The sequence below is a fragment of the Erpetoichthys calabaricus genome, chromosome 1, assembly GCF_900747795.2.
Source record: "Erpetoichthys calabaricus chromosome 1, fErpCal1.3, whole genome shotgun sequence".
In the NCBI taxonomy this organism is placed as follows: Eukaryota; Metazoa; Chordata; class Cladistia; order Polypteriformes; family Polypteridae; genus Erpetoichthys; species Erpetoichthys calabaricus.
Window position 1 is genome coordinate 210,258,302 of NC_041394.2, and position 72,089 is coordinate 210,330,390.

General features: G+C 37.7%; 2 protein-coding genes across 14 annotated transcripts in view; one reads left to right on the forward strand and one right to left on the reverse strand.

Annotated features, from left to right (window-relative positions):
- Positions 1-4,655: 4,655 nt before the first annotated feature.
- Positions 4,656-39,928, reverse strand: ppp1r3ab (protein phosphatase 1, regulatory subunit 3Ab). The gene is made up of 4 exons (XM_028807891.2): positions 39,078-39,928; positions 34,813-34,865; positions 34,627-34,727; positions 4,656-8,090 (listed from the first exon to the last, which is right to left on the reverse strand). Exons 1-4 carry the CDS (start codon positions 39,911-39,913, stop codon positions 5,862-5,864), a joined length of 3,219 nt encoding a protein of 1,072 aa, XP_028663724.2. The 5' UTR covers positions 39,914-39,928; the 3' UTR covers positions 4,656-5,861.
- A 32,069-nt stretch (positions 39,929-71,997) lies between these two features.
- Positions 71,998-72,089, forward strand: part of foxp2 (forkhead box P2) — a 613,104-nt gene continuing 613,012 nt past the window's right edge. For 3 of the 13 annotated variants that reach the window (XM_051928698.1, XM_051928705.1, XM_051928700.1), the window contains exon 1: positions 71,999-72,089. This exon is cut by the window's right edge and continues 387 nt beyond it. The gene's annotated coding sequence lies outside the window, so the exon portion shown is untranslated. The other 10 variants (XM_051928699.1, XM_051928702.1, XM_051928706.1 and 7 more) reach the window with 7 other exon arrangements.

Consider the following 72,089-nt stretch of genomic DNA (forward strand, 5'->3'; position numbering starts at 1 on the left):
TACTTGGTCGGGAGTGAGTCCCAGCATGGGGAGCACGTGGCCAGCATTTGATGGTGCTGAAGAAGGTCACACCTGCTGAGCTCTTCACCGAGCTGGAGTGACTCATGTGCTCGGTGTAGGCTGCCGCAGATGCAAGGGAATGGCGGTGGGAGTAGTAGCAGGACTTGCGGGGTCCCCTCTGTAAGGCCAGGGAATGGCAGTGAGGGACACAAGTGTGATTTTAATGGTTGACTGCACCTTTCAGCGAGCATCTCCTCATGCTTCAAGGACCTTATGCAGTAAGTAGAGGAGTCGTCATTTTAGAAAGAGACACTGGGGCTCATTGTTTTTATAAATGAAGACCTGCCTGTGTTTTAACTTTGTTTTAGTGGAGTATTTATTGTTTATTGGATTTTAAAGTCCACTGATCATTTGATTTTATGGATGGATTGTTTATTTATTTATTTGTGGACTTGCACTTTTGCACCTTTGGGTTGTTGAATCCATGAATAAAAGCACTTATTCACATTGACACCTACTCTTACTGACTCTGTGTGTCCTCTTTTGCTGGTTCAAGCTGCCAAAAGACTTGGAGCCAACCTGGACAGTCACAGTTATACCAGTCTGAAGATGGCAACAACATCACTTGCTTAGGTATGGTGGTCAGTTAAATGGTATTTTTAGTGGCATTAAACAAGAGAATATTTTAGTGTTCTCATATATTGATCTTTTTTTTATTTATTTGATTTACTATATTAATCTCTGAGGGGAACTTGTCTTTTTGCATGACCTTTGGGGATCAGAGCGCAGGGTCAGCCATTGTACAGCGCCCCTGGAGCAATTTTCAGGTGAAGGGCCTTGCTAAAGAGCCCAACGGAGTATGAGCCATTCTGGCAGTAACAGGAATTAAACGGCCAACCTTCCAAATACCAGCATAGATCCTTCAACTCAGAGCCATATTGTACAGGATAAGTTCAGCTCATAAACAATAGTGGCACACCTTCTTTAGTGGTATATACATAGATAGATAGATAGATAGATAGATAGATAGATAGATAGATAGATAGATAGATAGATAGATAGATAGATAGATAGATAGATAGATAGATAGATACTTTATTAATCCCAATGGGAAATTCACAAGAAGACCATTGAGTGAATTGGGCCAGGCCTGAGGGGTATCTAGCACTTTCAATGAACTGGCATGATATCTAACAAGCTACAACTTGTAGAAACCCATACTAAAAAGAAGTATTCTCTCTTCAATGAAAATACCCCCTATAACAATGTAAATAAAAAGCAACCATCTAAAATGAGGCCTACATTAATGATTTTAAAAACTGTTTTTAGACTGTCTATAGACAACAGCTGGTAATACAAGGTGCTTCAAAAAGAACTAAACACTTTCAAAAAGCTATTAGTCAGTAACTAAGTGTCATATCAATCTGTAGTATAAACCAATTTGTAACAGTTTTTTTTTCTTAATATTACAAGTATCTGAATATGTGCCCTTTATATTAAATTGCTCATGCCAATCCACCAGACTAATTCCTCCTAGATAATTTACATGAAACTTTCAAGCAGCAAAATCTGGAAAAAATTAAGGGTAGTCATACAACTAGTTGCACATTTCTTACTATTGATTACTAAATTTTTGAATGTGTTCCAATTCATTTTGACTTACCCTGCAAAAGAAAACGTTGTGCAGAAAAGACCAGGCAAGTAACTTGCTTTAATAAGTGAGCCATCAAACTCAAAATCAGCTGTGTTTCTTCTCATAAAAGCCACACAACACAAATTCAGCCTTTGAAGCCCTCAAAGCAGTGACAGGGATTGGAGAATTGCATGGTGTTCTGGCAGTAATCATCTGAGCATCTGAGTCATCTGTTCAAAGATGTGAGGAAAGTTCAGAGTTTCTTCAGTAAAGTGAGAAGTCAAGCAAAATGACACCTTTTATTGGCTAACTAAAAAGATTACAATATGCAAGCTTTCGAGGCAACTCAGGCCCCTTCTTCAGTAGAGTGGAAATATATTTTAATGTTCTACAGCAAACATAAGAAGGTTTATAAGAAGGTGATGGGTCCTCATTGGAAAGTCTGTGAGGTTACACAATAAAGTGGTGTGAAATGAACAGCCTCAACACACAGAAAAAGCTTTGGGGCAGCCACCCATATATTATCTCTGGCTACAAAAGGGTTTTGAAATAGCCCTCATGTGCACTGTTTTGAGTCCTGAACTGAACTGATCGTGTGAGGAGAAGATGGTGGCTTTATAAGCCGAAAAGTGAAAGTAATGTCATTTGGCCGGAACCAGAAGTGACATCAGTCTGGGTGCCGGGAAAAAATGGAAGTGATGTCAGTCTGGGCTCCGGAAGTGATGCTGAATCAGGCAGGTTTTCCCGTATTTGGCCTGCAAAGATAACAAAGGTAGGTTTAGTGCACCCTGCCACCCCCTGGCCAGGAGGGTAATTACCTCCACTTGGTTCACTCAGCTCCCTCCTAGTCACACGTGTGTGACACAGGTCTAAATCTGATCTTCTTCCCTTACCAAGGTATTATTCTTTCTCACATCCCTCGGTTTACTTCCTTTAAATATGTTGGCATTATTATATATCCTATAACAAAGCACCATAACATCAATCCATCATCATTTTTTTAAAGTCTAACATAGTCTTTTGCACCCCAGTCCTTTTTCCATTTATCTTTCTGTACTGGAGTAGAAGTAATTAAAATTATTGTGGTCACACTATTTCATTTTAATAATGAATTGTTACCTTTTTAACCCCCTATTAGATAATGGACTGATGTTAGATCTTTAATATCCTGTTTCTTGTGGAATAAAAAAGACCTTCCATCAAACACCAGTCGTTAATTCATAACAGATCTGAAGGAGGTGTACCTTTATCACACTTGGAATTAAATCAGTGTGGAGATTGCTACACCCCCCAATAGACCCCCCCCCCCCAATAATCCTCTCCCTTGGTTTTTCATTGAAGCTAATATAGTAGACCCTAATTTCCTCACTGTTTTTCCCTTCTTTACTGTTGTAGGTTTGAAATTTGGCCCCATTATTTTCTATGTTTTGTGGATATGGCAAAGATTGGGAAGCTTTTTGGCCAATGTCCTATTTGGAATTCTCATACTCATATATTGGTGGCAACCCCATCTCTTTCCCACCCTGGATGCTTCAGGGAAGCCTGACTCTTTATGATAATATTTATGATGACTCTGGGCTATGGACTTTCCAGTCTCTGAGGTCCATTTTTAATATCCCCTCTTCTTTTTTTCTTCTATTTTTCCATTCAGATCTGTTCTTAAGATGACTGGTGTTCTACTATCCTTACTACTCCTTTCCCACCTTCCCTATACCTTCCATTGCTCTCTTTGCCCAACCAATGAAGCCCTAGGCTGCAACTGTGTGCAATTATCTGTAAGGCCTCTTACAGGCCCTTACCTGTCATTTCTCCCAGCACTACTATTCCTGTGTCCCTTCTTTCTCATATAAATCATTTTGTAAAAATATCGTTTTCACTGCTAAAAATCCAAATTATCAGCATATTCACTTCAAATATGTACATTGTTTAATTTTTACAGCCATATAAAGGTTATGCTATGGGCCTCACTGTGGATCTTAATTATCATCTTTTTACAATGAAAGTTGCAGTTACAATTTTAAACATGCTTTGGGATTGCCCACTGTTTCATGCTTTGTGGTCTGCATTTTCCAACGTTCTGTCCTCCTTTTTTTCTGATAATATTTCTTCTGTTTCTCTCTTCTCTTTCTCTTACTGTTACCCAGCAGAGTTTATTCTCTTCAGGAACAATTGGTGCAAAAACACATTTAACCTCTCACTGAAAAGCTCCTGAATCTTTGTGCATAGTCTTTTGGAAAACGTCTTTCTATAATGTCCTCTTGCGCAAACTCTCCACAGCACAGATCAATGGGTCATCTGGCCAAAATATCTAAAGGGAGGAATCAGTGGTGAAGATGGTTCAAAATCGCTACCCAGTTGCACTTACCTTACTCCTAATACCAGTATTTTCCTTTTTCAATTTACTGTATGTGTTCACTTTCTTCCCAAAAGAGACTGTTCGTGGGTGGTGTCCCTCTCTTTGGCTAGCTCAAGCAATCTTAGTCTGTTTGACTTATTTCTCTACAGGGCTGGATTGATTTGGGTTTTTTAAATTCTTCTTAAAAATTGTGCTGCTTGATTTATTTTTGTATTTGACTATAAATAAAAAGTTAATACAACTTTGGTCCTAAAAAAGAAGGTCATAGACCTGTATTGTTTTTGTGACTTAAATATTGCAAAGACCAAAGGAAATGGTTAATTTCTTTTATAATACCTACTGTAACATCCTTTGTGAGAAGCTGAAACTGGAGACCACCAGATAAGAGCCTGACCTGCCCTACTAGATCAGGAAATTTGAAACTCCTCTAGTTTAGTTTCAGGCTCACTTGACGCTGAAGTATGGATTTCACCTTGGCAACCATGTCACGTAAATAGTCCAAAGTCCAAACTCCTTTCTTTATAATTTATCCATAATGTTCACAGACTTATTAATAACCAATGACTCTTCTACATTTTTGGATCTATTTAATGCCCTTTAGACTTTGTATCCTTTGGCAAAATTCCCTGAAACATTCCAAAATAAATAATTTCTGACAGCTGTGCCTTTAAAAATAAATTCCAGATACATTAGAACTTTACTTGCAGACATATCTTACAGTAAATACAATAAATTCAGTAATCACCATGCTTCTGGATATTACAAGTTTTCCTTTCAGTTTCTGTCAGTATTGGCCTGTATGACTAATGCAGAATTTTCCACATTATGAACTTTTTCTGCAGTTCACAAAGATCTAAGGCACATCACACAGGAATAATCTTAACTGAAGTACAGTGAATAAATCTATTTTATTTAATTAATCCAAACATAACAAAAGGCTTTAAGCACAAAGCTCATAAAATGAATTCAAAAAGAATTTTTTTGTTGTGTTCTTCCACAATATTAAAGGCAACTTTTTCTTTCTCATAATAACTTTAGAAATGCCCTCACTGCCCATCCATTTATTTTCTGTTTTCCATTTTCCAGCCTTTATTGCACCACAGCACTAACTTTTCACCACAATCAGTCCAATGTTGATTGGGGCTTCAGGTAGCAAACATTATACACGCAATAAATAGCTAGCCATACTGTAACTGTATGTATTATTCTGAATTATCATTACATATAATATATAACTATATGTATTATTCTGAAATGTCATTATATTGAATTATACAATAATGACAATATTTGTACAAAAAATGCTGTGCTGCAAAAACTGTCATTTGGTAGAATGCTTTCGGAATGAGGATCTGTAGACAAATTAGCAGGATAGATGGCATTACTAAAGTTGTGAGAATAGATTACAGCAATTAGTCATGCTTATCTGCTATTTCCATCATTATTCTGCCATTTTAAAAATTATGTTCTTATAAAATCTCAACTGATATAATACAAATCAAAAGTGGAACTTAATTAAAAACATAAGGTGCTGTTAGTAACAAGCAAGAAAAAGAGACAAGGTTGGAAAATAAGAAATGATCCATTCGTAAAATGAACATGAACACATTCAAACGAACCAAAACTCCTATATGGTCCTTCGAGTCTCAATTTTGTTTTTTATTCATACTGCCTATGACCGATTAACTATGTAAAAGACAAGAATATAATATATTTTGAAATATTTTGTCAAATCATGTCAGGTCAAAATTTTCCCACAGCAGTAAGACATCAAGGTAGCAAACATAAATGAGATACCAAACGAAAGAAAGAAAGAGAAAATTGAAGCCTTTAGGCAAAGTGAATGTCTGTTAACCACTGCAGGAACTTGTTTTATTTTTTTGAAAATGACTCACTGTGTTTACTGTCCTGGCAATACAGCCAGTAGACGGAGAATATATAAAGCGCAAAACAGGCAATGAAATCATAATGGTATACAGTTACTAAAAACACAACAAATAAAAGGGAATACAGAACTTCTTTGCTGATATGTTGCAAAATGGAGGCCTCACCATTCCACCAGGTCAAGTTAGTTGACCCATCATTTTCCTCAGTCATAAGCATTTTAAGTGTTCTGTCTTGTTGTACTTGGGTGTGGGTCTGCTCCATTGTAAAAGCTTGTGTTTCGTCTTCTGTTTCATCCTCTTCCAGTAGGGGTTCACTTATTAAAATCACTGGGCTTGGATACTTCTGTTGATGAACTTCATGTGGCCTGTTTCTTACAATGACAGGTTGGTGCTGGCTGTAGCCCTTGCTGCTGGTGATGGTGGATGTCCCATCGTTGGTAATGTCAGAATGGCTTTCTTCACTATTATTTGGATCATGTATCTGTAAACCCGGCCATGCTGTTGTCGATGTTTTATTACCATTGGTTTGATCCCCTTGCGAAATGTGTGCATGTTCAGTGTAAAGATCTTCTTCTAGACAAGTTGTTTTGTATTGTGATGATAGTTTTGGAGTTTGGCCAAAATGCGAAGCTTCTGGTGGTGTTGATATGCCATCAGACTGAAACTTAAAATTATCAGATGAGATCTCTTTACATCTATTGACATTTAAAGAAGATGTTCCATTTTCCTGATTGTTTTGCCATAATTCTCTTTCTTCTTCTGTATATAACTGTTCCATGCTTTCTATGTAATGAATGTTTGAATCCACATACAAAAGTGGCTCACTATCATTTGTGCTGATGGTATCCTGCTCAGCAACACTGAATGCAAGACAATCAGCTTGTTTATCACACATTTCCAAAAATGGCTTGCTTTCATCATTGTGCAATATGCCCAAAGGCACATTGTTTGTTTCCTTTTGATGAACATTTTCTTCTTTGGAGTTAACATCTGAAAGGAGTTGACTGGAGATCTCTTTAGTTTCAGCCAATGTGATACCTTGGATCAGTTCTTGTTTTGCACAAGCCTTGGATTCTCCTGTTGCTTCTACTGCTGGATGTTGGTTTTCATTGTAAATAGCAGCTTCTTGTTGTGTAAGCGTATATCCTGGCTCCATGTAAATTGTTTTTCCAGTTATTGAGAGCTCAGGTTCATGTTGGTCTAATTCCATAGACAAGGGACTCATGTGAATGTCTTTGAGTAGCTCCTGCTGCTCTGGTGGACTATTAGGTAGCATTGTTTCAAGTATCGTTGTAGCCCCTATTAGCAGTGTTTTGTCAACATCTTTTCTATCTGGACATTCTTCATCGATTTCCTGAACAGCCATTTTACTTTCCTCTCCCATTCTGTCACTTTCTAAATCTTTCAAGGCAAGCTGACCTGATGTTATTTCTCCCCGAGACTCATCACTTAGGGAAATGATTTGTACTGCTGCATCAGAGATGAAAACGACTTTTTTATTGTCATCCTCAAAGAAAGTGGCTGAGATATTCAGTTGATCTACATCGCTCACTGCAGGGAGACAGCTGCTTCTTTGTCTCCAAACATCACTACTAGCCTCATTTTCAGTTTGATGGTCCTTTTCGCTTTCCTTTTCCTGCTGTATACTATCTTCTGGTGTGTGCTGAACAAATGTTTTAGTTGATAAAGTTATTTCTTGTTTAAGAATACTAGAGTCCTCAGAAGAGAAGGGCATTTGCGTTTCCGGTAAGCCTGTTTCCCTCAGTTTACTTGTATTTTTCTGATCTTCAGCTATGCCACCTATCCCTTCCTCTTCTAGTACTAGTTTGTCCTTTGGTTCTTTTTCATTATATCTAAGCACATTGTCATCTGCAAATGTGTGCTCTTCGTGTATCTCAGCAGGCAACAAAATATTTTGATGTCTTTGCTCTTTCACAGCTTGCCATAAATCTGTTAAGGTACTTTCTTGAGAGTTGTCCTCATGAAATTGCTGTTGGCTGTTATAAGATGGTGAAAGACTTGGGCCAATTTCCCAGAAATCTGCAGGATTCATTTCTTGACCAAAGTGTTGTACTTTCACTTTAATATCTGGCTGTTCTTCTAAAACCTGGCTCAGTTCCGTTTCTCTGGGTTCATGTTGCACATAAATGTCTTTATTTTCCTTGAGTGATGAAAAGATATCTGTGTCAGAGACAATATTTTCAGTTTCCTCCAACTACAAAAGAAAAATAAATCACAATTAAAGATCATTCACAAAGCATTTTAATATATAACACAATAGTTGGTGAGATCTGTATCTGAAATTAAAAAAGAATATGATTAATAAGTAAATTGCAAAATCAAAATATGAAAATTGGTATTTCAAACAATATTCTAAATAAGACTGCTGCATGTGCCCCAGTTTGTTTTATATAGCACCTTTTTCTAGTAAACACCACATCAATGTACTTTAAAAACTACATATGCATATTTTATTTTTTGTGCATCTGTTGTTACAATTGGAATACTAGCATGTTAAGTTACTCTTTCAGCAATAGAGGGGATTACCGTATATACTTGTGGATAAGTTCTCCCGCGGATAAGTCGGTACTTGATTTTACAGTATAATTTCTGGTATTTTATAACGTCGGTCGTATAGGTTGAATGAGGAAAACTCTCACTATTGGTACAAGGGATTATGATATGCTAATGCCTACCTGAGAGAGTAACCATGGAGCATACTGCCTTATTTTTCTATGTGGGTGTGGCAATGCGCTGTATCAGCGTGTGCTCCTAACCTCTCTCTCTCTCTCTCTCTCTCTCTCTATTGTGCCTACATGACCACATGGTAATACCCGAACTATTCCAAAGCAACGTTTGCACTGATTTGTGTTTTTTGCATCTCGCACCCTCATACACCTTTATCGCAACAGCATCCCTTATTTACAATGGAGCATTCGATCAGAAGAAAATATAAAGTTGGTTTTAAATTAAACTTCGTTGAAGTAGCGAAAGAAATTGGTAACTGCACTGCTGCAACAAAATTCGATGTGTCTGAGAAACTGATGCAAGATTGCAGGAAGCAAGAAGATGTAAAAAAATGTAAGTGTCTGATTTTTGAACAGGCGTATAAGTCGGGGTCTGGTTTTATGTCGATTTTTCGGGTTTCAAGACCCGACTTATACGTGAGCATATATGGTATATGGGAAAGAACTGAACAAAAATTCCTGTTATGGTACCACAGGTCATGGTTCCCACACTCTTGGTTGCCAAACTGCATTAGATGTTTTGGATAAATTTCACAGTAATAGCAGTAGTAATTCTTACTTGCATGTCCAACAAAGGATTTCTTGGTTTAAAGTAAATTTGAATAAGAGCACACCTCATATTCAATAAGCTCATGTATTAAAAACAAAACTCTGCATAGCATTAGAGAGCATGACATTAAGTCAGTTCCAGTTTGCGGTAATATCCATACGATGAAACTATGGAAGGAATCACTGTCTTGGTTAGATTTTTAAAGAAAATCTTGTTCAAACCTTTTTTTAATGTGGCCTCAGCCATCAATTACTAACACTAATTTATTGGCAAACCGATTGTCTATCACTTGCTTAAGCACTTGTGGAAGATGACCCGGACACAGACGTGGGACACGTTCAACTCACCCAACACACATTTATTCCAGTACTCCATATTTACAAATGTGCACCACAGCCCCCAAAGTCCCCAAAGTCCTGGCCAACAAACAATGCCTCACTTTGTTCAGGCCGCCTCCTTGTCTCTCCTCCCAGACCTTGTCCTTCCTTCACTCCCAACTCCAGCCCCTGAATGGAGGGAGGCGGCCCCTTTCATCCACACCTGGATGTGCTCCAGGTGTCTTCCGATGAGCTTCCGCCGGCACTCCCCAGTGTGGCGGAAGTACCAGCTCCACACCCAGAAGCATTCTGGGTGTCCCTGATCCTCTTCCCCCCAGCACTTCTGGGTGTGGTGGAAGTGCTGAGGTCCAGAGCTCCCAAGGCATTGGGGCGCCACCTAGTGGTGACCACGGGCCCCTACAGGGTTAAGCTTCAAAGCTCTGTACCCATGGTCCCCATAGCCACCAGGGCTGTCGCCCCCACGTGGTCTGGGGGAGGCGTAAGCCCTTCTCTGGTCCTCTGGGGCATCCCAGCTGGGTCGCCCCCCCAGCCACCTGTGACACACTAAACTAATGTGGGAAACTCTTTAGGAAAGAGATGGCATTTTCTGCTGTTCCAATACATGGTACTCATACATTTCAGCTTCTTTAATCTACATAGTGCTTATGTCAATGAATTTGCATCATTTAACCAGCTATGAGATGCATATACATTTCCAGCAATACACTTCTTTTTGTGTACAAGTTAAAAACTTTGTTAAAAGGAATTAGTGTTAGCCCGACTTCCCTAACCTTGCATGAATGCGAGTTGAATGTACAGTATTTTATCTAGTAATGAAGATACTTTTTCCAGACTTAATCAACTAAGTTCATGGTTTGCATCCCCAGACAACTTTAGGCAACTATGTGAAAGGTACCTGTAAATGAATATCAATAACCAGGAATTTAATACATTAATATTCACTCTTTTAAAATCTGTGCAAAACCTAGCATAATTAATGTTAAAATTGTGCATTGCACACATCTTTCAAAGATAAAATGAAATCGATCAGGGATATGATCCCAACTGCACCAGTGCATTAGGACACACATTTTGGGAATGTTCCATAATAAAATAATTTTGGAGGAAAATATTTGATTATCTGCCCGATAGTACTGGACTCACAATTGCTGTCAATCCCTTTAAATCTAACTATATTTTGGAGTAACACCAAGTGGGATAAAAATTATGGGCTAAATCTATTTTAACCTCCCATTGCTTCAGCATTGACAAATCTTGCTTGGGTGGAAGAATTTCATCTCAGCATCTATAGCTAAATGAGAAAACAATGTCTCCTTTAAATGTATGTTTTCCTTTATGAGGAACAGTGCAAAACTTTTTCCAAATTAGATAAAAATTGATTAATTTGAGTTAAAATAGCCTGCCTGGTCACTGGTTTGGTTTTGTTATCTTTTATCTATTGTTATGGATAGCCGGCAGCTCGACCCGGCTGGGATGTCCCTGGAATTGAAGGATGGAGGAAGGCAGCTACTTGCTGAGACTACCTCCCCAAAACACTAGATGGCAGCTCCCCTGGAGTGTAGCGGTGCCCTGGATTCCCTCAGGGCATTCTGGAACTTAGAATTCGGTTTCTCAGCCCTGTTGGGTGCCGTGGGTGCTGCCAGAGGGAGCTGTCGAAGAACCTTGGGGATCATACTTTCCTTATAGCCCGGAAGTACGAGGTAGTCATGAGGACAGAAACCCCAAAGTACTTGCGGACTGAAGGAAATGTCAGTTCTTCATTAGACCTTGAAGTGCCAGCCAGTCACATGGTCAGAAGGACAGAAGCACCTCCAGGTCAAGGACTATTTAAAGGATTGATGGGAACCCAGCAGAAGAGCCAGAGTTTGGATGTAGAAGACAGAGCTTGCTGGGAGGTGTGGAGGAGAGATTTTGAGAGTTAAATATTATTGTGTTTATTTGTTTATTGTGGGTGTGGTACTCGAGGAGCATTGTACAAAGAAAAGAAGAAATTCAAACAACTTCTTGGTGCTTTTAACACATGTTGTCAGTGTCTGTGTGTTGGGGTAAGCGCTGGTATTGCGCCATCTAGTGTTACACTATACACAAGGAGTTATCTGCTAATGGTTTTTATCTATGTGGTTCTTTATACTGGGTAGGTGTGGGGTGTTGAGTGTTAGCCGTAGTCTTAACAAATGTTAACTAAATTCTATTGATTGAATTGTGTTTTGTTTGTCTTGGAATTATTTTAGGCCTAATTAAAAATTTACAAAAGAAAGTCAAATGGCAGGATGGAACTGGCAATTTTGTGCTTTAAAGTTGAGTGCCTTATTCAGTACACTATGCAGACTGCCTGAATATAAAAAAGCAGGAGAGACAAAATCGTACTATATTTAAACTGGTAAGATAACATTCTTGACAATGAGTTATAAGAAACTTGTTATACTTGTACAATAGTGATAACACTTACAGAAAGTAACAGAATGAACTGTTTATATTAAAAGCAGGATGGACGTGCAGTGGTATAAATCTACTCAGGTTTCTAGATGATTTTGTAATTATTTGCCATTAAGTGTCTGCATATCAGATAAACTTATTCAACATAATGTTCAGAAATATAGCTTTGTAGTGTTCTTACCTGTGATAATAACCAGCTTTTATAAATGTGCTATTTGTAAAGGTCTCTTTTTCTTTCATTATAATATTAATGATAAAAAAAACACAATTTGCCACACTTTGCATATATACACATTTGTCAGGTAGTTGATAAAATAAATAAAACACTTGAGTAAATAAAAAATACGAATTATTTTGACAGCAGGTGTGTCTACACAGGTGTACTCTTTGGGATGATTAAATAATTATCATCCCACCACATCTAAGGTCATGTACGTCATGTACACAGACATCGAGGAAACCTGCTGTAGTTGCTCATTACATTGGATACTTTGACTCAAACAATGAGGGACCTAAGAGACATGCAGGCCAATACCATCATGAGAGTGTGAAAACATGACTGGCAAGTACTATTACATGGACACGGTAACAAACTCTTGGCTGTCATTTTTTCCTACATTATAAGGAGGCCTGCACAATGGAAAAACAGTCAGGTCTTCAGGAGAAATCCAGAGTCTGTTAGCTTGACATGCCTTTTTCTTAGTTGCTTTTATGTTTGGTACCCCACAGACCTGAAATGTACTAAGTAGGTTTAAGAATGTGTTCTATGTTATGTTACCAGTATGCTATGTGCCTGCTGGTCATGGTAGCTATCCCTTTAAATTAATAGTAACTTTGACTAAAATTCTCATTCTTTGATTGTGATGTTTGCATGTGGATTTGTGATGCAAGAAAAAACAGATACACAGTCATAGAACATTTGATTGCTAATGGCAGTCTTTGGTATGAGTAAGAAGTTAAGTAAAGAACAGTTCTTAAAAAGGTAAACTATGGATAATATACGCTGTATGATCACCTCCAAAAAACTAAATGTGGCATTTTTTTAGGTGAAATTGTGCAAACAGCACACGCATGACAGTAGAAATGTTAATATGGTTAGATGAGCATTGCTTGTTGTCAATAAGCAGATGAGTGTTGCATTCAAGAGTGACATACATCAAAATCACCCCAAAACTAATTTTTTCCAAAACCATCATGAAAACACTAAAAGTAGAATTTCTCATCTAGGAAAGGTGTTGTCTCTCAACAGTATATTATAGACACATGTTGAATCTGCATCAATGACCACTAATGTTGCTCTGGTGGGACTATTAAAACAATTCAAGAAGGTTTTTCTGTATCATTTTACCTTATCTTATCTTACCTTAATTTACTAAAATTTCCTTGGGGCCAAATAAAGTTCTTTCTTTCTTTCTTTCTTTCTTTCTTTCTTTCTTTCTTTCTTTCTTTCTTTCTTTCTTTCTTTCTTTCTTTCTTTCTTTCTTTCTTTCTTTCTTTCTTTCTTTCTTTCTTTCTATACTTCTCTGAATATTGTGGAGCAATATTACAGTTGGAATATAGCCCAGAGTTGTAGTGGCTATCACTGCTACCTGATTGCATTTCTACTTCAAGTCCTACCACAGAATACTCATTTTGACCACTTGTATTCACCTAATTTTTGAAGTCACTGTCCAGAGCTCATGAACATATGTGAGGATTGAGATTTCAACTGACTGGTAAATCAAAATGTTTCAGTGAGGACTTAGCACCCAGCATTATCACCTCTGTTCAGTGTGATATGTGCAAAACTACTACAGCTACAATGATTCTTTGGTCAATCCCACAATCATCTGTACCATCACTCTAGAATAAGACCCCAGGGTATTTAAACTCCTTCACTTGACACAATTACTCATCCATTATCTGTAAGCAACAACTCACACTTTTCTGAGAAGGCACAATGACCTCAGATTTTGAGGAGGTACAAGTTCTTTATTTAACAGCATCAAACTAAGCTGTGAACCATTCCAGTGCACCTTGAAGATAATGGCCAAATAAGGCAAAGAGGGCAATATTTTTGCAAAAAGCAGAGATACAACTTTAAGATTCATGAACTGGACTCTCCCCAAACCTCGCCTGTGTCTTGATATTCTGCCCATAAAAATAATGACCAGGAGAGGAGACAAAACACATCCTTGGTGGTGTCCAATACCCACAGTGAGTAGACACAACTTAGCACCAAATAGACAAAGATGGCATTTATCAGCCCAGCTACTTCATAATCTTGTGGTACCTTCAACAAAATATAATGGGCTACATAGTCATAAATTCTTTACATGCCTGGAAAGCACATAGCACAAAGCATACAAGGCACATATAGACAGGACTGACAAACTCCCAGAATCCTTTAAATATCATCTGTGCAAGGATGACAAGTTTATCCAAGGCCAGGATGGAAACCACATTGCTTTCCCTGGATCGGAGTTTCCACTACTTTGGCATAACCTTTAAACGGTAGATTGAAGAGTGTGATCCATTAATAACTGGAACAAACCAGTTAATCCAACATTTTAATAATGTGGACCACCACTCCAGTTCAACAATGCTTCTCAATTTTTCATGCAACACTGAAGGGACATGTTAAATAAAACACTCCCACAATATCGAGTGCTTCAGCTTTTCCATTTGCATCTCACTCAGCCCTGCAGATTTGCCACTACAGGACACAAAGTTAATCATCGACCCTTGACCCATGGTATATATAAACTTACGAGTAACATTTTGTTTGAACATAGTGTTCATTATGGACAGACCATGACTAGCACAGAAGTCCAATAACAATTTACCACTCAGATGCAGACCTGATAAGCTAGTTCTTTTCAATCATGTCCCTCTGGGTTTCTCCATGACTCACCACATGAATGTTGCAGTTGCCCAATAGAACCAAAGAGTCAAAAGATTGTAATATTTTGAACATCACACACAAATGTGCCTAAAAAGACTGAATACTCAGAATAGTTTTTGGTGCTGTCTCTCAAGTGCAAGTAAGTGCAGGAGTAACTCTCTTGTGTTTTTCTTACAGTGCATACAAGCAAACAGTTGTCAATGTTTTCATCTCTGCCACTTGAGGATGTAGTAAAGTGATCCTCTCAATAACCAGAGTGGTCTCCAGCTGTACAACACTGAACCAGAAGTTTATGAGTATCTCTTACATAAGGCATTTCCAGAGTAGGAGACTACACTTGATTGAGATGCAAAACCAAATGTAGATATGAGTACAATTATATCTGTTCTATGAGTTCATCTTGCTTCTCTGCTGCAAAATTTATATTTCATGTCCCAAGAACCAGTTTTTATTACCTAGGTCTTGAATGTCTAAATCCATTACAATCTGGCCTTTGACCACACTGGCAATGTGCCTAAATTTTACCATTTGCCTTTCAGATGGTGAGTCCTCTTGGCAACTTTTCAGGGCTGACTGGGCTATGTGGGTAAACCAGCCATCAGTTGCTTGCTAATAAACACTCCTCTCGGGCTTGACTCCCAGAGTAGGCTCTAGTATCTGTGTTCCAGGAGAGGTTCTCTTAGATTGGAATTATCAGATTAGTCATTTATGGTTTGTTCCTTACCTGTATTGTCACATTAGAGTGTTTTTCAATGGCTGTCCCAATCAAGAGCACATACAGTATATCCAGACAGGCATAGCTTTTATTAATACTGACAACTACCACGTCCCCACTATGCTAAGGCTACAATCCTAAGAGGACAGTGAAAACTCCACAAAAATAAATGATTATTCATTTGACGAGATGACTTGCAGACAACAAAATGCACTGCTTCTTACATTCCAAACACAGGACATGTAGGGCGTCAACTTCTGTTTAAATGCTTCATTGCAGACTATACAAGCAACATAACAGTATAAAGAGAAATGCCTAAAATGCTCAAGATAAACTAAATGTCTCCAGACAGCAGCACCTGTTTTCTTTCTGCATGTTTAAAGGTATGGGAATTGAGGAAGACCTCCCTCTCTGAACAGGCAGCTTAGCCAAATACAGATTTGCAAAACATGAGGAACTTGTATGCAAATAGGATAAGCAAAGGTATGTTCCAGTTGGGTGTGGCCATATTGTTATATTTAATCCATAATTCTCCAACCAGGGTTGCAAGTTGTATGGCTCTGTGGGGGTATTTTATGTTGTCAAGAAAGAGAAATGAGATATTACAACAATGTTTGACTTAAACTCTTAGAACTGTACACACCACATTGCTGCTCCTTTCACTTTGGTTTTCAGTGTTACAAGCTCTTAATTACCTTTCCTTGGTTTTTCCACAGAATTCAATAACTAAATACCCTACAAACATTTGCATGCACACACCAGAATACAATGTTACAAACTCTTTCTAAAAAGAGCTATACTACTACCATCGTCTGATGCACATTCAAAATACCAAACTAAAAAAAGAACTTTGCAACAACTTTTCAGAATTGATAACAGAATTGTATTGTGTTTTTCTGGCATCTGAGGTCATTTCTACATCTACTCACAGTGATATTAAGATTGTTTCTTGAAATGACCTTATACAAAGGGCTTTTTAAATCTCCAGTATCTATGATTCAATTGTATCCCTGGTCACTGAGTTTTTCTTTTTGCATCTTTTACTTAATTATGACCCCTTCACAGTACTACTGCATGCATCTTGTCTGCTGTTGAGATGAATACTGTGCATGTTTCACTTACAGCTAACACCATTCACAACTAAAACTAAGTTAATTATTTTAAACTATTCTGAGTGTTATTTTTTTAGCAGTGCATTGTAGTTCAATTGCTCAAGAGAAGATAATTTCTAATTATTCCTTCCTTTGAAAACAAATAAGTAGCAGGGACAAAGATCTGAACAAACTGAATATATCAGAATTAATTTAAGAATACCCAAAATACCATTATTTTTCACATTGACTAAAGCACCTCTTAAAAATGACTTAGTCTTAAAATAGCTGAAACTTTTCAGTTTAAGCAAACAAAGCTTAAGAAGTGACATGATTGAGTTTTGAAAACTATGAATTGAATTAGTACAGTGGATCCAGGCTGCTACTTTAAAATTAGTTCAACAAGAGCACAGACACACAGTTGGAAACTTGTTAGGAGTAAATTTCGCACAAACAGAGAGGAACACACACAAGGAATAAATGGCCAAGTAGTGTGGTAGAGAATAGGACTTTAGGGACCTTCAAAACTTGACTTGATTTTGGATAACTTATGTAGATAGGATTGGCAAACTTTGTTGGAATGAATGCCCTGTTTTCATCAAAATTCTGATGTTCCAAGTAATAGAAGCAAAAGTTTATTGCACACAATCATTTTTACTTTCTCTTTCTATTTTGTCCTTATTGTTTGGAGGGTGGCACAGTGGTAGTGCTGCTGCCTCACAGTAAGGAGACCTGGGTGTGCTTCCCGGGTCCTCCCTGCATGAAGTTTGCATGTTCTCCCCGTGTGCTCCGGATTCCTCCCACAGTCCAAAGACATGCAGGTTAGGTGCATTGGCAATCCTAAATTGTCCCTGGTGTGTCCTTGGTGTATGGGTGTGTGTGTGTGCCCTGCGGTGGGCTGGCGCCCTGCCTGGGGTTTGTTCCTGCCTTGTGCCCTGTGCTGGCTGGGATTGGCTCCAGCAGACCCCCGTGACCCTGTGTTAGGATATAGCGGGTTGGACAATGACTGACTGACTATTTGATGGATGTTATAATAATAATGATGATAAAAACAGTAAAACAGAGGAAAGCTTATAGTAAGCATAGGAAACAGATGTGTATACAGTTTCCTAGATTTGTGAGTCAACTACCGACGGATCACAATATAACATTTGACATTATTAAACACACTTTTATCCAACTCAGGGTTGTGGTAGCCTGTGCCTGTTCTAGTAGCACTGGGCACAAGAAACACAAGATCAGTTTGAAATAACAAATTACTGTAATCTGCACATCTATGTGAAATATGGGAGAAAAAACCCATGTCCACTCATGATAAACATGCAAAACCCCGTACCAATAACCTTCAGGAACAGGATCGGGACACTGGGTCTATGAGGTGACAGTGCTAATTACCGTGCTGCCCCAGAACAGAGTATCGAAATTTTAAATAAAAACTATGAGCTCAACAAGTGCATTAATTGAGCATTTCCTTTTAAGAATTAGATTTAGGCCTACGAGGCAGTCTTTTGAGGCCATTTTTAAAATCAGTCGAAGGATTTCTGCTGTAATTAAAATCAGATTGCTGAGACATTGTTCAAGGGTCAGCCTCTGCATATCTGTTGGTTACTTATAGTACTGTTATGTAAAAATTCCTTAACAAATGTTTTGTTCAGCCTCAGTAAGACTTATAAAGCACCAATGACAGCATTTTGGACTAGGGCCTACATCTAGTGCATCTATTTGTCTGTTACTGCTAAGTAACAAGATCTTAACAAAGTCTTTGTTTGTGTTACATAGCAATAAGTGACTGAAAGCTGATTTACAGAAAGCCCTTAGAGCCCCTGTTCTGAAGAGTTACCAATGAGTCATATGGCTTGATCTAGTAATGCTTTATTTGATGCAGCTAATTTATTATTTTAAAAATCTATACACATTGAGAGAAATTGTGTGTGAGAATTCCAATTTTAAGGTTGCCTATTATTTTAGGCTTGCTAGTTTATGTTAAAATTATTTTTAAAATGATGCAAGATTTACTTCTATTTTGACTTGTTATAACAATATTCTTATACTAATTAATGTTCTCAATTTATGTAGACTGGAAGAAATTTGCTATTAGTCTTAGCTATGCATCATTTTGTAATTTTCCAAACTAAGTTATTATGCATAAGCCTTAACCATGTTCAATGTTTTCATCCCATCAACATGTTTTCACAGAAGCTATGCATTCCAAGTTTTGCTTTAGATATGTATATTGTAGCAGTAGAGGCGTGGAGCCACCTCTAACACTCTCAGGTACCACTCCAGACACTGGATAAAAGTACAAGACTTCTTTATTTTCTTCAAGTACAGTGCACAAAGTACCCTCCACTCCACACTCATAAATCACAATTCTCTCTCTCTCAAACCAATCCTCCTCACCCAGACACTTCGCCACCCTACCTCCCAGCTCAGCTCAGTGTCTGGGCTTTCCCACAGTCCTTTTATATCCCCTGACCCGGAAGTGGTTCCTGTCCAAACCCACAAGTCCTTATTCCCTCCGGGTCAGGGTAAACAGTCCTTTTCTTCAGCCTGGGAGCACGTCGTTCCTTCCTGTCACGTGATGATGACGCACTCCCGGGTTATAGGGCACATAAGAGGCCGCTAGCCCCCCTACAGCGACTCCCAGTGGCCCCCAAGGTATCCAGCAGGGCTGTGTATAAACACTACATAGTCCATGAGGCCCTGCTGGAACTCGGGGCACGATCATGCTGTCGGGAGAGCTCCTCCTGGCGGCCTGGGGGTGAGGGCCGGAGTAAAATGCCGGCAATCCACCACAATATATATATATATATATATATATATATATATATATATATATATAAGTGATCAATGTGTCTCTAGGTTCCCAGAATATCACTTTTACTATCTAGGATCCACATTCTCCTGATTTTTAACAATGAATTTAGTGGCAAGAGCAGGTACAGATCAAAGGTCACTAAACACTGTTCTGAAATGCTAACATTTTTTTTTTTTTTTTTTTTTGTTCTTTATTTCGCCTTATACAATTTCTTGTATTAGGAATTTGTTAGTTTTCGCATACCCCTTGGGGTCAGAGCGCAGGGTTAGCCATTGTACAGCGCCCCTGGAGCAATTACAGGTTAAGGGCCTTGCTCAAGGGCCCAGCAGAGTAGGATCTCTTTTGGCAGTGACGGGGATTCGAACCGGCAACCTTCAGGATACCAGCACATGATGATTAGATTTTGAATGTGAACTCCACAGTCAAGCTGTGGCAGAAAACATTTTTTAGAAATAAATAGTGTAACCAGTAGAGGGTGCCACTGAGCCCCAAACCCCAGACCTGATATGCCCAACACTGTCACAGGTTCAAATAATGGATTTTTAATCCACCAAGCGCTATTACAATAAAGCACAGCCAATAACCATACAAACAATGACATTATTTCCTCTCTTTCTGCCTCCCAACTCTGACTCCTCAAAGGTAAGGAAGAGAGCATTTCTTTTATGCTGGACCTGAAATGGCTTCCAGTGACCCAGCATAACTTGTGTGGAGTACTTCTGGGCTGTTTGGAAACCACACCTGACAGTGCCCCCTTGTGACACCAAGGAACGCCAATAGGGTTGCACTTCTGGACTCCAGTTTTCATGAACCCCTGCAGGTGTCCAAGCTGGGGCACCTCCAGTGGATCAATGCCACCTAACATATATGGGAAGGAACTGCTCCTGGACTCTGGCTTCTGCTTGTTTATCGCCTGACACCTTCCATTTTAGATTAGAATATGCAATTAAATTAGATAACCTTTATTAATCTCAAGGGGAAATTAACATGCTTACAGCAGCAGAAACATAAAAACAAGAATGCAGACTCACAGGACAAATAATACAGCCAATCAATCAATTGATAAATAAAGAAATTGATAGATAAATATCAATAAATGAATTATTAGGAGGTCATGCCATTGTCCATCTGGGATGCCTGTCTGTCCTCCATGGCAATCAGAATTGCAAAAAAGAAAATATAATGAACATCAACAAAGTGCATTTTAGGTGGTACCCAATCAAACAGGTGTGCTGCATTGAAGGAGGATGTCTGGTCTGTGATGCATGCTGCTATGAACAGTGTCACCTGAAGTAGCCTACCAAGTGGTATTGGATTTCTTACTCAATGTTGGGTGCAATCTGACATGTGATGTACACACTGTAAATGTTTTATTTTTCAGCCAAATTTTGAAACATGTACTAGTAAACCTAAGAATGTTTTCTGACATTGAGCCTATCAAGTCTGACAATACTTTCAGATGGTTTTCAAAAGATGTTATGGTATCTAGTTTCAATAAAAAGATTCAGTACTTTGTTTCAGATTAACATCACTGTTTCTGTGAAGAAAAGGAAAGATGCCAGGCAGTTAATTTTCCCAAGGATCAAGAAAGTTCACAACAGGCTATCCATATACAGTGGTGTGAAAAACTATTTGCCCCCTTCCTGATTTCTTATTCTTTTGCATGTTTGTCACACAAAATGTTTCTGATCATCAAACACATTTAACCATTAGTCAAATATAACACAAGTAAACACAAAATGCAGTTTTTAAATGATGGTGTTTATTATTTAGGGAGAAAAAAAATCCAAACCTACATGGCCCTGTGTGAAAAAGTAATTGCCCCCTTGTTAAAAAATAACCTAACTGTAGTGTATCACACCTGAGTTCAATTTCCGTAGCCACCCCCAGGCCTGATTACTGCCACACCTGTTTCAATCAAGAAATCACTTAAATAGGAGCTGCCTGACACAGAGAAGTAGACCAAAAGCACCTCAAAAGCTAGACATCATGCCAAGATCCAAAGAAATTCAGGAACAAATGAGAACAGAAGTAATTGAGATCTATCAGTCTGGTAAAGGTTATAAAGCCATTTCTAAAGCTTTGGGACTCCAGCGAACCACAGTGAGAGCCATTATCCACAAATGGCAAAAACATGGAACAGTGGTGAACCTTCCCAGGAGTGGCCGGCCGACCAGAATTACCCCAAGAGCGCAGAGACGACTCATCCGAGAGGTCACAAAAGACCCCAGGACAACGTCTAAAGAACTGCAGGCCTCACTTGCCTCAATTAAGGTCAGTGTTCACGACTCCACCATAAGAAAGAGACTGGGCAAAAACGGCCTGCATGGCAGATTTCCAAGACGCAAACCACTGTTAAGCAAAAAGAACATTAGGGCTCGTCTCAATTTTGCTAAGAAACATCTCAATGATTGCCAAGACTTTTGGGAAAATACCTTGTGGACTGATGAGACAAAAGTTGAACTTTTTGGAAGGCAAATGTCCCGTTACATCTGGCGTAAAAGGAACACAACATTTCAGAAAAAGAACATCATACCAACAGTAAAATATGGTGGTGGTAGTGTGATGGTCTGGGGTTGTTTTGCTGCTTCAGGACCTGGAAGGCTTGCTGTGATAGATGGAACCATGAATTCTACTGTCTACCAAAAAATCCTGAAGGAGAATGTCCGGCCATCTGTTCGTCAACTCAAGCTGAAGCGATCTTGGGTGCTGCAACAGGACAATGACCCAAAACACGCCAGCAAATCCACCTCTGAATGGCTGAAGAAAAACAAAATGAAGACTTTGGAGTGGCCTAGTCAAAGTCCTGACCTGAATCCAATTGAGATGCTATGGCATGACCTTAAAAAGGCGGTTCATGCTAGAAAACCCTCAAATAAAGCTGAATTACAACAATTTTGCAAAGATGAGTGGGCCAAAATTCCTCCAGAGCGCTGTAAAAGACTCATTGCAAGTTATCGCAAACGCTTGATTGCAGTTATTGCTGCTAAGGGTGGCCCAACCAGTTATTAGGTTCAGGGGGGCAATTACTTTTTCACACAGGGCCATGTAGGTTTGGATTTTTTTTTCTCCCTAAATAATAAAAACCACCATTTACAAACTGCATTTTGTGTTTACTTGTGTTATATTTGACTAATGATTAAATGTGTTTGATGATCAGAAACATTTTGTGTGACAAACATGCAAAAGAATAAGAAATCAGGAAGGGGGCAAATAGTTTTTCACACCACTGTAGGTTATAGCACAAGCCATTTCCTCCCTTTGTAAAGAGGTGCTCTGGATCAACATCAGGAAGAGACACTAATAGAATGAAAGAGAAACTGCTTGGTGAGCCAGGAATAGATAATATTCAGTTTTTATGCTATGGAGAAATAGTGCCTATCCCCTTAATCACTTAATTCCTGTACAATCTATGGACATGAAGATGATTTCAAAAACATATCCTGGTTTCTGGACCATCCACCTGCAGACCAGCATGACCTTATATTAAGGGAGAAGAGACTGTGCAAGGAAATACACCCTCAAGGTGTAAGAGAAAGGTTTTAATAATAATAATAATACATTTTATACATATAGCACCTTTCCCATGCTCAAGGCACTTACAGAATATAATAAAGAACGGCAGCGTATACAGTATATAGCATTGTACAAACCAGATAAATAAATAAAGAAGATTAGGACAGTGAATTCTGAAAAAAAAAGAAACAGACAACATAATTGATGGTCTAGCACACACACACAGGTTACATGAGCATCTTGACAGAGAAGTGAACTGAGAGAAGGGTAATAAAGTCAAATAGAGCTAAAAGCCTTACTGAACATATGAGTTTTGAGTTGTTTTTTAAAAGAATTCATGGAGTCAGCTGACCTGATTAATTTTGGTAGGTCATTCCAGAGTCTGGGCGCTATACAGCTGAAGGCCCTGTCACCCATGGAGTGTAGATTAGTGAGGGGCACAACAAGATTACCAGAATCAGAGGACCTTAGTGGGCGGGCAGGCACATAGAGATGGAGAAGGTCACTGATGTAGTTTGGCGCAAGGTTATTTAAGGCTTTGTAAGTTATTAGTAGGATTTTATATTCGATTCTGTAAGACACAAGGAGCCAGTGGAGACGGAGCAGGATGGGTGTGATGTGCTCGCTGCTGCTGGTTCGAGTAAGGACTCTTGCAGCTGAGTTTTGAATAAGCTGGAGCTGTGATATAAGATTAGAAGGGGCACCTGCCAGTAGGGAATTACAATAATTGATGCGGGATTGGGTTGGTACTCTTATATAATAATTATGGAAGCATCCCCAGGAGGGACTAAATATTTTACTACTTTCCTATTAGAGGACCAGCAACAATAAAACTGGATTGAAGGGGCCAGAGGATAGTAAAAGGCAGTATGGAGTCTAGAAGAAAAAGGACTTAGGCTTTAGTGTTTTGGTGGGGCTAGTGGATAAGCTATCCCATCAAAAGCCATGGAATCAGGGCTCTGTGGGTAGACCCAGAATAGATATAGCATTATATTTTATTTTTCTTTGTATATACTGTGTTTTTAATTTTTAGAAAGTCTCCCTCTGGAGTTTATTATTTGTTCAACAAATACACTTTGATGACATATCTGTAGTCTTCTTGGTGGTATTCTAAGACAGGAAAGCCTCAACAGTGCCTACAAATAATCTAAAGATGAATCTTATCCTCAGACACTGTTTAAGAATCAATATTGCAATATGAATTTAAGAGCCAAATGGTTTCCTCTCATTTATACAAATTTGTTATGTTAATATCTTAGTAAAAGATTCCAGAGGCTGAGTCTCAAAAATAAAACTGCCTTAGCTAACTGGTCTGAAATTTAATCCATTGTGTGACCCTTGAAAGTTTGGTCAACCTGTCTAAAGGAGGGCATGATAGATTATATTTTGGAAAATGCCAATCACTTATATTAAAAATAACTTCTTCTTTGAAAGTGTTCATGCTTTTGATCTGGAACATTGATTAGATAATTCAGAGTAGCAATTTTCCATTTTAATCCAGAAATCTATGAAAATCAGATACCCAATGTTTATAGAGATCTATCTTATCAAACACTTACATTTGTGCAAACCATTTGTCCTTTTTAATTATTAACATTTAGGTTTTGACGAATCTTCAACAGATAAACAAGTCTACTAAAATTCTGACAAATAATGTGCAATTTGCAAATTGTAAACAATTTTCTTTTTCTAAATGATAAGCATTTTAATTGTTCATCCATGATATATCATCCAGTTTTGCATTACTGAATCAATCCCCTTTAGCATTATTCTAATGGAAAATCCCATTGATATGATTCAGTCTGAAATTCTCCATATTTAGCATAGCAAGCAAGCTATAAACAGCAGTGCAATTATTTTGAATTGGTAAAACTCTGCAGGCGGTAATATTTACCTTGCACTTAAAATGTAATAACTAGTAAAATGTCTCAAACAAGTAATATTAGCTATTGGTTCCCATTGAAAATGATCTAAATTGAAAAGAAATATCAATTGAAATAGATCTTGTGTTGAAATTTAAGTCAAGGGAGTTTATACTTCAGTTAAAAACTCCAGCGTACCTGTGCGCAGTTTTGTTTTCCCTATTACAAAAAGGACAGCAATGCTTGAGAAAGTCTAAAGGAGGGTGACCAAGATGGTTCCAGAACTAAGAATAAAGATCTATGAGGAAAGACTGAAGTAGTTTTCAGTTTAAGCAAATTAAGTTTAAGAGGTGACATGATCAAAGTGTTTAAAATTTTGAAGGGAACTGGTAACATGAATGCCAACTGTTACTTTAAAATGAGCTCTTCAATAAGAACACTGGACACAGATTTAAACTACTGGCCCCTTGCAATAGCAGATGTGGGATCCCTTCCCTAAAAAAATGCATTTACAATAGAGTACAAGTCTTTTAAGGCCACATCACACTGTAGTTAAAAGTTACTGGATCCTGATTTTTGATTGTATCTGATTTTTTTTTGACTGATCTTGATTTGACATGAGTGTGTACAGTTGTTTACTCTGAACGTGCCTCGTATGCCACAAATTTTATTAATTTTGTCAGACAGATACTGATTGTTGCTGTACTTTTCATTGTTTCTGTGCAGAACATAATTTATAAGCTTGTGGTGGTAAGGAAGAGAAACAGGAAATGAGAGATTAGAGCTGTTGGTTTGTGTGCATTTATTACTGTACATATTAACAAGAGTCCCAAAGGACTGGTCAGAGTACGATGAGACAGGTTTAGAGCAATGTAAAACTTTTCAGAAGTATTCTTTTTTGCTAATCACACTTCTCCAAAAACATCAGGGGACTGATGCATAATGCTATGCGTAGAATTCATACTATAACATGGCGCAAGGACAAAAGCGGAAATGTGCTTACGCACAAAAAAATCCTGATGCATAAATCTGTGTGAACGCCAACTTCCACGTTCTTCTACTACATAAATCCCGGTCAGCGTGAAAAGTAATGCATGTGCACGCGCCTGCTGTCCCGCCCCGTCTCCTCCCAGAATTATGCCTCTTTGAACATGCAAATCAATATAAATAGCCCTTAAGCTCAGCGTTCTGTGAAAAGGCAATGGCAAAAGCACGGGGGGAAATAGAAGAATTCCAGCAAATACCAAGTGGAGGCAAAGAAAAACGTACTCTTTCTTGGTTTAAACAGTGGTATAAACAACAAAAGAAAGTTGATTGAGTGACATAGAGTGTCGAAGAAACTTGAAAGCTCAAGTTCACAAAGTTGCACAAAAAAAAGAAGTTGTCACATATCAAAGTCGCCGTGAAAAGGCGAGTCGTAGCCCACCGTCTGAGTGTCATATGAAAGCTTATTAGGGTACAGAGAAAAGAAAAAAAAATATGGACACAGTGGGAAAAAAAGCACAAAATGTCAACTTTAATCTCTAAATTTCCACTTTAATCACGTAGTTCATTTTGTCATTAAAGTAGAACATCATAAACTTCATCTTAAAATCGTTTAATTTACTAGTTTCTCAAATCCCATCGTAACTAAAGTAGCATGTTAAATGCTTTGTTTTGTATTTGATCTTCTATGTTCTCTATGTGTGTGAATCACTATGTGCTTCTTAAACGGGCTTTCTCTTCCTCCGACAGGACACATAATCCATTACATTAGTGATATTATAGCTCTCTGAATAATTAAAATACTGAGGTGTATACTTGATATCATTTTCATGATGATAGGAGTTAAAGCATGTTATTAAACATGAGAACATTGTGGCGCAGTGATTGTTCATGCCTCATGCAGGATGCTTGCTGCACCATGCGCAACCTTAGATGAAATAATTTATTGCAGTAGTACTGTCTCTTTCAAACGTACTAACCCCCAATTCCTGTCCTTACTTTACTTTCTCCAAATACCCAATCACCTCACAATCAGCTCTGTAATAGACCTTAAGCCATTTGTAAGCTTAGAACGCCGATTCTTCAAAACTCTTAAGGAACATTGAAATATCTTTGTAGTACATGTTAAATTATTCTATCCATCCAGTGTCGCGCCAGTCCCAGCAAGAATACAGAGCAGGGCAGGAACAATCAGTGAACGGAGCGCCAGCTCCTTGCTAGCGCTGCGACACCATGTCCTCACATGTTTATTTATTAACAATATAGATTATTTAAATTAAGCTAAAGTTTTATCTGTATAATAAACATATTTTGCTGCATTTCATCTTAAAAATGATATTGTCATCATATGTAAATACGCGCTTTATAAAGTGGCTCAGGTTGTGCAATATTATAACTGTATCGCAAGTTTACAGTGAGGTAATTGTACTTATAAGTACAAACAGTTCTACAAGGAGAATTTGATGGACTCATTGAGTGCGTTTATAGTTCTTGGGATGAAACTGTTTCTGAACCACAAGGAAAGGCTCTGAAGCGTTTGCCGTATGAGAGCAGTTCAATCTAGACAGCATGGCTGAGGCAGTGTGTGCTTGATGCTGTATACCGATAATTCTCTTTCCGATCAGCTGCTGTAGAGCTGTGATTCCCCACTCAGATACAGTGATACAAATACTTCGAGTAGTGCAGTGAGAGTAATATGGAAAAAGATTATCTGCTGTGGCAACCCCTAATGGGAGCAGCTGAAAGGAGAAGAAGAAGGTGCAGTGAGAGTAACAACGCTAAAGCAGCTATTGTATTTAGAATAGTTTGACCATTCTGTGGACCATTACATTGTTACAGGTTAATTACAATCAGATGCATTAAACTAATAAACAATATGCGGTTAATTTCAGTGTATTTATAAAGCCACGTCAGGGATGTGGATCTAAAAAAGAAAGGGAAACCACACTGGAAAAGTAGCACTGCTTTGATGCTGGGTGCCGCCAGTCTGCAAAACAGAGCGGAGAACTTGCGTACGCCAGGGTATGAGCTACCGTGAAAATGTGCGTGGCTTTACGCCAAGTTTAGGTTTTATACATCGTGATTTGAACGTCAAAATGTTCGTACACAACATTTTTGTGCGTACACACCGTTTATACATGAGGCCTCAGATCTGTGTCACATATAAGTGAAAAAATGGGAATGAAGTTACAATGTGAATGCAGCCTTTTTTGTGTTCTAAAAATCAAATGCAATTAGTTGTAGACAGTGATTTAACAATGGTGCAGTTCTGTTGTTATCAACAACACAGTGGCTTTTATTAATAGGAATAAAATCTGAAACATCAAAAATGGCAATCAGTACACTTCAAATTTTATTATAACTATTAATCACAATAAAAACTACAGTGAAAATGCAAAAAAGTATAAAATAAACCCCTAAGCACAGTGAATACTAATGAGATTCCAAGAAATCAATGGCAATTTCCTGCATTTAACACTTTTTTTTAATCATCAATCCCTAGAAAAATGCTACATGGGCATCCTATTGTATTTCAGACTCATCTGCCTCTCTACTGAAGTCAGTAATTATTCAAACAAATGTTTTCTCAGATATCATATTAAATTAAACCCATGCTGTGCTTAGCCAATTTGTTGCAATTTGAAGGAAAACTACTACGGAGTTAACATGTGAAACATTTTACGAACCCAATGTCATTATTTACTTACATTATTTCTATTGAAATACTGCCTACTGTTATTTATACCTTGGTCTGGGGCTGTCAGGCTGCTCAGCACATCTTTATTAACAAGACAAGAGAAGAAGCCTTTTTTGTTGAGCTTGCAACAATGCTTGACTCACCTGTTGTACAGTCAATTGTGGCTGGCTTTGTAGAGGTCTAATGAGGGGGTCCTTTAGGTCTGGAGACCCCCTTGTCTCATGAGGGCTGCGTGGATGTCCACTACACCATTAATTTAATCTAGTTAAGGGTAAGCTTTGCGCAAGCATTGGAAAGTTTTTGACACAAAAAAACCTTAGACACATGGAATAAATTACTAAGTAGTATGGTAGGCAGCAGGTGTTTAGAGATATTCAAAACTCCACTTGATGTTATTTTGGAGAAAAAAGGTGAATAGGATTGGAAGGCTTGTTGGGCTGAATGGTCTGTTCCTGTCAAAATTGTTCTCATGCTCTAATATTGTAAAGAATAATTCTTATTTTTATCTAAACTACCTCTTTTATTAGGTGACTTGGTACAGAAACTGCAATGACAGACCTCTATTGAAGAAATCAGATGTAGACTTGAATTATTTTAATCTGATTTTAAACATACTTCACATGAAAAAATAATAGCCTCAGAGCTTCAGACTTATTTATGAACATTAGAGCATGCCTGAAAAGTTTTGATGTGATCTTTACCAAGATTACAGTACAGATGCAGAATCATTCCCTGAGCTAAGCATCAGCATAGGGCTTCATGGCCAGTTCATGACCTCCAACTCACATAGAAAAAAGGTGAAGAAAGGTGGGGGCCCTAAAATGGTACACTGCTTGTGGCATGAAAAATGCTAGAAACATGCCTGGTCTCAGTGCTTGGATCAATACTGTTTTGTCGCTGTTCTATCACTAGGAAATATTGTTTGAAATAATAATATTTACTTTCACTCATGTGTGGATAACACTCAGCTGTACCTATTAACCAAACAGGATGTTTTGCTGCTATTTATTCTTGAGCCATCTGCAGTTTTGTAATGGCCACATTACCAAGGCAGCCCAGTCAATGCTTGTCTTCTTAAAGGGGCAACCTGATCCATGTGGTCCAGCCTGGACTATGTACTTCCTCTTTATAAGCCAGGATATCCTCCAACCTCTTACTAACTCTATAGCTTCCCGGGTCCTCCCTGCGTGGAGTTTGCATGTTCTCCCCGTGTCTGCGTGGGTTTCCTCCGGGCGCTCTGGTTTCCTCCCACAGTCCAAAGACATGCTGGTTAGGTGAATTGGCGATTCTAAATTGGCCCTAGTGTGTGCTTGGTGTGTGGGTGTGTTTGTGTGTGTCCTGTGGTGGGTTGGCACCCTGCCCAGGATTGGTTCCTGCCTTGTGCCCTGTGTTGGCTGGGATTGGCTCCAGCAGACCCCCGTGACCCTGTGTTCGGATTCAGCGGGTTGGAAAATGGATGGATGGATGGATATATATATATATACTGTATGTATATATATATATATATATATATATATATATATATATATATATATATATACACACACCATTTAAAAAACCTATATATATACACACCATTTAAAAAACCTGCCAAATATTGAGCAGGTTCCCCTCGTGCCACCAAAAGAGCTTTGACCTGTTGTGGCATGGACTCCGTGAGACTCCACAAGAAGGTGTCCTGTAGTATCTGGCACCAAAACTCTTTGACATTTTCCTCAGTCCTTTCCTGAACAATTTTTGTAGTGTGGTAGGGCACATTATCCTGGTGAAAGAGGCCACGGCCATCAGGGAATACATTTGCCATGATGGAATATACGTGTTGTCACATACGCTCGCTTAGGAGACAGCCAACAAGCCCTAAGGTGAGTGGAACTCCGCGAGACAAGGGGTTGATAATGAGCACTAACTCCTCTCTCTATATTTCTACAGACTGCAAGAGGAAAAACAAAACATACTTCCGGTCCTCCAAAATGACCACCGGGCATCCCAGAATTCCCAACATCATCTCTTATGGCTTCCCTTGATGTCTATCATCTCCCAGAATCTATCTTCATTCCCCACCCCTCTATGACATCGCTTCCGCTCCCAGTGTGCTCTCATCTCCTGCCACGTCAGTCCATATCTCCAGCTTGTCTATATAAACCTGGCTTTACCTGTTACAAATTGTCAAATGTTTCTGAATTTGATCGCAATTTTGGTTTATTGCAAACATCCAATGGACATTACACAGGGCTATTCCCCAACACTTTGTGTGCTCTCCAGAGTGTCTTTATTTAAGAAAAATAACTTATTACAGTGGTCTACAACAATCTTTAGCTGGGTGGTGCATGTCAAAGTAACATTCACATGAAAGCCAGGACCCAAGGTTTCCCTGCAGAACATCGCCCTGAACAGAACACTGCCTCACATGTCCCTAAAGAAAAGGTAATTCATCAGACCAGGCCACATTCTTCCATTGGTCCATAGTCCAGTTCTGTTGATCATTATAGGTGCTTTTGGTGGTAGACAGGGGTCAGCATGGGCACTCTGACTGGTCTGCAGCTATGCAACTCCATATGTAGCAAACTACACTGTGTGTTCTGACACCTTTCTCTCATGGCCAACATTAAGTTTTTCAGCAATTTGTGTTACAGAGCTGCTCTGTGGGATTGGACCAGACAGGATAGCCTTAACTGCCCACATGCGTCAATGAGCCTTGGGCACTCATGACCCTGTCCTTCCTTGGACCACTTTTGCTAGGTATCAACCACTGCATACCAGGAACACCCCATAAGACATGCTGTTTTGGAGATGCACTGACCCAGCCATCACAATTTGAACCTCTCACATAATTATGTTTGACGATTTTTCCTGCTTCCAACAAATCTAAGACCGACTGTCCACTTGCTACCTAATATACATGTTGTACATTGGGTGTTGTACATTGGGCACTGTTTAGGTTTTTTCTTATGTACAGATATTTCCTGCTGTTTCATATTGATTAATTAATCAAGTTAATAAAAAATTATCACAAAATAAACAACATCAGTTTTGGTTTTGCAAGAAATATTTGTGCTATATATGTGAAACTGATTTGCAAACTGTTAGCTTTGTAATTGTGTATATACTGTACTATGTAATTTCACTAAAACAGTTGTCATATTTTTATCAATCCATCTATATTTGCTCTGTGATGGTTCTCATCTTGCACCTAGTGCTACTGGGATTGTCACTTGCTCCCCATGGCACTAAACTGGTTTAGCAGGTTAGAAACTAGCTGGTTGAATGTTTATAACATGTACTTCGATATTACAGTGTGTGTTTACCTACTGCCAGAAAAAAAACCAGCTTAAAGGCATTTAACATTTTAGTTTAGGCTCACCCACAAACACAACAGTACTACTGAAGAAGATGATAAGGACAAACAAAGAAGGTTATGTAAAATATGCTTTTGAAGCTAAACACGGTTGCTAGAGTAGCTGAGCACTTAAAATAAATCAAATTTAGAACATGTCATTCCGAAAGAGATACTATGTTTATTTTATCTTTTCTATTTACTAATAAATAGATTGTTTAAATATTTAATGTAACAACAAGTTTCATTCATCTAGCAAGGTATATAAAAAGAAAAAAAGAAAACGAAAGGGGTAAGGGATAAGATTCAATATTTACCTTTCTTTGGGAATTTAAAATTAAGTTTAGATGAATATTCAGTATTGTTTGCCAGCGTGTCTGCTCTGCTCATTTTTAATTGTCATTAATAAGATACAACGAAGGGGAAAAACCTCACAGAGAAAGGGCAAAATATAATGAAATCAACAAAAGAGAGTGAAGCATTTAAATCTATAGCAAAAGCAGAAATATTTCTAAATGTCTTATAAATGTAAAAATCATGCTTCTGTGCTTTTCTGAATGTAGAAAAAAAGAAAAATAATACCAGCTAATTAAATTAGATCAGTGTTATCAGGTGTTGTCACAAATTAGGAATCTGGTTGGAACAAAAACCTGCAGTCACATGGGGTCCCCAGGACTGAGTTTGAGAACCCCTGGTCTAAATAATTATGGAAAGTACATTGCATTTCATTCAAACATATTTCTCTCACAAACTATTGGAAAATATTCCTTTAAACTGGTAGCAAGAAACAAAAAGCTCCATCAAACTGTTCCCTAAGAAAATTCTAATTTCATCCAATGCTCATCCAATTTTTGATTTAATAGCAGCTATTGGTACTGTAGGCCATCACATTCACTAAATAGGTCTGAAAATTCAGTGGGCTATCATCAAAGGATTTTCAGTAAAAGTCAAAGTCTGCAGGCTGTGCTCCCTCATCCTATCTGTAGTTTAATACAGTGGCCCTCAGAGTTCAATTCTGGGACCAGTTCTTTTTTTCCTTCATTTGTTACCACTAGTAAAGGGAATTAAGAAACATCATTTGTATGTTGATAACACTCAGCTGTATTAGTCAATAAAAGTGAATGATTATTTTGAAATTATTTCTTTCATTAACAGATTTGATGAGCTGAAACACTGGATGACTGAAAAATGCTTGCTGTTCAAGGCCTTGAACAATGGCTACAAAGGGGTTGACCTTTAGCTGCTCAATCTAGATAAAAGTAAGGTGATATCTTTGACACAGATTGAAGGGACTAATGGTCATATTTCTACAATAACTAAAATCTGATTGCTTTGGGTTACAAAAATGCAAAATTAAGGCATCATCTTTATTTACAAAATAACAAAATGTTGGATCATTCATTTGCATAAAGCAGAATTGACTTTTACAATGGCTTTATGTTTAGGCTTTGAAATAATTTACTTATTTAACTGTTCACATTTCATTCAAAACATAGCAGCATGGATAATAACTGGAACTAAGAAGTACAGCCATATAATGTACTGTATTTCTTACTTTAATATACTGGCTTCTAGTTAACTCCAGAGCTGATTTTGTCATTTTCGTTGACATATAAAGTCATAGATGTTTTAATACAACCCCAACTATCTAGTACCTTACATAGTTTTTTTGTTGTTAACCCCTACACCATAAACTCTTTGCATGTATATAGTGCTTTTCTCTCTACTCAAAGAACTCAGCAATTACAGGTTAAGGGCCTTACTCAAGGGCCCAACAGAGCAGAGTCCCTATTGCCATTTACAGGATTCGAACCGGCAACCTTCCGATTGTCAGTGCAAATCCCTAGCCTCAAAATCACAGTATGCAGGTCTGCTTAGAATGTGAAGGATACATGAACTACTGTATTAAAATACTTGGAATGAAGTGAAAACTGTAAAAGCAGAGCCTTTGGCTACAGGATCTCGAAACACTACAATATTCAACTGGACAATATTAAAGATAACATGTTAGTCACGAAAAATTATTATTTTAGCACAACACTCACTTGTTTGAGCTTCTATTGCTTTATAATAATGTGATACAGTTTTTAAAAATGAATTATAGCAATACATTCAGAATATAGATAGACAAGCTGTTAAATATTTCTGTATCATATTGTTAAAGTAAGAAAAATGCCAATGTAACAGTAGGTAGGTAAAGATCACATTATAAAATCAGATGGTTGAGTCAATATTTGTATTGCATTAAAACAAATATAACAACAAATAAGCTGCCAAAGCCTTTGAAAGGTTACTTTTTATATATTTAGAGATTTAAGTTAAATACTTTGAGATGCTAATTGATGATGATATTGTTAAGCACAGTTCTCAGTGGCAGTACTGCTGCCTCTCAATAAGGAGATTGGGGTTCAAGTCCCTGCATAGAGTTTGTCTGCTCTCCCCATGTGTTTCTTCTAGTAGTCCAAGGAAATGCAGGTTATGTGGACTGGCAGTGCTAAATTGTCCCCTAATCTTTATGTGTGCGCGTGTGTGTGTGTGTTCACCCGACGAGGGGCTGGTGCACTGTTCAGGCATTGTTTCTGCCTTGTGCCTGCTGGGATAGGCTCTGGCATCCCTGTGACCCTTCTCTAGTTAAGAAGGTTCATAAAATGGATAGATGGGTAGATTATTAAGCATTATTAAAAATGAAATAATTTTGCTGAAAGTACAGTAGTTATACATGTATTCAATTCAAAATAAATGAATATTAAAACAATAGTTACAGAAAAAGTAGCTTACCAAAGTCTGTACTTGTTCTTTGTGAATGCTGGCAGACTCCGTGTATGGTTTTTCATCAATTTGCCCAAGATGGTCTTCTGTTTTTTTGAGATTAATTTCACCTTTTGAAAAATGATATGTTTTCAGAATATTGTTTTTAAAAGTAAAATGCAGTTTATGATTATATTAGTTTTTATAATGCCTCACCTGGAGTCCCGGGATGAACCACTGTCCCATCATAACTAATGGAATTTTCTTTGCTGTAATTAAAGCAAAAACAAAAACAAGGAATAATAATTTCTAGACAGTTCTTGTAAGGTTCTTCTTTTAACTGTAGTTGAAAGTTGTTGTTTTTTTGAGCATAACTTTAATGAAATACAATTTCTATTGGATGCCACAGTGAAACAGTGGATGGCATTGGTGTTGGACAAATCCAGCAACTCAGGTTTGGTTCCCAGCATGGCCACTATCTGTGCAGTGTTAATAAAAGGTAATGAAAATTAAAAATCATAACTGCAAATACAATATGTAAGTACATCAACATTTGCTCCCAATAATTGGGTAAATGTGTTTAGGAAATGTGTGAATAAATAGAAAAAAATGCACTTGTATCTACAGAATATTATATACGCAAGGTGGGTTACTGTCATGTACTCTTTCAGTGCTACAGGTATGGACTGTCCTAGTGACTTTGGATTGCAGACAGAGGGTTCAAGCAATAAGATGACAGAGTCAAATTATATTCAGGCAGATTTGTGCCAATTAAACAACTATTATCTGAGTTTACTTATTCTGGAAAATTGCACTTTAATTTTTTCCTGTGATATGCACTTCTTAATAATCTTTGAATATTAGGGCAAAGTTGTTAAGGTTCAATGCACCTCCTGGTACCAACCATTTTGAATCACTTTCTCAACACACAGAGCATCAAGATTGCCCAGGTCTTTCTCAGAAATGATTAAAGGCAAAATCAAATTGCTAACTACTACATTTAGTAGTTGTATTAGTGTCACATGTACACTAAAATTCTTACTATAGGGCACTAAAGTTTTGTGGAATGCTGTAATGAATACTAAAAATGCAAATAAACCCAAAAATAGTGTTTTAGCTCAATTTTGCACTCTCATTCCTGACTATTGGGCTATGTTGTAAAGTAAATCATAAGACACAAAACAAACTTGTTGGTTACATTCACTGTTGACACTGACAGTAATGTATATGAAGACATAGAAAAGTTTATTTTTTCATAGTGGCAATGTGCAAAAGGCCATTAGTCTGTAACACTTTGAAGATGTTTAAACAATGTGTGTAGCCAGATCAGATTTCATCTCAGACTGCTGAAATGCATACCATAAAGGTAGTAAGTTCCTCATTTATGACTGGGGTTATCCAGTGTGTAACTATTACAAGATTAAATAATTACATTTCAATATTACAGAATGGAAAAGGCACAACAAGCTGTGCCAACCACTAGTATAGAACTTGAAAAACACACAACCACAGTTAAGGAGAATCTGGTGGAGTCACAGACTCCTTCAGTTTTCTGAAACTTTCCAACCAGATAAACAATAACTCCAACCTAACTCAACTTACCACACCTAATACAACTACTGTACATCCTTTAAAAGGTTCTTTCTCTCAGTATATCCCTGTGATTTGCCAAGATGGAAACAAGGTCCCATACATGTTTCAACGGCAACAGTCATTGTTGGTAGTGTGCCAACAATTTCAATGATAATTACCAATTCCTCCCTATATTCTTTCTCTCTCTGTCTCTCTCTGTTTTTTTATAGCCCAAAAAAAGAGCAAAAAGCATTTGTAGAGTTCCAAATAGGAAACTTTACTGAAAATAAGAATCATATACTCCACTTAAACCAGCAACAGCAGTTCTTCATTACAAAATACTACAGTCATGATGGAAATTACTATGAACACATTAAGAAATTATTGTTTACCCTAATAAAGATATGTGCTACTTTTAATAATCCTACTTTGTCAGGAACAAATCAGCCTGCACTGATAGTTCACTAGTGATTTTCAGTATATTTGTTAATAGAAAAACAATTGTGCTTTGGTTGCTATATATGTAAACCTTCAGCTTGTGTTTTACCAAATAGGCTATTGTGTATAAATCCATGCAGTAAGGCACAGAAATACAACTCTATTTTTTACCCTAAGTTATTGGAAAGTAATATCAGATAAACATATTATGAAGGCAGACTAGTTCATACAAGAGAAAGCAAGCATGGCATAGCTCCTGACTGGAAAAACATAGAGATTTCTAAGAGGTTCAGTTTTAAGTTTTATCAGTGCATGTACAGGACCTAGACTATTGACGATGTTATGGAGCTTACCATATCAAACAGGCAAAAAGTACTTCTACTTAACCTTAAGCATTACATTAAACATCTGAAGATCAGTCACACAAAACCCCAAATGGATTCAGACAGTGGTCCAGAGGTTACGGACTGTTATAAGGAAATCACATGTTAGGCATTTAGACTCACTGAGGCAGTTCACGCACCCTTTCCGCCTGCAATGTGGATTCTGTATATCTTGCCATACACTTCTGCTCTCCTAACAAAAGTAAATCTATCACCCTTTCTACTATTGGATGCCTGTCTCTAATATGTACTATTAGAAGAGGTTTATAATGAACTGGTAAAAATGTATAAAAAGACTAATTGAAGAGCAAACTTTCAAAACTTACACAATCTGCCATTTACAAAAATAATGTTTATATTTTTTGTTGAGTTTCTAAATTATCATAAATTATGCACATTGTCCATGTTTGGATCTTATGGAATTTCAGCCTTTTTTATAATGAATAAACATGCTCAAAAAAGAATTATAGTATGCTCTCAGAGATTATCAAAAACAGAATGGCTAAGTTTTGGAAATTGTTTTTTTAGTTAGTTTCCTCCCATGTTTTCCCATGGATCGCAATTAGAATAATAATATTTTGAGGACAATACTACATAAAATTGTAACTGTTCTTAATCCATTAAATGTTTTACACCTTGAATAAAACATTTATTTTCTATTAAAGCTGCAGATTCTCAGTGATGTTGCAGCAATAAAAAGCTGAGATACTGGCACGACTCCACCATCATAGACGCAATAAGCATGAGAGTTACATGGCCAAAAATGTAAACCAGCACTGTAATAAAATCACAGCCAACTCTGAAAGCATCATATATCAAATGCCCAATGTAATAAGGGGCAATGCAAGGAGGGACTGGCATATTTAGTTTAAGGTTTGAATTTAATTCAGTCTCCAGTGATTACTTATATAGTAGATTAAATTATTATTAGATTATTAATTATTATTAAGCTTGCATTTGCTAATGACTACATTTTGGGTTAATTGGTGTTAAAATGCTATATAAATGACTAGAAATTCTTTAAAAAATAAGATAAAACTATAAAAAGCAAACAACAGTGTAATATCCAACCTTGCTTTAACCCTCTTAGTTCAATAGAGAGTTATGATGAGCGAGAGCCTACCCCAGTTGCACATGGTGTAAGGCAAGCGCAAAACTGGAGGGATGGCAATCAACTATAGGGCACACGTTTATTAAGGGGTAAAAGAGAGCTGGCAAATATCATAATGTTTGGGATGTGAAAGAAAAGCCTGGACAAGGATAACATGTAACTCGACACGAAGTAGACAGTGACCAAGCTAGGAACTGAATCTGTGACCATACCACTTAAGTTTTAAATGCTTCACTTACCTTTAGTAACCATGTACTGTGAAAAGAATGAAACAATACACAGACACATCCATTTTGAACCATTTGAGAAACAGCAGTTAACCTAAAACATACCCTTTAGGATTGTGTAAGGAAACCTAACATGCACACAGTGGAGTGGCTGGAGCAGGATTTAAACCAACTGTCCTGAAGTTGTGTGGCAGTGCTGATAATCACTGCACCGACACACCACCTAGCAGTATAGCAATATGCAATATCTGTCAAAAGAATGATATCAGATATTTTCCACTGACTTTCACAAAACTCCATAAAGGCAACCTTTTGAAAGGCCAAAAGCTCTTGCATACTAAAATATCAAGCTGTAGCATACCGAAGCTTTGAGTTCTGGTACTAATTATTTTCAAGTTGCACCATTTGGGAGTTAGACATGTTTATGAAAATCAGGCAGCAAAAGTATAAAGGAATTGTAAATACAGTTACAACTCATAAAAGTGTTAATCTTATAAACCACAGAGAAAAACAGAACACACATCAGATTTTGCTCTAGCACTTGAAAATAAACTCACAGAAATTGATAATCTCAGTAGGGATAGTTTAATATCATCTTTCAAGGTCGTAAGTTGTTATGACATTTTTTTTTTAAATACTCTACAATTGCTTGGCGGCTAGTTATGACAGTACAACACCACAAATCACAATTATACCAGTGTACTTGGAAAAAAAAATATGCATGGAAGAAATATTCTGAAAACCCCCTACCTGTTTGTTGTTTTCAAGCAGCTTTTAATATTTTTATCAGTAACTTCCTCCTGTGTTTTCTCTGTTTGCTCCAAGATTGATTTTTTATGGCACAATAGAGTGTAATTCAATCCTTTATTGTTAGACCAGAATGTACCCAGAGAGGTCTCATACCGTATGCAAAACTCAATTTTGGCACCTTCTTTCTGATAAGGCGGCACTAATAAAATCTTGAAAGAAAATTGGTCAGTTTCACCATCGCTGGAACCGGGTATGTACTCTGCCAAAATGTCATAATAGCTACTCCATGCATCTAATGTCATTCGGACATAAACCAGTTTCTCAAAACACACATTCAGCACTCTAATAATTCCTTTCATAGATGTTACTCCTGGTATAAACTCAATTGACTCCAGAGCAACTTTCTGCGTGTGCACATTGTGCATCAGTTCTTCTTTGGTGGATGGAACTGTAAATGCTGATGAAAAAAAATACTCCTCTATGGTGGGAACATCTTCTTCACAATGTTCACTGAAAGATGAGATTGGTACATCCCAGGTATCAAACTCTTTTACAGATACAAGATCCAAACCAAACGCATCTGCAAAGGAAACTTTCCTTGCAATAACACTTGGTACCTCTGCCTCTAAATCATCTGAAGAAGCAGAGCTCCTTCTTCTTGGAAGGGGGGACAACTGCGGTTTGATTGACCTCTCATCTTCATCCTCGCCCCAGGAATTATTGCAAGTTACTTCCAAGAAGTTAGAGGCTGCAGCGTTTTTTGGTTCTCCCGTGGACTCCATTGGGCTGTCTGTAATAAACTGAGGGAGAATGGTGCAGCTTTCGGCAGCTGACATTTGAGATGCAGCGATTTAACACAAGGCTTTGAATTACAGTTGACATTGTAAAGAGAGACAGGCCTAATAATAGATTTGGCAGCCTCTAAACACTCTCTCTCTCTGCTCTCTGGGGTTATAAGCCTTATATTTTACATACATGTGCAATTCTTCTCTTAAGAACATGGTGTAAATGGTTGTTAAATGGTCTTACATGACCTTAGAATTTATAAATTAAGTGAGAAGTACATTTGTTGTAATTAAACAATTTATGCAGTGCTTTAAATAACACTCAAAAAGTTTTTCAGTTGCTATTTTTCTTTGTCTCTCTTAGGCTGCAATAGAGGCAACATTATAAAATGAGTATTATAATGATTTATACTGGGTGGCACGTGTACTTAACAAACATCTGACAATGAACAGAATGAACATGAACTATAATATACAGATAGTCACATATTCAGGTGGAAATGGAAACGGAAACATTTCAGTTTGCTTTCTTTATCTGTGTAAAAAACTAATCTCTCTAATGTTATCAGGCATCAGTTATTCAGTGATGTCAAAAAATAAACAATGTTTTCTTTTGCACAAATAAAATTTACGTCATCCGAAGTGTTTGTCTTTAGATTAGATGGCATTTCATAATATGTTTCTTTTTTATTGTTTATGTACCTATACTTCTGTCAGCAAAATTAAATCTTGATAACTCCAGGTTCTGCATAAAGGACAGCCCATATAAGTAAGAGATAGATTGCCTCAAAAAGGAAACAACTGCATTAAGAGATCCTGCAAGCAAATGATTGACACTGGCTTAAAGTGAAGGACTTGCATCTTCAGCTTTGCATTTTATTCTGGAAATGGATCTTAAATGAGGTTGACACAGAAGCATGACCAGTAGAAAATATCATGTAAAATTATTTGGACTTGTACTTGCCTGTCAGGAAGAAAACACAAAAGACATCGGTTGTCAGGACAAAATGTATTCCCAACCTCATCCTGATGTCATTCATAAATCAACACTTGTTAAACCATCTCTATTCTACATATCTTTAATTGCAACTGCGATTTTGTCTTCTCCACAGAAAAAAACTCAGTTTGGCATCAATTTATAATTGCATTGAAGAACAACATCCTTTTTACCAAGCACAGGGACAGGGTTGGAGGAACAGTGTACAGCATAACCTGTCACTGAACGACTGCTTTATAAAAGTTGGCAGATGTGAAGATGGTAAAGGACACTATTGGGGCATTCACCCTGCTTATCTCAAAGACATTACTCATGGAGACTTTAAGAAACACAGGAGAGTTAAAAAGAAGGAGCTTCAAAAGGAGGTGAACGCACATATCCTGAACATTGTACATCCTTATAAAGCATGTCCTCATTGTTCATGGCCCCAAGCTTTCTTCACAAGAAGCTATTCAATAAGCAGCACCCCTTTATGGCAATGCAGCCTTCTGTCTGTCAGTCAATTCTGTAAAACGCATGATTTTAGATTTACACCAGAAAACAATCGAGAACTTGTACATCTCAGCTGCCAGACCTTGGGACAAAGTTTACTTCAATCCTCATATACCTCACCATATTTTCTGTGGTTAGCTTTGGATTTCAGTTCTAGATTTCAGCTTGAGCACTCTGTTCTAAATGAAGTGGGCTGCATGTTAAAGTAGAGGATGTGTGGCTTTGTTTTCTGTTTATTTCAGTCATTTAGGAAATTAAATTTTTTAATAACTACAAATGTAAATGTATTTCAAATCAGAACTTTACCAATTAATAATATTTCCATTCATTTAAAAAGGTTACTGTAAACATTCTAAAATTACACTTTGATGATATAGTTTATATGGCTTCTGTCAGTTTATCATAATTTTGTTTTAATTTTCAGAATGTACTTGTTGCTTTAAGATTAACCATTACATTTGTTGCAACACAACTGGTGGATGGTTCCTTACCCGGCCAGGAGGCCATGATAAAGGAAGCACAGGCATCCAGATCTGGTTGGTTAGTGGTTGGTTGGTTAACTTTTCCAGTTGGGAAGCCATTTATGTGGGAAGGACAGAGAATGACTGCATCCTGAGGTTTTGTGTTCTCCCAGTACACTGAGTGGCATTGTCGCGCTGGTATGGCTCCCATTTGGACACACACACGCAACTGCTTCGTCTCATCTGACAGTCAGAGTCGGAAGGAGGTAGACAAGGCTTGCCTGAAGGAGAGTGGAGATGGAAAAGGAAAGGAAAGAAATGAAACAGAATTGTGACTAATTTATCAGGTAATAAAACTTGTAGAAGGTATTTTGTATGAATACAAACGTCTTTCCCTGAACCCATGACTGTGTAGTCTGGTTGTGCCTGGGTGTTTGGGGTGTAGTTGTGCCCCCTACAGGTCACACTTGATATAAGCTACTCAACTATAAATTCAAGTTTAAGTTCTAATTAATTGTTATGTGTAGCAAATAAAGTTCTTTCTTACAAATCTTACACAGTCTAGTAACATCAGTATAATTCTAACAACAGACAAAAATACACCAACTGTGAATTCCACAACAAATATTAAATAAAACATCAAATGATAACTATAAGAAGTATCCATGTAGTTGTCAGTATAAGTGGCTCTTGATTAATATATTTTAATGTTCTATGTAAAATTTATAACCTGATATATAACAATGCATCCTATATAGCTCACATGTAATGATTTACGTTTATGACTATATTGATTTAAAAGTACAGTTTTAAAATGATGTGTTGGTCAGAATAAAACAGCAATGATTTTCATTAAAGGAGGAAAAAGACAATCATAGGTATGACTGCATTACAAATTACAGTGTTTGGATTAACTTTTCGACAGATTATGATTAAACTATGTACATTGTTTTTATTTATTTTAAGAATACAACATGATATTTGCATTGACTGTCTATTATACAATAGTTTTAAAGTCAGTTAATATATTTGTTGTTTATTATATCATATTAGTAAATAAACAAACAATAAATACATAAATAAATATTACAACTCTAACAAATGTTCTTCTTTTTCCAATATTTCAGCATTGAACGTGATTATTTCAAATGAAATGCAGATTGTATGATTTTCAGCTTATTATGAACAACTTCTGTCTTAATAGTAATGCCCATCCACACTGAATGCCATAAACTATCTCTCCATGTTCAAGCACAAAATAAAGTAATGTAAATCTCAGCTGAATTACTCTTAAAAGTTTTCTAGTGACTAGACAGAATAAGAATAAGGCAGGACTAGTCAATATACAACACTGAGTTGTTAGTCTTTGGGGAGTGGTTCTAACAAAGACTGATACCCTTTCTTCACAGTAAATCAGTCAGTCTTGGCTCAATATACAGTAGATCAGTTTCATTGTGAAGAATAAGCAATGTTTCACTTAAGCCTAAACAGTGTTGTTGAATACTACAGGTAAAACATGAATCATTAATTTAAGTCTAAATGCATAAAACAAAGGTGCTCTCATAGCACTTTCTACCATGGAACACTCGCTACAAAGTCTGAAGCAGCATCTGTCAGAAGTAGTGGTGAGCAAAACTTTTTGTATGAAACTGTGCTTTGCATGAAATTGAAGTTGAACTGAGTTTCACCTTACAAGCAAATAGGTTAAATAAATGGTGCTTCACAACCACCAAAATTTAGTACATACCCTATATTTAGCTTTCCACTAGATAGATAGATAGATAGATAGATAGATAGATAGATAGATAGATAGATAGATAGATAGATAGATAGATAGATAGATAGATATCTCAAATTCTCTTCCTGCTCTTAACTGAAAATGTCAAATTTCTTTCAGAAACCTTATAAATATATCTGTGCCTCCATCCTTGCTGAATCTATTTCTGATCTTTTTCTGCTTTCATTTTGCCCATCCACATCTAGTTGATCAATAAAACTTAGTTTTTCAGTCAATACTAAATAAAATATTTCCTTTACCATAAAGGGAGGTCTCCTTTTAGTGTTTGGTTCCATGGCATAATTCAATACTATGATCTATGAAAACAGCTGGCTGATGCCTTGAGAGAATGTCACATAAGACTGACCTCACTTTGCATGTTCAGGCCTTTTCCAATCATCAAAGGACTTACTGAGATGCACTAGCTGCAGCCAAGAATGCACACTTTGGCAGAATAATACAGAGTGGCCATGATAACCTGAGGGATTTGTTTTTTGTCTTTAATAAACTACTTCAACCTGCATCTGGCCCTATCACCTCTTCCACTGCTGACTGTGAAAAATTCATTCACTATTTCTGTGATAAAATTATAAACCTAAACAATTCAAACTAATACAAGTTCATCCTTTTTTTCAATCACTCCTGGTGACGATCTCATCAGACCTTCTTCAACTTCAAGGAATTGGGATACTGGATGTGCTCCCAGTTTTTATATAAAAGGAGCAGCCTCCATCCAGAGTCAGGAGGAAGCAGACGAAGCTTGCCTGGTGGAATGGAAAAGAAAGAAAGAGACTTGAGATTCATCTTGTGTACTGTATGCTGTGTGTCTTTTGGGACCTCTTTGTGAAAGTATTTAAAAGAATAAAACCCTTTATTTTAATCGGAACTTGTATCTGTGCATGTTTGGGGAGCTGCAAGTGCCCCCTGGTAGTCATTATATATCCAGCATGATTTTTTTTCCTATTGAGATCTGATGTGTTTTCAAAGTGTTCCTTTAATTTTCTTGAGCAGCTTATATATGTATACAATATATGTGTATGTGTGTGTGTATATATATATATATATATATATATATATATATATATATATATATATATATATATATATATATATATATATATATATTGTGGAACATGGCCCGGACACAGACAGGCGGACACCGTAGGTACAAAACCCAACACACGTTTATTCATATTTAACTATTATTTACAGTGCACACAACCCCAAAACTCCCCCAAAGTCCAGGCCTCACAATGCCTGTTTTTCTCTGGTCCGCCTTCACTCCTCTAAGACTTCGTCTCTTGTCCTCCCGACTCCAGTCATTGAATGGAGGGAGGTGGCCCCTTTTAACCACACCTGGACGTGCTCCAGGTTCCTCCTGATTAGTTTCCGTCAGCACTCCGGGTGTCCCTGGTCTTCTTCCCCCCAGCATTTCCGGGTGTGGCAGAAGTGCTGAGGGCCACGGCTCCTCAGGCATTGGGGTGCCCCCTGACGGTGACCACGGGCCCCTATAGGGTTGAGCTTCTAAGCTCTGTTCCCGTGGTCCCCAAAGTCACCAGGGCAGTCGCCCCCTTGTGGTCTGGAGTAGGCATAAGCCACCCCCAGCCACTTGCCACAATATATATATGTATATGTATATACAGTCACGCACACAAGCTGGTAAATACAGGGAAGGATGATGGTGAAACACAATCAACTAACTGTTTCTGGGCTGTTCTCCAGTAGTGGAGGAGGTCTTTACAGACAAACGAAGACGTTGTGTCCAGCTCACAGACTTTCACCCCATTCCTGCTATAAACTATCAAACAACTGGAGGTTGAAGTTACACTTTAGATCCTGATTCTATAGAGAACAGATTGCCAAATCTAAAGGCAAAACAACTGCATGGTTGAAAGACCATTAGTCCCTTTATTTTTGTTCTATTTTTTTAGAAACTTTTAGTTTATTAAAAATTGGGATTCTGCCTTGGTCCCTCATCACCCTGACACTCTCCTTGATCTAATCTTTACTGTACATGCAGTGTAGCCGTTAGGAGGCACCACTGGGCCTCAAACCCCAGACCCAATAATGTCTATCACAGTCACAGGTTCAGATAATAGATTTTTAATCCTCCAAGCACCTTGAACAATAAAGCACAGCCTATAACCATTCAAACGATGAAATTCTTTCCTCTGCCTTCGCCTCCAGTTGAGTGTTTCTTGTTCCTTCCTGACTCTGTCTCCTTTTATGCTGGAACCAGATTAGCTTCCAGTGACCTGGCATGACTTCTGGGGAGCACTTCCAGGTTGTTTGGGAACCAGGGCAGTCCTCCCTCAACAGGGCTCCCTTGTGGCACTCAGGGATCCCGACAGGGCTGCACAGTGGACCACTGCCACCTAACATATGAGGGATGTAATTGTTCCTTGTTAAAACCAGTTTATTAAGTAATTGTTTCATTTTTTTAAAAGAAAAAATACATTCTGAAATATGATACTAATGCAACACATCATTTTTCTCCTCTTGTTTAACATTTTAAAATGTAAAATTAAATCTTAATAAAATCAGTAATAATCATAATGTGAAAGACGGCAGTTTTAGTGCCATGATAGTCTTATGAGAGGTGACCTGATTGTCCTGGAGCTGTTTTTAGTATGCAGCTCAGGGCACTTCTTGTGAAATCAAACCCATTCAGAAAGCACAGTGGCAAACGTCTCCTGTGACCTCCTTGGAATGGTCTGCACAGGGCCAGCATACTGGTTAGGCAGCAAAGATTTAGTCTAATATAAAGGCACAGCTAAAATAAGCAATAATTTTGAGTTTCCATGTAAGATAAATAATTAGACTAAAGCCAGATTAACCTGCATGCCATGACAAGATGAAGGTTTATCATATGGGGTGACAGGCATGGTAAATCCACAAACTTAGGCAATAATCTTTAGTGCCCCTTGGTAATGATCTAAATCAATGTTCAGTCTACAATCCTTTATTTTTACTCTTTTCAACAAATAGATTTAATTTTTTTTCCTATGCACTAGTGCAATTTCAAATACTTTTATAAATTACTATGCAGATGTATATGCAGCTTTAAGCAAGTAAAGTGAATGAGAGTGCTTTGAGTAGTGAGAAAAGTGCTATATAAATGTAAATAATAATTACTAGCCAACCCGCGGCGTACCATATGCCGCATAATCAGGCCGTTTTTTTAATGATTTTTAAGCACAGGGAGAAAATTAACATTTGAAGAATCAGTAATGTAATAAATCACCAAGAAAAGTAACATTTCATGTGCCCACCCCCAACTCGTCACCTGAGTCGTTTTCCTCTTTGCACAGTCCACGTGAACGTGTGAGTCACGTAGACTTTTCATTGTTGTTTGCGGTTTTGGCTGCTTTTCTATATATAATCCACCAAGTCACCCGACCATGGTAGTACCGGGGTGGGGGGGGTGTACAAAGGGCAGGGACGTAATTAGTGCGAGCGTATGACCCGCTAGCCATGTTTTTGAAAGTTTGGCCCTGTGCCTTATTAATTGTCATCGCAAAGGCAAATCTAACAGGAAATTGTCTTCGTGTTAAAGTAAAAGGCAAATTATCCGCGACAAACAAACTGTTTTACACGCTGCATACCAACCCGTGGCGTAGTATACGCCGCATAATCACGCCGCTTTTTTAATGTTTTTTAAGCAGAGGGAAAACAATGAACATTTGCAAAATCTGTAACGCTGCTTTCAGTAAGTACAATACACACGCGTTTAATTTGTCAGCCACTTTTTGACAGCCGTCTTTTCTGGTTTGGGCTGCTTTTACAGTGTTACCGCTTGTGCATATTAAATCTTGAAATCCTTCGAGTAACTAATTAACTAACTAACACCCACCCACCCAGCTTGTGTGAAAAAAATGCGCCTGTTCTTTCATCATTTTGTTGCAGCCTATCAAAGACTTGCTGATCATGTTTTTTAGACTCAATTTACATTGGGGGCAGCACGGTGGCGCAGTGGTAGCGCTGCTGCCTCGCAGTTAGGAGACCCGGGTTCGCTTCCCGGGTCCTCCCTGCGTGGAGTTTGCATGTTCTCCCCGTGTCTGCGTGGGTTTCCTCCGGGCGCTCCGGTTTCCTCCCACAGTCCAAAGACATGCAGGTTAGGTGGATTGGCGATTCTAAATTGTCCCTAGTGTGTGCTTGGTGTGTGGGTGTGTTTGTGTGTGTCCTGCGGTGGGTTGGCACCCTGCCCAGGATTGGTTCCCTGCCTTGTGCCCTGTGTTGGCTGGGATTGGCTCCAGCAGACCCCCGTGACCCTGTGTTTGGATTCAGCGGGTTGGAAAATGGATGGATGGATGGATATACATTGGCTTTTCACTCAGTGCGAGGGCACGCATTCATTTCGGATTATTACATCCAGCTAGTGTGCTAGACTAATCTGCTACACGGCTGCATTTGAAAAACCGACTTATTCCAGATGAGTTTCACCGGCATTAATGATTAGGAATCTGGTTGGAACAAAACCCTGCATCCACAGGGGTTCACCAGGACCGAGTTTGGGAAACACTGCTGAACACAGACGAAACCGACTCAGGTGAGGAGTTGGGGCGGGCAAAGTGGTTGCAGCTATTGATTATTCAGTGTTGTTTGCCTGGGTGTCTGATCTGCTCGACAGGATCATTATTAAAAGGAAAACAATGTGAAGGCAATGTCACAGGTGATCCTGTGGTATAGTGGGTCCACAGCTCCCCTTCAAAAGGCCATTTTTAAATAAATAATCATCGCACTCACAGTGTAGCGAGGGGCGTGGAAGTGTGGCTGAAACGGTTTCCGGGTGGAGTCGTGCTGCGGGCATTTCTCCCCTGTGCAGTGTGCGAGCGAGTGAGGAGAGAGAAAAAGCCGGTGCGTTACAGTGAGCGAGAGCAGGCTCAAAGGCAAGGTGTTCCTGTGGTATAGCTGGTCCATAGCTCCCCTTCAAAAGGCCATTTTTAATCAGGCGACTGACAGTAGTGGAGTCAGGCACAGAGAAGGTCAGCTGGTGAGAGAGCGTCTCGACTGTTGCAGGGACTGCATCGGTGAAGCAGGTGAGACGCTAATGAAAAAGAGGCACAGGGCTTATTGGTTTTTAAAGACTGCTTCCTTCATTGTGTTTTAACCTCAGTTTTAAAGGATTGCGCAGCTCTCTCTCTCTCACCCTGCCTGTGTGTGTGCCTCTGTCTCTCTGTGGCGCTGCCTGTGTGTGTGCGCGGCTCTCTCTTTCGCGCTGCTTGTGTGTATGTCTCTGTCTCTCTCTGGCGCTGCCTGTGTGTGTGCGCGGTTCTCTCTCTCGCGCTGCCTGTGTGTGTGCCTCTGTCTCTCTCTGGTGCTGCCTCTGTGTGAACCAAGGTTCCACTGAGGTTGACTAATAAAAAGTCAACGTGGCTCAGAGCTGCAAGTGGACTGTGGCACAGACAAACAGAAATGACGGCATGTTTTCCGAGGCGTAGCGTCCGAGTTGGTGGGCGTGGCTCCGCGAGTTTTCGTCGTATCTCTCTCTGGCGCTGCCTGTGTGTGTGCGCGGTTCTCTCTCTCGCGCTGCCTGTGTGTGTGCCTCTGTCTCTCTCTGGCGCTGCCTCTGTGTGAACCAAGGTTCCACTGAGGTTGACTAATAAAAAGTCAACGTGGCTCAGAGCTGCAAGTGGACTGTGGCACAGACAAACAGAAATGACGGCATGTTTTCCGAGGCGTAGCGTCCGAGTTGGTGGGCGTGGCTCCGCGAGTTTTCGTCGTATCCAATGGTCTAAGAGTTGGTGGGCGTGGCTCCTTCTTGCGTGCGCCATTGGCGTCTTACTTGTCGGCGGTTTAGTGAATCCACGCCCCTTCCGGCATGCTTTCCATGGGTGGCTACTTGTCGGCGGCTTAGTGAATTATATATATAGATTATTATTATTTATGTGCAAATCTTACACTGAACTAGTGGTAGTGTTTTAAGGAATATGTAAGAGTAACGATAGAACTAATATGTGACCTCGTTGTAATATTTAAAGTATATACTCATCTGTCCATTTTAAAAGCTGCTTATTTCAGTGCAGGAATGTAAGGATATAGCCCATTCTATTAGCATTGAGGCAAAACAGGAAGTAACACTGATTAGGTGCCAGGTTTTGAGCAATTCATGGTAATTAAAACAAAACTGATGTCATATTTATTGCTTGTGTTGCAAACATGTCTACTTTGAAAAAAGATAATAGGCTATAAACATTAATAGTAAAAGTGGAAACTTGTACAGTTTTAAAAATGTTAATGGAGGCTGAGGAGGCACATCACAACATTTTGATCTCAGTTTAATTTCCAGCTGGAATACCTGCCATTTTTTAATGTTCATCCTGTGCTAGCATGGATTTGTTACACAGAATCAAGTTTCCTCCAAAAGAACAAACACAAACTGTTCAGGCTGATTGGCTCCTTTAAGTTGGCAGGCTGTTTCACCACAAGCTTTTGCAGCAGTGTACTAGTCGCCATTTGTGGGGGAAGGGATATACTATACAGTATTTAATAAAGACAGACTTTATTAATTTAATCAAGAAAAAGCGATGTTATAAAATATATGGAAAACTGAATAATTTTAATTACTAAAAAATAACTGTTATAGGTATTTGAGAAATACATTTAACAGGAGTGTTTACAAGTACGTTTTAGGGTAATTCAGAGGTTGTGAGGAGGTGACATCTGGCAACGGGTTGTTGGGGTGAGCGCACCAACAGGTAGGCATAAGGCAGATAAAGGATCTGTAGATAGCCTCCAAGGAAAAGAGAAAATTATACATCATAGCATTTGGGAGAGCTAGCCTCTAATGGTCAGAGACAAACTCCATCTGATACTACCGTTATGGACCTAAACATATGACATTTGATGCTCCAGAAAGCCCTGAAGAGGCATAGGTCAGACAGACTTGTTCACAAAGACAGCAAAACCTCTAAATGTTAATTTTCTCCAGGAATGATGATTGCTACCATTTTTTTCCCTCTTATTAGCTATAAACTGCCTACATCTTGCAAAAGCTGGATTTCTGTTAACTTGGCTTTAATTATATTTATCCAATAAGTTAATGAGGCCCTATATTATAGATTATATAACTAAATATATATGGTTATATAGTTTTGTGCTGTCATATTATAATTCTAACTATGTATAAACAGTGTCATGAATGCGGTCACATTGCTGTTTTCGTGGTGACAGAAATAAAGCAAGGAGCCTTAAACACAAGGCTCACTACTAGATATTATTTATTTCTGCTTTATGCATGGACAGCATGTTGCCTTTGGCAGATTTCTAGCAGATTAAATTTATTGGAAGTATATGTAAGGTATTGCATGTAACAAATATAACTGCTAGATTTGACTATACACTGCGATGTCTGAATAATGAAAGTACACCATATGAAAAGGACTTAGAAGTCATAGTGGACTCATCACTATCTTCATTTAGACAATGTACAGGAGAGATTAAGAAGACTAGCAGGATGTGGGGTAAACGTCAAGGAAGGTTATGCTTAAGCTATATAATGCATGGGTAAGGCCTCATCTGGAGTACTGTGTACAGTTTGGTCTCCTGATTACAAAGATGATATAGTAATGATAGAGAAAGTCCAGAGAAGATTGACTAAGCTGATTCAGTAGAGGCATGAGGGTATGAGCTATAAAGAGTGACTTAGGAGGTTGCCTTTTCCATTTAAGCAAAATGAGATTAAGAGGTGACATGAAAGTGTTTATAATTATGAAGGTACTTAATACAGTGAATCCCAGTTGTTACTTTTTAAAATTAGTTTAACAAGAACATGGAGACACAGTTGGAAACTTAAGTGCAGAATTTGCACAAATGTTAGAAAGCTTTTCTTCAAAGAACCAGAGACACATAGAATAATGTGAATAGAATACCGAGTAGTGTGGCAGAGAGTAGAAATTTAGGATCCTTCAAATCTCAACCTGATGTTATTTTAGAGAATTTAGAGGAATAGGATATATGAGTTTGTTGCACCGAATGGCCTATCCTCATCACAATTGTTCAAATGTTTTAGATGAACAGATCTACTCTGTAACTTTAAAAGGACCAATACATCTTGGAGCCATTTTATAGGAGAGAACATTCAACTGGAGGTCTCAAAAAATAACCACACTTTCTCTTCAACATGATAGATGGTCAGCAAATCTGTTAAAAGAAAGGCTGTGTTCTTGCCATAACAGGTTATAAATACTGAAATTATCTGAAACACAAGCTAGTCATATTGGTGAGTAGGATATTGACAACATGGGAGGATGATGTTCATATAATCATTCAAATGTAGAAATACTCTAGAACTATGAATATTTCTACAAATTTCAGCAAAAGGAAGGATGTATTTTCACTTCAATGGAATTCATTGATGTTATAACATGGATATTTCTCCAAATCTTGATTAACTTGTTCTGTCTATTAGATAAGATAATAACATGATGTCAAGGTTGACCTTAATACACAAATCAGAGCAAAGACTACTCCTAAATATGGAAACAAATTAAGAAACACAATATTTTGGCTGTTCTGAAGCAGAAGAAATGTTATTTAATAGCACAATATGACCTGGAAATATGTGGACAAGCACAAAGACGGCTGTGAACCCCTGAGAGGGTGGTAAATCAGTAATAAAATCCAAGCTCAAATGTTTCCAGGAATCAGTATGAATAAATAATGGTTAAAGAAGTTCAGCTGGTAAACAGTTTGGAAATTTTGCTTGGTTGCACAAATTCTTGATATACCCTTTAACATCCTGCTGAATCATAGGCTACTAAAAATGTCTTAAAAGTTGCTGTCCACAAACAATACACCCTGTTGAACAGTACAGGAAATTAATAGTAAACCATTAGGGAACTTTTTAGGAGAATAACAAATATTTTGTTCACATAACAATGTTTTTTCTTTGTTAATGGGTCTATAAACAGTTCAAATCTTCAGATGGAAAAACTAGTTCTGGTCCTCTTTCTGATTTGGAGATCCCAGACTGATTAGACAAGGCGGAAATATATATATACATACTTTTGATGAAAGAAAATAAAAATGGAAGTTCTGCACTACAAATTAGCATCTTTGCTAAATGATGGCCAAAATGTACAAATTACAATCATCATAATATTTCTCTGCTAAAGTGATTTTTGAGAAAAGAAAGCAAGCATGTATAAGGGTACAATATACAGAAAATATGATAACAGTTTTCAGACCAAAATGCTAGATGCATATATCTCGTATTTGATCTGCAGAGAATGCCTGGATGTAGATAAACAGGTGGACAAGTAAAAAACTCTGGTTGAACATCATGAGTCCATGAAAACGTTTCCATTATCTTTCTAATCAAAGAAGTGGCTAGTGCACCTGAATATCTGTTTTTTAATAGAAGGCTATAATAGTTTGCAAATCCTAAAGTGTGGAGGCTGTATCACTAAGTTAGACGTTGCCCAGTTTATTATTGCCTGAACCTTTGCAGTAGCTTTAAATAACCCTTCTCTAACATTGTTGTAGTGTGATTTTTTTTTGTCAACCAAAAAAATATTGCTGTAATAGGACTTTTAGATAGTTGAATAAATCCATTTTGCATGTAGGATTATTTACCACCTTAATTTCAGAATCAGATTAAGCGTATAATCTGTCTTTAGACTTTGAGTCTACTATTAAAAATAAGTTGCACAATCATAGTGCCAGTGAGAAGGAAACTCTAAAAATCTTACTTTATTGAAAAGGTGGATAATGTGGATACCGAGAAACTGAAACAGTTGTATGGATAACATATTTTACCTTGTTGTATACATTTTTTAGAACAGTTACTGGTTCTTAACAATAATGATGGTGCTTCTGTAGCAGTTGCTCACATATTCTTCTTTAATGCCCCCAACTCATCTGTTAACTGTGGAACTGTTGTTAATTTGTGAACTGGCACTTGTAGATTCTTCATTTGACTATGTATGACTGTCCATGAGTCTTTGTATCTTCAGAACACTTATCATAAATAATCCAAGCCTTCTATATGTAATCACAGAAAGTAAAGTCTTGGTAATCAGTTGGGCCATTTGTCAAATATACTATCCACTGGTCTGAGAATTTTCTGTGGTCACTGACTACACACTTCTGCCAGGCATGGTTCTCCATAAACTTACACATACAACCAAAGATCTTTAAACAGAGAACCAAAGACACATGGAATTAATTCCCAGGTTGTGTAGTGGACAGCAGGACTTCAGGGAATTCTAAAACTAGACCTAATTGTATTGTAGAAGAATAAAGTAGATAGGACTGGAAAGATTTGTTGGGCTGAATAGGCTGTTCTCATCTAGGCTGTTCTAATGTTCTAAACACTTGAACCCTTGTGGGCCAGGAGGTTCTTTGATGTCTAGGTGTATTGCTTCCAGTTAGTCTATAAAAAATACATCCTTTACTGTTACACCGATGCTCTGCCCTGTGTTCATAGCCACATACCCTGGTAAACATTGGCTCACTGACAAAGCTGGAGGGATGGGGGACACATATCATAAATTTGACATCACTGCTGTCTTTGCAGGAACTGGAATAAAGGAAATGTGGGTATGTACAGTTCCAAAATATGACCCAGAAAATTTTCTAACTGCTTCATCCTCTATTCTGACACCACTGACTTAGACGAAAAGCAATATTTCACCTGATTCTGCTCAACCGGCCCATTATTAAAAGGATTCTTTGTACCAGTAATTATCCAGATAGCAGAAGGGGTGGTCTCGGTTCTCAAGCTTATTCAGTGCCACAGCTGATACTAATGTGCCCTTAAACTTTAAACTTCTTCCATTTGTAGAAACAGGGATTTTGCTGTTGAAACCTAATTTTTTGTATCTTGAAAGGACTTTAATTTATAGTGTGCTGGGACAGCCTTCTGTTAAATAGGCTATGTTAATAAACTAAACTTTACAATTGGAGCACAGGCAATCTAATGAATTGCTTAGGGCCATCAGAGAGAGTTTTTATCCACCAGTCAAAGGTTACTCATCAGCCACTCACACTAACAACTGCGTGATTGTTTACTTGTGTATATATTATATAAATTCAATATATATGCAGTCAGTGTACAGTATAATGTTACAGTCATTGTGTTTTTTTTTGCTTGGTATTATATTACCGTAACTAGAATGTGAGAGACAGTTAACAGTGGTAGGGACTGTACATACAACCAAAGCTCTCAAGTCACTATGATACACTGTCAGCCACTTTCAAAGTAATACAATTCTAAGCAAGCAGATAATGCTGAAAAATTACATACTGAAACAATACTTTAAACATTTTTCTGAAAGTGGCTTCTCATTTCCCTATTCTCTTTAATAAAATCCCTGTGTGCATCCAGGTGTCTATGTGTGTGTGTGTCTTCTGGTGAAGTGCGCATGCGCGGGGCATGGTGCGATGCACGATATTACTGTCAGAGAAAGTTACAGGCGTTTTACGGAAATACAAACCAATATTACTGTGAGAGGAAATTAAAGGTACACAATATAGTGACTCGTATTACAGCCACATACAAGCCAGTATTACTGTCAGAGGAGATCAAAGGCATATTACCGACGCACACGCCTGTATTACCGCCAGAGAAAATTAAAGGTATATTACGGACGTTCAAGCCAGCGGACGTACAAGACAGTATTTCTGTCACAGAAAATTAAAGACACACAATACACGGCGGCAGCCCACGAAGAACGGTCAGCTCAGCAACTAAACATCAACAAAAGAAAGGCTGAAACAAAAAAAAATACGACCAACAAAAAGAATGAGGTCAAAGTCCCTTGCCATTTAATATAGACTGTTCCTACTAATGTTTATGCACTACTGTTCTAGCGTCCGTTATTGTAACGGGCTAAATGACTAGTAATGGAATAAAAGGGTTTGGAAAATAGAATTAGTGGATACAAAAAACCTCATTGTGGTGGTAAAGGAAATTATAGTATTCTATGTATCCAATTATCTGTCCAATATCAAGCGTACTTTCTCCTTTTCATGGTCACAGGTGCTGGAGTTTATCATTGCAAGATACAGTAGGCAGCAAAGCAGAAAGCAACCCAGGATGGTGAGGCATTCCAACACAGGGCAATTGTGTTTATTATTTTACATTTTGATCTGTTGTATGAGATGTCCTTAATTTAGCTCAATTTCAACTTTTAATATATTAATAAAACTAACACTTAAATAAAAAAAGTTTACAATGTCTTTTTTAAAAAGTCTGTGCATTTCCTAATAGATGTGTATAATTTATTAAAGTTGGACTGGCAGTTGCAGGCATACACAATCAGCAGGGCAACAGCTGCATGGCCCAGCATCAGTGATGGGAAGCCATCTGCTGGTGAAGAAACAAAATGTGAGCTCAGTGGTTCTGGTTGATAAAAGAATCACAGGGGATGTGAACTAACAAAGGTGAAAAAAGAACCTGAAAAAGAAAATATACATAGAATTTTAACTACTGTAAGATGTATTGGTAAAAACTTACAAAATTAATTAGTGATATGTATTTTCTGATGTTGCTCTATCTGTTTAAAAGGATTTTTTAAATATTATTAAGCACATTTGTAATTATAGTTGGCATGTTTCTAGAAAGATGGCAGTGATTAAAGGTAAGATGGCCTCTGGAATCATCATGGTGAAAGGAGCTGATGTACTATTACAATGAGAGTCTAAGTTCATTACATACGTATAACAGAATAGTACATCATCCTCTAAACTGCTACAATGGCCTGTTGTCCCAACAGCCATTACACCAAAAATATCTGAACAATGCAGACAGCATAGATAAGAGAAATTAACCAAACAATTACATTGTTTAGAAATTAACAACTACTATTATATTTGAGCTAGAAGGGTGTGGGTGAAAGAGAGACAAATAGAATGAGACACAAACAGAAGACCAAAGGGCAAAGTGAATTCCCTATGTGTTACTGAATTTCTTTTTGTCCTTTGAAAAATATAAAGTAGATGGCAAGGTTTTGTAGGGATTTGTGCTCCTGCCTTACATTTCCAGGGATCTGGCTTCAATTCCTAACTCAGAACCTCTGCATGTACACTTTAAATAGTATATCTGTGTTCAGCAGGCTTTTCTATATATATATATGTTGTTGTTGTTGTTGTGATCTACCAAATATTAAAGACGCGCAGGCTAAGGTTAATTGACAAGTCTAAAATGGCCTAGTATATGTTAGTGTGGTTGTATGATTAAGTGCAGCCTGTGATGGACTGGTGGTTTATTTCAGACTTGTCCATGCCTTGAGACTGCTGCTGATATAGGTTAGAGATCCTAATGACCCTGTCATGAAAAAAAGATTCAAACAACACCCAAGACAATACATTGATGGATGGAATATTATGTGGTTGGAACTTCCTCTCTCCTGCACTTGGATATTGGTTCTCAGTTGAGGGTGATCTATTTCTGAAGTTTATATGTTGAGTATCAACCCTGAATAGGCCTTATATGAATGAGCATGTCATGAATGATTTAACATCCCATCCACAGTTCCTGCATTAGGTGGGAAAGGCTTTTCCTCTGCATTCCATTAATATAAAAATGAGTTTAAAACAGGGATGGATGAATGGATCTTAATTTGAATATTATTTCAAAAAATTATGGAAAAAATGTGTATCAGTAGAAACAGGAAATAAAATCAAGTTGGCAACATGCTCAAAAGACAATAATCACATCAGGGGAGAAACGTCAGAGTTAATATGAGAATGTCAGTGCTAGAATGCATTGAGGAAGTTGTTATCCTACATCTGAAGACTAGAAATAATGAAGTTTAATGGTATCATATTAGGAAAGATTTCAACAAAGTGAGCAAGAACACTTAACATCAATATATCAAGATTTACCTTGAGGCAATGAGGGACATGTAAGTAATGAGAAAACCAATTCAACAAAACTTCAGGAATACCTGGTTACGATTATTACCGGTGCTCTCTCCTTAGAACAGAGGCAGAAAGAAATATAAATAGTAAAAGATTTCATGAAAAAAAAAGTGAAACACTTTACATTGATTTAATGCAACAGAGTGGATTACTTAATTACAAAATGCAATCTACCCATTATGAGGGATAGCTGTCATTGTTACCCGGCCAGGACACCTTCATAGTGGAAGGAATGGAGGAGAGAGCGTGCACAAAGCATTATCTCCCCCGGATTGCTATATGCCGGCCCCCCTGGGTTGCAGTAGTGCCTCAGATTCCTAGAGGGCATGTTGGGAGTTGGACTTTAGTAGCTCAGCTCTGTTGGGTTCTGGGGGTGCTGCCAAGGGTTGCTGCTGGGACTGTAGAGCCCAACTGTGTTGGGCTTCCATCTCACCCAGAATTACTTCCAGACCTTGCTAACAGTCCACCAGTAGTACTCCCAGGTGCAACATAAAAGAAGCCCACTGCCTTTATTCAGGGAGCCTGAGTGTGGAGGTGGAGGACAACACTTGCCAGGTGGAGTGGAGGAAGGACAGAGAGAGAGAGAGAGAGAGAAAGAGAGAAAGAAAGAAAGAAAGAAGATAAAATATTGCTGTGTGCTTTGCTTATTGTGTTTGTACTTGTGACTGTGGTGGGAAACGCTTACTGAAGAGTTTCCAACAAATAAAAACTCTCTAGTGCTTTTATACCGGTGCCTGACCCTATCTGTATCGGCTTTGGAGAGCTGGAGTCCCCCTACAGTCCAGACCATGAAATATTTTAAGATACTTATTCAAAAATATTGACTCATGCATCCAATTTATGAACTCACTACTTCAGCAAGTTATACTTAATCATAGTATTGATGGGCACAATGTAAAGAAAATGAATTTCACAAAAGTTACACTCCCACACACGTGGTCAAACCAGGTCAGTTTAGATTAGGACATTAACATAACAGCAACATCTTAGAATATGGCAGGAAAATGGCAGACTCTGATGGATAACCATGTGAACACAGAGAGAACAAATAAACACTACAAATAAAGCACCCCAGCCACTAACAAAGGGTTGTGAGGTGCCAACGCTACATGAGAATTACTGCACTACGTTGAGGCAAAAAAGAATGAATGAATTTTCTAGCAATGCTCTACCACATTTCTAGGAATGCAAAACAAGTTAAACGTAACAAAAGAACAACAGGATAATATATAGTTAGCTAAGAAATTGTACTTTCCCAATGCAAGTTTTAAGAGATTTAAACAGAATAATTGTAAAAAATCAGTTATTGAGGCAATATTACAAGAGATGCCAATCAATCTAACACACACATTTTTGGGAATAGGGGGCAACCAGAATACTCAAAGAAAAAGCCATGCAAGCAATCAGAAAATGTACAAACTCCATACAAAATGTGAGCAAGCCAGGAGAGAAACTTGCACTTTTAGATGTGTAAAGACTGCTGTCCTCTTATGAAGAGTGCTTTATGTATCGTACACACTGTAGCTGCATTGTACTTTTCACAGAACATACTCCTTAGCTTATATTATCTCACTGTCTTCATAATATGTTTATATTGCTGTCAATAAATCAATGAAAGCAAGCTTTTTTCATACACATTCACACTTTAGGGGCAAGACATTGCTGTCTGCAAAATTTATCACATTATTTGAAAATAATGTATACAGTATCCCCTTCTGACTGCCTACACTATAGCAGGAAATCTGATACCAGAATGAAAAAACAGAACCAGTCATTTCAATTCCAATCCATCAACTCATGTTAGTCATTCTTTTCTTTATCTTTATACTCCACTGCGGGGTTATTACAGCCTGGGAGTTTTACACAGAAACCAGCCATGAGTGGGGTGCCAGTGCATCACAGGGCATACTCAGCCCAATTATAGACACCAATCAACCTAATCCACACTTGTTTGGGATAAGAGAGAAAGAAAAAAGTGTCAAAATGTCAAACATATTACCCAGATAAAAAGAGATCACATAAACTCTGCACAGACCAAAATCTATGCATAGGCTGGCAGATCTGTGATGCAGCATCACTAATCGCTGCCCCACCATGCCCCCAGATTTTAATTTACCATGTAAGCTATTTGTATAGTTTTGCCAAAGGGTTCTGAAATAGTCTAAGGTTCATTCCAACTTTTAATTGCAAGGGAAACATTAACCTGGGTGGGCAACTCAGCAGTTGCTGATTTTATGTCCAACTAATGTTTTAATTAACTTATTAATTAAATTAATTTCTTACTTCTCAGTTTTGAATTTAAAATATATGGTAGTTCCAGTCTCCAAAATTCAGAGACTCATTTTACATTTTTTTCTGTTGATATAATATAGTTTACTGTAAAGGAGACAATATTTAATATGAAGACACAGGTGCATAAAACAAGGCATCCAGATTAGCAGCAGAAAAAAAAAACAGCATCAAAATTAAGACCCCCATTCCACTGTAATTAGCCATCGGCAGGTTACTGAACAGATCTCAGTGTGAGTATCCTTGATAAAAGGACATGTTTCCACACAAACTGGCACAAATATAATGTTTATGACAACTTAGAGGCCCATTGATACATGTAAAAAGGTACATGATAGGCCTGGCTAAGCAAGGCATTCAATTATAAAGAGATCAAACAGCCTGTCTGGATTGTGCCTGGAATAACGAGCCAAAGACAACATGGCACTATAGAAACTAAACGTGAGTGTTACTCTTTATTTGATTTGAATTTCATGTTCATTTTATTTCTTTGAGAAATACAAAAATGGCTTGGGGGGGAACCATTTATTGTTATACATCAGTGAGATTTTGAAATAAGAAGGGAATAGGTTACGATACAGTCGATGATCCATGAATTCAAAAAATGAAGGTGGGGAGGAATGTACACCTAGAGGTCTGTCAAGATGATGATAGATCTGTTTTCCTCTAGTTTATTTTGTTCTGTTTTCCTCAGGTTTATCTTGTACCTAGAGCTACTTTAAAACTGTCATTTTAGAACACATATTTACTTTAAAGATAGCCTCTGAATTCATAAAGCAGAAATTCAAAGATATCAGATTGAGCATTGACTGGCTAACACCATTAATTGAAACAAAAAATTTAACATCTAAACCTAAATGTTGAAAAAATGCTGCTATGGTCACAGTCTCATAAACATGTAATGGGAGGACTTGCAGTAGATAATTAGGATGTATAAATAAAGCCCTTAGCTTAATCTCAACTATACGTCTATCTGTTCCAAAATATTAAGTTTTAACATGATCTATTAGAGGAGGTTTACTAAAATATCAATTTTTTTCAGTCAGAGTCTGATTCCATCCATCAATACATGTTCTTAAGCAATGTTATCGATAAAAGATTACTTGAGCTTAATTCCCATAGGACCTAAGAGCACTGAGCAGAAAGCAGGGACTAATCCTGGATAAAATGCCAGTCCACAGCAGGGCAAACTCACACATAACACCAATTTAAGAAATGTGCACTGGGCATGGGGAAAACATGCAAACATGTTCAGAGAGAGGGTCTGGGTGAGGAAAATATGCCAGATGCCTAAAGTTGAAAAGCAACAGTCTTAGTCACTGCGTCATTCTATTAAAAGATTTCTAGTTTGCAATTGTAAAGGAAAACATTTTAGATGAACAGACATAGTTGTGATGGTAAAATACTACTTAATTCTGCATATGTCTCAATCCCATGGCAAATAATTGTCCACATATTTAACAAACTACATATAGGTTTTTTTCCATATCAGTAAAATCTGCACTAAATTTATTTAAAATCTAAATCCCTGTGGTCAAAATACAGGAACAGGTAAGAAAGACAAAACATTAACCACAACAAACAAATCATGAATTTTAAAACCATGAAAACCTGCAGAGAACAAAGCCCTCTCAACAAATGGACTGAGGGTTGTTTGTTGCAAATTCAGACTTTTGAACTTTTATTAAATAAAGTAATTATGCAACAGAACTCGCTGTTTGCTGGGATGGCTAATGTTGTTCAAAGATTTTTATATAATAATAATAACAATGAGATTAATGTATGTTTTAAAACAAATCACTTTTGATTTCGTAATGAATTTCTATCATTCGCGTGAAGAATACCCAACAGATTTGCGCTCTACTTTTATTATCTGTCGACAGTGAAGATCTTACTTGCATGTCTTCTCAGAATAGAAAATGAATACAATACCAACAAGAAGATATCGCTTTTGGGAGACTAGCTGCAATGTCACCTTAAGTGCCTAAGGGAAGTGCGCCAGTAACTTGCGTGCCCACCTTCCCTTCGTAAAATGCAATGTGAAGGACTCGTTCATTTTCATCCTCCCCAACAACGAGACCGTTACGCGCACAATCTTAACTGTGAACCTTTTCCAATCACTCAGTTTGTAATGGCCATGGGAAAACGTGCGTGAATTCGTTTCTTTCACCATTTATGATTTATATTTAAATCACTTTCACACTAACACAAAGAGGATTATATGTTGCTGAGGTTGAAATACTCCCAGATTTGAGCATCAGGTCAGGACTGTAATCTTGACGGAGGTCTGAAGCCGTTCTGGTGATACTGTCCTGTTCTTTAGAGAGACTGGGAGAGTAATAAAACGAGGACTGTAGCGTTCTCAAGGTGCTTTCGGACCGGTAGCGCGGTGTTTTTTGTTTTTTTTCTGGGCACCCGGCAAGTATAATAGTCCGGGGATTCTCGTGTTTCATGTTTAGTCCCAGGAAAGCCCAGGCTTAAATCCCACCAAACTTCTTATTTTAACTGGACACCTACAAAAATTTGTCAAGCTGTTATTTCCATTTTTTTGGTATCCATTCAAAAATTACAAACTGGTTCTGCTTTGATTTACTGAACGAAGCATTACATTCTTTTTTGCTTTGGCCGATTGTTTTTTTTTTCTTCAGCCTCTGGAGATTTTTTTTCTGTCATCCTGGTCATCCGACCGTACCTTTTTCTTTGTTACATGCCGTGTAATATTATTGCCTAATCTTGCTTGTTTACGTTTTTATATTAACTTCCTTTAATTTCATTTTCTAAAGGACTTTGAGCTACATTGTTTATATAAAAACGTGCTATATAAATAAATGTTGTTTATAATTTTGTTCTTTTTTAGTTTTCTAGTTAGCGAGTCCATTATTTACTAATTTGGCTGACACTTTTATCTAAGGTGACTTACAACATACAGTTGGCTACATTTCTTTTGATTTTCCATTTGGAGCATAGGCAGGTGAAGTGACATTCTCTTGGTCACGTAGTGTCAATAGCAGGATTTGAACCCACAACGTCAAGGTGGGTTAAACAGTTACCAACACTGCCTGCCTGGACACAGGTGGGTGACAATGATGCAGCTGTTCTTTAGGAATGAGTGTTGCTTGCCCTGGAGTCTGCCATGCTTCTCATCAATTGTCAGAAACAATTAAGAGAGCAAAATCCACAGAATAAATACATTAATAAGAAAATGACAGTTATGTATCAAACGATAGAGCAAAAATACAAATATTTCTTAATTTCTTATAAAAGTAATTCTAACCCCAATGTACTATTCTGAATGCCAAACAGCAGAAGAAATAAAAAGGACTGCAAATTGAACAATTAGATCAGTTAGAGGGAAAATGACTCATGATTGTGGATCTAGTTAGAACAAAAACCTGCAGCCAACAGGAGGCCTCCAGGACTGAACTTGAGAACCACTGGGTAGCCAACCAGACCTAAGTGTCTTATAGCTGTAGGGCATACAAAGTTATAAATATAGGACCTGGCTCTACAGCCACTTGCTAGAAAGTTTCCATTAATTGTGGCATGAAGGGGCACAAAAATCTCAGAATCAGTTCTCATTTTAACCCTATAGGCAGTGTATAGTATTTCTGGATGTTCTGATTTCCTCCTGTATCCCAAAGGCAAGCTGTTTTAGATTAACTGGTGTTTGTAAATTAGTACGTATGAGCGTGTGTGTCCCTGAGTTAGACCATACCCTTCACAGCTCTTATTTGAACCAGGTAAATTTAAAAAATGAATTTAATTTTCCATTTCATGTGGGTTGGTTATCTGGTACTTTAATAAATATTCCATGTTTTTTTTTAAAATCCTGGCCAGGTACTACCCATGTAAAGTTTTATATTCTCATGGTGGTGTCTAGAGATTAGACCTGTGTGAGTGGCATTTTCTACAATTAACAATTCCCAGGTCAGGCTTGCACCCTATTCTGCCAGGATGATCTTTGCCCCTCTTAACATGAGTGATAATTAAGAGGCGTTGAGAATGGATGGATTATTATTATTGTTTTTTTTTTATCGCATGGGGATAGGGTCATCAACCTTGATGAACATTCAGCTGCTCAATTTATTATTGTATCATTTATAAATAATGGTGCTGCCTCATAACCCTAGTGTTCTGGTTTGAGTGCTGGTCAAGGCAATTGTCAGTGTGAAATTTCATGTTCTGTCTAGGTGAGATATCCTCCATGAGCTGGTTTTCCTGTAGCATTCCAAAACCGGGTGTGATAGACTGATTGGTTACTATAAATTGGCCTGCTGCAAGTGAATTTGAGTGTATGGGTAAAAGTTATCTTGATGGACTAGCTTCCTTTAGGGTTGGTTCCCATCTTGCACCCAGTGCAGCTTCATAACTCCAACTATCTGATTAAAAAGGTTACACTAATTAATTATTCTAAGTGGATCAGTATGAATTTGTTCATGTGCTCTGTAGCAGACTGGGAGTCCAACCCAGTGTTGATTACTGCTTTGGATCAGTTGCTACCTGGATAGGCTTCAGTTTCCATCAAATGTAGGAATCTGAAGAAGTGGTTGGAGAAAACGAAAAGGACCTACTGTACTTCACTTAAAACCTTCTATGACTAACTTAACTACATTGTATTTCCTTGTAAAACAAACAACATTGTATTTCTTCATAAAACAACAAAGGCTCACATAAGTGATCACAGACCAACACTATGTCCAATCTATCCATGCTTTGGTGCTCTTACTGTAAGTGGTTTGAAGGTGCCAGCACTCTCACCATTCACATCCATGCTGAACACTCTTGTGTTTTATCTCATTCTACTATGACGTTTCATTTCGTGTTTGTGCTGCTCTGGCAATATTCTGTCAGATAAGTGTGCACCCTTTAATGGCCATTCTTTATCCAGTTAATCTTACTTTGGACCCTGTTAATTCTGAAACTACAAGTTTGTCATGCTGGTCTTGCTGTTTTCTATTTTTTACTGGAATATCAAAGTCGAGTTTGAATTTGTATTGTGCATTTAAAACTTGCAGTATAAAAGCTGCCCAGTATACTGCCAAAGCCCTGCTGGTGTATAGCAGTTTATGCAACTTTTCCTATTTCTTTCCGTAACTGCTTACTGTTCGATTCTTAGGTCTTATTGAAATCTTGACATCCCGTAAGTTCAGCTTATAATGATGCATGCTCATAAATGCGCTATAAACAAGGAAAACAAATCTAAAAATCCATTACATGCACAGCTTAATCCAAGAATGGTAAAAAAAAAAAAAAAAGGGAGCCGGAGTTAAATCGGTCACAAACCCTGGGTGGAGCGCCTTTAGATAGCAAGACGGAGTTTGCTCGCATATCCACACTCACTCCGAAAATATAAAGTCACCAGTTCGTGTAAATCTTTGGGGTAGGATAGAAACGCTAGAGAATCGAAGACAGTGGGAAAACGAGAAAAAAATTTCCCCAGAGAATGAAAATGAATGCTCAGACCACACACGTACAACGTCAAGGTTGAAATGTCAACCCGGTCTCTTGGAGCTCGAAAGTACGAACTTACAAGCTCTTAGTTAAACTTTGAAGATTTCAACAAAAAATGTAAAACACGAAAAGACTTCTTTTTTTCTTTTGGAATTCTTTTGATCCATGCTTTGATGTCGCAGAAATAATCTTTAACTCTTCGCCACTCTAAAATAAGTTAAACTGGTTCAAGAAATAAATGACTGATAACTGAGATTTGTCGCGAGCAATCCTGCTAGATAGACTGTGACTCACTAAGACCATCGCCTGGAAAAAATCACTGGAGAAAATGGAAGGACGGATTAATGATTAGAAGAGATGCTAATGTCGGCTTACCCAGAAGATGGCACCAAACTGCCAAAAATGCCTATTGAATAATAATAAAAAAATCTTTCTACAATACCTGTTTTATAAAATGAGGATATGAAGTATCGGGAAAGTACCCACATGTGAAGAAAATCAACATAAAACCTGAAGCAAGTAGCGTTAGAATTATAATCATTTATTATCAAAAGTGACAATATTAGCCATAAAATGTAGGCCTAATATACCTAAAAGCTAAACAAAAAACGTCCTCTTCTTATACAATGGAAACCAATTTGTTTATGTACTAATTTTCCGATTGATCTTTTTTTTAAGTTTCACGTTTGTTATTAACATAATAGCTTAGACTTTTTTCAACACTTTACAAAAATCGAGCAAGTCAATTTCCGCTGAAATAAAGTACTGGGAGAATAGTAATATCAATAGGAGTTACAATATACTTTTTATTTTGAGTTCTATTATTTAACTGACTTCTCGGTATGCTGTCCACTCATACTGTCCATCAGCTTCCATAAGCGCTTCAAAGTGCGTTTACCAGTAATTTAGCAAGTGCCGAATGATATATCACTTTATTTTAATTTGTTATTTTAATTAAACTCTTTCCTAGCGTATTGTGAGGGTATGATCAATTTAGAGCGCTATACAAAATAAAGTCTTGCAAAATAAATACTGACGTAAGTCAAATAGCAATACTAATCACATTTGTTACCAAATCTTTTACAACTGATGACGGTTCCATGTATTTGCATGTATTTTTTTTCTTTAATTGCTGTGTCCATTCTAGATGAACTGAAAACTGGTTGTATTGTGTTTTAAGTTTTAAACAAGTACAAAGTTTAAGAATTAAAGAACACGATTACATGGTAGGATTGTAGATATTCTTATACTTCTGTCTTAAACAGTGAGACGAGGCCAAAGCGGGTGGATTATGATATATATTTCCATGTGTAATGAAAGTGATACTGATCACACAGAATGACGGCAACTCTGGTTATGATTAGTTTTCTTACTCTGTGTCACCGTTTTTAAAAAGGAAATGTGGTATTGGTTTTACACTTTAAATTCAGTTAAGGTAAAAATCGATTAACTTTTAATTGGAGCTGCAATGCCGTCATAGCGTGTGCGTAATAGATGGAAACCGACTTTGTGTGTAAAAAACAGGGCACTCGCGATATATTCTACGTACGAATGCAGCAGGAAGATTTTAAGCAAACAGTAAATAACATTTGGAGACAACTAAAATTTCTACCAGATTTTTCTTGATGGCAAGACATTTAAGACACTTTCATAAATATTTATATAAGAGATATTGTAATTGAATATATGTTAACATTAATCAATCCACCCATTACCAAACCCTTTTAATTCAACTCAGGGTCCAGGTGGCCGGAGACCATGCCGACAGCATCCGGCACAAGACTAGGATCAGCCCAGACCAGGGCGATTTACATCACCTTATTTTTTGGAAAAGTTATCATTTAGAATATTCTCAAGCAAATATTTAAAACTGATTTAACTATTTGATATTTTGAGAGAAATCGCTTAAATAATATATATATATATATATATATATATATATATATATATATATATATATATATATATATATATATATTTTTTTTTAAATTCAATGTGTATTAAAGCCAAATCTCCCAAGTCAATTGACATTCTTATGCACGCGATTCATAATGGCCCCGTTTTCAGTCTTACAGATTGTTTTATCGAAGCCAACGATGAACGAACACTTCGATAAAATGATCAATATGGACACATTAGGTTGTAAGTTGCTAGTAACTTTACCACACTTGGTTGCGGTGCTAACATGTTGTAGTTGGTTCCATTTCCATTTCGGAAAAATAAAAAAATGATAAATGCCACAGTACTGCACTCTGGTCAAGTGAACTCGAACGACTTTCAGGAGGTTTTAGAGTTAAGAGTCAATGTCATTCTTCACCAGTTGTTTCATTAGAAATGCAGGTATACCTGTTTTATTAAAGTGATTCGAAACATTTGTATTTATGCCAGTAGAGATATATGAACTAGTAGCTCTCGGATCTTCCACATCTCGTTTGTTACTTTTTATGTAAAAACGAAGACGCAAAAACGGGAGAATTTTATCACTAATATTTATCCAGTGACGTTATAACCACTAGATGGTGCCACTCGACATCATTATTCCATACCTCGCAGCATCGTTTATCATTAAGAAGTACTGTAGTTCTGTGCATAATGAATACCAGGATGAGAGGAAAATGAAGAGGGCTGGATTTCGCCCGGCAGCTTCGAACACCTGTCCAAACTCCACTAAACTGATCGGCATTCAAATAAATATATTTGGAACCGTTCTGTACAAAATAGTGGAATACCACTAGCAGTGGTGAGGTATTTTTAAAGTAACCGGTGGTTTCTTAAGGTAAAATGAAGTGGGTGGGCCTCTTATAGAAATAAAGCATGAAGGTACTTCACGAACTTACAGATTTAAGAAACTGACGTGGGCAGACAGAACGTGAGTGAATTACTTGTGAACCGTTACAGCGTGATTGTTATATCTGAACGAGCACCAAAAATGCAAATTAAATCATATTATGGCCATAATGCAAAATAATTTGCTACATTTTCCTGTAATTAACGATCGTTTCCTGTTAACTGAGGTCAATTGTTCCATGAGTCAGAGAGCGTGCGGACACCTGCTTCCCATTCCAGACTGTGCGCAGCACGTGCCAAATTAGCAAGACGCACGTTCATGCACACCGTTTTTGGAGCCTCATTCCGCAAGTAAACATTAATAAACACACATGATCTGAAATTACTCGTGTAAATGAATGCATGGCAAGTATCTTCACGATCGGATTTCCTTGTGGCACTCATATGGATCACGTTGTATATGGAAATCTATACTGCTGTATCCTAAAAGCAGCTTTTCTCGATTTCACTGCTAGGCAGACCGGCTGCCCAGACCAACTCTTAATGGAAATAGTGGCGTTTTACAGTGAATGGATAATTGACTTTTTCTGTGTCGTAAAAAACTTTCAATGGTCGCGCAGACGGGTTAAATGCATGCTACTTTTACCAGCTTGGGCCATTGTACACTTTTGTACAATCTAAAACTGTCGATAAAAATATTATTTCAAGGTGTCAATTAACACAGCTCTAATTTCGCTGATTAGTATGTGGGCGTTGATTAACTTTCGAAGTTCTAGTTTCGCGTGGTTACTCGATATTTGGTCACAAGGTGGCGCTATAAACCCACTATTTCTGCTCCATTACTTTGACTAGACACATCGATTTCCTATTTTACTTAAAATGTTCGTGCTCATTCTGCATCATATCTATAAATCAAAAATATAAAATTCTACCACCCTCATCAGGATGAAGCGAAACAAAGATGAAATGACGTAAATTAAAAATACTTTGTTAATATATTTGGCAGAAATGTTGATAAAGTAACAAAATATTATAATGCACAAGCCTTTGAAAGAAGGGTATATAAGAAAATAAATACTAATAAAAGATGGATATTCCCTTCGAAGTAACTAATCTCCAAAAAAAGCCGAAATGGTTTATCAAGATTTCTGAAAAACTAACTTAAAAGTTAGCATTTATCATATAATTGACAGATCGCATAAAACGACTGATTATCATCAAACTCACTCTTGTCGATCCTGCCTCCACAATTAATCAGAAAGCATCTTTAACAAGGATATCGGGCTTTGCATTGATATAAATGATTTTTTTTTTAAATAGCCCTTATTAAAATTAAAAATCAAATTGACTTTCGGATATAGAACTGCCATTGTTCAAAAAATAGTAATGCAGTAGACTTACTATTTCATTTGAAAATCGCTAGAAGACTGTCATAGCTTGTACGCTGTGGCATTTGTTCGCGTGTCGATACTCATTTATTTTTTAAACAAAAAAAAATAAGCATTGCTTCCTAACAAATGTTTAGTTTTAATCTTTCATTTGTGAAGAACAAAATAAATGGGACTGTGCTAATTTTTATTTCAAAATCTGTCATTTGTCTATGAAATCATGGGGTGTATTACATGTTTTACGGGTTTCGTAAAATCCTTTCACTGCATATTACAAATTGTATATATATATATATATATATATATATATATATATATATATATATATATAGTGTGTGTGTGTGTATATGTGTGTAATTGTAAAGTGTTCTTTGCTACATTTTAAGGGTGTTCTTTTTTATTTGAAACATTCACATTTTTTGCTCCCTTGACCATGCGACTAATAGCTAATGGTCACCCAACCAGCCCAAGTGCCACTTCTGCAGTCAATAAAACTGTGTCCCTATGTTGAACTTTCACCTCTTGAAACCCTCCAGACTGTGCCGACTAGGAGCTGCACGGAAACACACACGGCTTCTTTGTACTTGGACTGTTTTCACTACTGTCCATCAAATGTTGCACTTGGAGGAGGAAGGAACGAAAATAGGAATAAAGTGCCTCTATAGTTCTTTTATTTATTCAAGTACAGTATTACGATGTCTAAAAAGCAAAGAATGGCTCCAAAAAGTATTACGCATAAAGAAAAATATTGTAGCTTATAAATCTTAATATTTCGGACCAGCTTTGTTTTCTCTAAAACCAAGTATCCGTTTTTTTTTTTTACAGTTTTAGTAATCAAAATATTAAAAGGCACATACGTTTTAGGTTTGAATTTAAACCATACTATCACTAAGGATTACTCTAATCGTCTTTGACATTTTTATACCCATACCGAGATGTTCACGAACTTTTTAAAATGAATGCTTAGTTTAATTGGTACTGATTAGTACAGTACCTACAATGAATGAAAAATCAGCGTATCCCTTTGATATTCTGGAGACCTCATCCCACACCTCCACAGATGAGAGGCTACAGGTCAGCCGTGGAGCACCGACAAGGGTTATTTTACGAAACCAACGGTACAGGGGGAAATAAAGCGAAATTTCTCTCGTTTATTTGCTTTTTCTCACACACGTTCCAAAAAGAATATTATTTAGATAAATGAATAAAAAATAAATGGATGTCCTTTCCGATGTAAGGTGTAGTTTTAAAGAAGATTTGCAGGATTCTCAAATCTTCTAATCTCATAGGATATCGTGATAAAACAAGTGAAAAGACAGATTGAGAAAGAGCTCATGTTTACTTGGTTTAGCTGAACTTCAGCGGCGACTAGTATGCAAACATGCCCTTTCGGGCATATTACAGCATTGAAAAGGTTATTTTGAAACTAATAATTAGCATAAAAAAAGATAAAGAACGGACTTGAAAGTGGATTCTTGATTGTTTATTTGTGATCGAATATCTTTCAGGATGCCAACCATAGACTCTGTATTTTGAGGTTGATGCCCCCGTTTTAAAATAATATCTGTGGGCCATTTCCTTTATATATACGTGTCCAAAGGCACGATAGCAAGTCAATATTTAACCAGTGAATGGATATATGGCAGCGTTTACATAGATTCCTGCGAATTAACACTGCCGCTTTGGTTACGATCGACTTGCGGTCTCTCTGAAAATGAAATGACCACATCCAATGTATTTTGTTTTGCTCGGTGGCAAAAAGTTTCTCAAGTGTAAACGTTCACAACATGCAGAAGTGTACCCCACCCATTCTTCTCATGCGTTTCAAAAACTTTTCAGTTTACCCCTCGCAAGGAATGCAGAATAATACATTTAGTAATGTGGTTTTGCAAGTTGCAGCAAGTATCCCGAGGCTTAAAGTTTGATAATTGTCCATAAAAAGAACCGATTCCTAACCCTATAGCATATGTTTTGGAACTTCGAAATGTAGTGACATTTAACATTTAATATTTCTCTTGGTAACAATGTTACATTTTCGCTAGTAAAATAAAAAACCCAACAGTTATAAATCACCTTGTACCTTTATCTCCGAAAAATACAACTAACTCGCCGCGCTGACGGACTCTCTCTCGCATAAAAGTGTGACTACTTCGTTTTAAAACTGTGGATCAAACCAGTCAATTAAAGCAAAGCGGAAAGGCGGTGAACGCGTTTTACTTTTCGCCGAGCACGCCAGGGAAAAGGTGACCTGATCGTTCCCGAGCACAGCGTCGCAAGCGCCCGCTCCGTCCTCTCTCGCCAGCTAGCCGTCGCTAGTGTGTGCCGCTCTGCTCTTTTTTAGTTGGGCAACTTGTCGGGAATCACAAAGAGAGCCGACTCCAAACCTGGAGTGGCAATCTGTGGTAACCAGCGCCCCTCCCCCCTGTTCAAGAAGAGCAAGAAGTGGAAAGAAAAAAAGCACACATACACAAACTTCCAGTTTTCTTAGATCTCGAAAAACTCACGGAAATGAAAACAACTTAAAAAAGGAGTTCAAAGGAGCCAACTAACAACTTACGCCGACTTTTCTTTTTGTTTACATAGCAGGTGGACGTGACGTCACCTGAGGTCGAAGTACTTCAAAAAATAACAATATCCAACTCCGCGATAGTGCCTCCCCTGGGGCTGTATTCTAATAAGCTAGTCCCAAACACCTCGTTGAATACATTTTGATATATCG

Excerpts from the sequence above, each read along its gene's own strand:
- ppp1r3ab (XM_028807891.2), bottom strand. The coding sequence starts at position 39,913 with ATGTCAGCTGCCGAAAGCTGCACCATTCTCCCTCAGTTTATTACAGAC. Across the intron at positions 34,866-39,077 it reads TGCTTGAAAACAACAAACAG|CAAAGAAAATTCCATTAGTT; the intron begins GTAGGGGGTTTT and ends CTTTAATTACAG. Across the intron at positions 34,728-34,812 it reads GGTTCATCCCGGGACTCCAG|GTGAAATTAATCTCAAAAAA; the intron begins GTGAGGCATTAT and ends ATTTTTCAAAAG.